The sequence below is a fragment of the Marmota monax genome, unplaced genomic scaffold, assembly GCF_021218885.2.
Source record: "Marmota monax isolate L192 unplaced genomic scaffold, Marmota_monax_Labrador192_F-V1.1 WCK01_AAM20220418_F8-fsc00586, whole genome shotgun sequence".
NCBI classification, from domain to species: Eukaryota; Metazoa; Chordata; class Mammalia; order Rodentia; family Sciuridae; genus Marmota; species Marmota monax.
The window spans coordinates 52,612-124,700 of NW_026695027.1; the positions used below are offsets into that span (position 1 = coordinate 52,612).

General features: G+C 37.8%; 1 pseudogene and 4 gene segments (V, D, J or C); all 5 read right to left on the reverse strand.

Moving 5' to 3' along the window:
• Positions 1–5,196: 5,196 nt before the first annotated feature.
• On the reverse strand, positions 5,197–5,813 carry LOC124081423 (T cell receptor alpha variable 14/delta variable 4-like; annotated as a pseudogene).
• Positions 5,814–24,815: 19,002 nt separating this feature from the next.
• On the reverse strand, positions 24,816–25,894 carry LOC124081432 (T cell receptor alpha variable 7-like). The segment is given in 2 exon segments: positions 24,816–25,572; positions 25,750–25,894. Coding segments are annotated over 2 exon segments (456 nt in total).
• A 6,719-nt stretch (positions 25,895–32,613) lies between these two features.
• On the reverse strand, positions 32,614–38,504 carry LOC124081424 (T cell receptor alpha variable 5-like). The segment is given in 4 exon segments: positions 32,614–32,807; positions 33,904–33,923; positions 37,911–38,229; positions 38,370–38,504. Coding segments are annotated over 4 exon segments (585 nt in total).
• A 17,203-nt stretch (positions 38,505–55,707) lies between these two features.
• LOC124081425 (T cell receptor delta variable 1-like) lies at positions 55,708–56,468 on the reverse strand. The segment is given in 2 exon segments: positions 55,708–56,099; positions 56,317–56,468. Coding segments are annotated over 2 exon segments (447 nt in total).
• An 11,257-nt stretch (positions 56,469–67,725) lies between these two features.
• Positions 67,726–68,634, reverse strand: LOC124081434 (T cell receptor alpha variable 23/delta variable 6-like). The segment is given in 2 exon segments: positions 67,726–68,372; positions 68,518–68,634. Coding segments are annotated over 2 exon segments (423 nt in total).
• Positions 68,635–72,089: the final 3,455 nt, after the last annotated feature.

A 72,089-nucleotide genomic window follows, 5' to 3' on the forward strand; every position in this document is an offset into this window, starting at 1 on the left:
ATTCTCCAAATGAATTTCAAGACGATTTTTTCCTAGTTCTTTGAGAAATTTCATTGGTATTTTAATGGGTATTTTTCATTTGTATTTTGATGCATTGAAGCTATATATTTTCTTGGTAGTGTGACCATTTTGACATTATTAATTTTGCCTATCCATGAACATGGGAGGTCTTTCCATCTTTTAAGATCTCCTTCAATTTCTTTCTTCAGCATTCTGTATTTTTCACTGTAGAGATTTTTCACTCCTTGGTTAGATTTATCCTAAGTATTTCTGGGTGTTGAAGTTATTGAAAATGGGAGAGTTTTCCTGATTTCTTTCTCAACAGATTTATTATTGGAGCTAGCAAAGTTATTGTTTTTTTTTTTATATTGACCTTGTTTTCTGTTACTTTGCTGAATTTATTTTTCAGCTCTAGAAGTCTTCTGGTGGAGTTTTTGTGGTCTTCTAGATATAGGATCATGAACACAGTAGTTGGCATATTTCTACATTGGGACTAGAAAGCCAATTAAATTTTATGAGTTTGCTAGACTAACAAAAAGCTATTTTGCCACCAGTTTGTTTGTTTGTTTGGGGCATGTTTGTGTGTTTGTTAATGAAGATTGAACCCACGCTTTGCACATGCTCATCAAGCACTCTAGTATTGGAAACCATGGATAAACTGTGAGCGTGTCTGAGCCATCTCTAAGCAGAGGTGAGCACCTCAGAGAACACTCAGTATTATCTTATTGATTTGAGACAACTTCGTAGACTTCACAATGTCCTGCTCAAAGAGAATTCTGTGATACTGTAGAATTTATTGGCTCAGACAGCCCTAGTTTCAAAGGCAACTCCCCAGAGGTAGAGAGAGTTACCAGTGCCCTAGCTAGCCTTGTGGCATCACCTGCCTGGAGGATGAAGAATTACTGCACAAGTGATAAGTCCTTGATCAGGACAACTTCCACACAGCCTCCACCTCTTATTTACCTTGAAGAACCACTCCTCACAATAAATTCCTTTGGTGTCTTTCACTATAAATTAAGCATTTGTAGGCTTTTTTTCCCTTTGTTAAGATCAGACCCATCAGGTCTTTTCCACCCATAAAGCCCACTCTTTCAATGAATTTCTTGTCCTTTGTTTTTATTCCTTAATACTACCTTTTCAGACTTCTACTTCCAGCAGGCCCACACCTCTAGGGCTACTAATTCCCTCCCCAGGCAGGCCATGGTTCAAACTCTAGCACTGAGTCCTTTTTACTTTTATCTTGAAAAATGATCTCATAAGTTTTGCAAGCTGGCCTTAAACTCACAGTCCTCCTGCCTCAGTCTCCCAAGTATCTGTGACTGTCACCAGTTTTAAAAAAGTGAATGCTCTAATAACTCTCTTGCCACACATTCATTTAGTGAAAGCCAAATAAAAGCTGAATGTAAGAGAAGCCAAAGGTCTCACACTCAGTATATAGAAATTTATGAAATTCACCTACTTTCAACTTGCCAATTCACCCCACCTAGATTTATTTGGTGTTATACCAAACAGATTTATCTGTTGTCTCAAAAATCAGAGGCTATTTCCAGTGAGTAAATATATGGTCGTTTGTAATAGTTAATGAATGCAAGTCATTGTTGTAGAGGTGGTGGAGGGTATGGTGGTTGAAGTGCTACTTACAAAGTCCTTTAAGCAGTTCTCCTATTTTAAAGCCAGACACCTCTCCAAGCATCCTCATCTCTGAGTATTCAAAAGGAAAGTCACTATTGCCTCCAGTTTCTGGGCCAAGCAAAACAGTGAACCTGGAAGTCTTCTTCCTAGATTCCCCTTCTGCAAGATTTGGTTTCACATTTCTCAGCTCTTTGAAGTCTGTTACATTTACATTTTGCTTCAACTTTTCAGATATTTCTGTAATTCTATCTGCAATGTTGTTTTTTTCCATTGTCTTCATGATCATGGAATTTTGCCTCTTGAAATACCCTCTTGTTGGAGTTTTAGAGAGACAGAAGTGGACATTTGTGCAATCTACCATACTTCACAAAATAAATTAGTTCTTTCTGTATATTATTTGACCTATTTAAAGTTGTTTTATCCTATGTACATAAATTATTTAGGTTGTATGAGTAGTTATTGATCAACTAGCTAATAAGATCTAGAGACAGGCCTCTGGGGGGAGAAGTAAAAAGATGAAAGGGAAGCCTAAAATGGATAATGATGAAAAATGAAAGATTTATAGACAATGTTCCTTCAATGACAATGATGTTATGGGAAAGGCTATATGGGCAATGACCAAACAGATTCCATTTTACCCTGAGACTCCATATATTTAATAAGTGCTTCTCCTGTGAGGAAGCCCCGCCTCTGTACCCATTACTTAATAGTTACCGAACATAACATACTTGGCAACACAAAATAGTAATTCTTATACAATGTAAAATTGTTCTTTTTGTTTTTCATTTTTCTTGGACAATGTACCTTGACAGAGATTGCTTGTATAGACATTTGTAACCATTCTCTAGCTTGTACTCAATTAGAGTAATTTTGATCCACTTCCCTTCTGCTTGCTTGCTTGCTGCTATGCCAACCTGGAAAGTCCTGTGGGAAATACCAATGTACCCATCGCATTGTCTCACTAACTGCCCAATCCAGCTTCTGTACATCAGTTTATTGACATAGTTGCTTGCTTACAGCTATGTAAACCCAGATGTGGTTTTTGCCTTTAAATATCCTAAAATGCTCAGGTGTGGGCCTGTTCCTTGCAGAGACAGTTATGGTCCTGCAGGGAGCAGTCACCAGCTGGCTGGCTAAATAAAGACTCTTCAATTTGGACAAAACTGGGACTTGGTGTATTTTTCTGAGTGACCTTCCTCACAATAATGACAATGTTATTGTAACCAGTTTTAAAGAAACCAATGTTAGTATCTGCCAAGGTGCAATCTTCTGCAGACTCTGAGACAGAAAATAATGGACAGCATCCCCTCACTCTCATTTATTGTGCTCAAGAACAATTCCCACCAGCAAAATGCACACTTAATGGATCAATAAACTGATATACATTAACTACCTACAATAGCAACCAAAAGGAAATCTCCAATATTTACAAAGATACCAGATCTTCTGCAATTAAATCCAAAGATTCTTCTGCCATCCTTCCTCTCTTATAGCCCTGGCCACCATCTCCCACTCCATTTAGTTACTCCTCCCCTTCTGTGGGAGAAATGGTGCAAAGATATAGGGGAAGTTGGGATTCCCACCAAACTACAGTGAAAGAATTTTATCCCAGTAGAATTTTTATACTCCAGATCCTGGACACTTCCAATCTATCTCAGGTACTATCTTAATGATAGAAAGGAAGATTGCTGAGAAATTATGGAAAGAGATATCTCTACAGTTTTTGGTCAATGGTAATCTTTTTGGAGAACTCCCCATGCATGTATGAATATACATTCCCCAAAGAAATTTTAAAAAAATGTTCATCTTATCTTTTCAAATGTGGGACTCCCAGTCCCCCTTCACTCTTTACATTCTTTTCTTTCTTTAAAATTTTACTATTTCTTGGGCTAAAACTTTCTCCAGAAATCATGAGCTTCTCATGGACACATTAAGCATTCACACTCTCAGAAACCACAAATATTTTTCTAAACAATATTTTCTTGCAGGATCTGAGACAAGGTCAGGGGATAAAATTATATGCACAGATGGACATATAGATTATTTCACTCACCTTGAGGTTTTATGCTTTTAAAATCACAAGTTTCAGGAGTAGTTGAAGAAATTTGGTGACAGTTTCCACTCTAACCTTTGAAGAATCTTATGTGAAGTAAATTTGCTTCATATTCTCTTACTGTGTCCTTAGGGTTGGTTTGGAAGACTTTTATAGCAGTGCTTCATGGGTAGCTACAATAGTAGACTAGTTTCTGGTCCTTAAACCAAAGAGATATTAGAGGCAGACGCTTAGCACCCAGGCCCCTGAGTTTGCCAGAGTTTGCACTCAGCTCCACCTCAGTTTCTGACACTGTGTCACCTAGAACACAGTAGTACATAGCTAAGTCTGATTCTTGGACAGAAGTTTTCTCCAAATGGAAGGAGGTAGTTTCTCTCTTGTATGTGGCTTCAAAACCTTTCTCAATTCCCTTATCATTGGCCTTCGCAGCTTTCAGTAGGGGCTGTGGACCTTTTCCAGGGTATTGGATATACCAGAAAAGAGTAGGGTAATTTGAGGCTGAGTAAGTGCAGTTTATATTCAGAAAAGCCCCTTCTAAAAAGGTCACTGAGTCTCCATGGATCCAATCTGGGGCGGGGGGGGAGAAAGAGACCTGTGTTCACCATGAGATACAGCTCTTAGATAAGTTCATGATTAAAAGCTTTTCTGACATCATAGAAGAAAGAGTCCAAATTTAAAAAAAAAATATTACTCACCAAGTATCAAGGGCATCTTGAGCTTAATTCAAGAGTTATTATTTGGTTATTCTATCATTTTATGTGTCAGAATATGGTAAATATAGCCTCATAAAATAAATATAATAATTTAGGTAGTAAGTTCACATGGCAATTTTAAAATTTAGAAACACTTTGCTATAAAACCAATGTGATTTTTTAAATAAGCATTGTTTGTACTTGGGATATCAGCAACAATTAATATATAAAAAATTCAGTTGAAACTGAATTTGTAGGAATAAATTTAGATAAATTCAACTGAAGATACAGATAAGAGACTTCAAAATAATTGAAGAACATAAAAGGTCCTTTATGAATTGATAAATTAGCCTTTTTCTGAATTAAAAAAATAACTAATAAGTTGATACTTCATTTGTTAATGTATTCATTAAAGTAATTCCTCACTTTGCTTTCAACAAGTTTTTTGTTTTATTTGCTTTTTCACTTGTTTTAATGTAGAGTTATTGAACACAAAGAAAATGAAATAATACAATATTTATATTGAAAAATAAATGTGTAAGAATTTCTTCAAATTGTACTGCTAAGGAGTGATTTGCTGTAAAAGGCAATAAAATTTGCTATAAACTATTTGCTGAGAGTATTATTGAATGAAACAAAGAGAGCAGAATTTCCTCAGAATAAGTATTTTCCCTCCAACCCCAGACAGGAGCCACCACAACCCTGGCCACTTCCTGTCTGAAGTGGCATTAGCTGCCTTGGTCCCTATAGCAGGTGGCTGTCTCAGGCAGACCCTGGCTTTTTGTACAACTGCCTCCAACAGTTCTTTCACTGTGCTATCTATCTCTCAGTGCACAGAAATACACCGCTGAGTCCCCCAGCTGTGAGGCTGAGATGACAAGCTGGATGGATTTGCTTGCCTTCTGCAAATTCACTGAGTAGCGACCTTCTGTGGCATTTTGCTGGCTGTAAGAGTTCTGAAGGATGAGGAAGACCATCTCCCCACTGCTGGGCTGCTTGTACCAGAGGAGATCATAACTTCCAGTACTGGTATCATAGGAGCAGAGCAGGCTCACAGCCTCCTTCTCTTGCACCCACATGGCTGGCTGGGCCTGAGTCACCTTCTGGGCAAAACTGGATCCTGAAGGAAAAAGGACAGAATCAGAAAGTTGAGGGACAAGCTCTTGGGACAAAAGAAGGTGCACTTTTACACACTGCTAACCATCCCTCCCAAAGTCCCTTTAAGGCTATCCTGTCCCCCAATCTCTAGGTCACAAAAAAGGCCCCTTCCCACAGGGACCATTCCTACCCAGCCACATGGACACCATGACCAGTTTCAGCAGTCTGGGCAGCACCATGTTTGCCTTATTCCTTCAGAAGAAATTCTTCTTTGACTCCATGGCTCTGTACTGGGTGGGCAGGCTGATAGGGTGAGGGAGGTACTATTGAGCTCCAAGCTGCTGCTGCCCCAGAACAGGAAAGGAAGTCATGTCAAACTGCTGTGTGTGTGATTGGCAATCTCACCAACCCAGACTCCCTTCTTAATTTAACAACTATTGAACCTGCAGCCTAGGTGTCCATCAATAAATAAATGGGTAAAGAAAACGTGGTATATATATATATATATATATATATATATATATATATATATACATACATACATATACACAATGGAGTTTTATTAATCCATAAGGAAAAATGAAATTATGTCTTTTGCAGGAAAATAGATGGAACTTGAGAACATTATAGTAAGTGAAATAAGCCAGACTCAAAGTCAAGGGTTACATGTTTTCCTTCATATGTGGAAGCTGGAAAGGAAAAAATGGAGACACAGGTAAAGGGTGGGGATCTTGTGAAAATCAAAGTGAGATCAATTCAAGGAAAAGGACCAGGGGTCGTAATGAGGAGAGGGATGAGGGAAGGGCTAGGGAATTATATTGGTCAAATTATAATGTTATATTGTGCACATGTACAAATATGTAACAACAAGTCTCATCATCATGTACAACTATAATGCACCAATAAAAAACATGAAAAGATATAATAAATAAATAAACAGGTGAACTACTAAAAAGGACAAGGCCATTCCCTAAAGATACTACTCAACAAAATGCCAACAATAAACCAATGCCTCTCATCCCTACTTGGTGATACAGTAGCCAAAGCTTATCCTCTTCTCAAAATAATGTTACTCTCGTCTAGATTGGTTGAAGTATTCTCAGATTTGTACTGGAATCTCCCTTAAATCTGATACCACATACAGTACAACTGTTCTGCTCTCAAACACCAATATTTTTCTACCAGGTGGTCCATCAACTATAAGGTATAATTAATTTCTCCTTATAGTATTCAGCTTCATTACACTTCTCACTCAATGGAGGGTCACAACTGTACTTCTGTCAGTCAAGAAGTATCCATTTCCACAATCAATATTTTGACACTCTCATGCTAAATTTTGAACAGGGATCATGACAGGTAAGTTACACAATAACCACTCAAGTATCATAAAATCTAATACCTGAGCAGAAGCAAAATTAATTCATGTAGCTGCATTTGTGACTCCCTCTTAGACATATCAAAATATGAAAAAGTAATATGATAGTTAATATGTTTTAATATACTTTAAAACTTCAAAATACTATGAAGAAAATTAAGTTTGTTTAAATCATTGTAACCTTTTCTTAACCTTATGTCTCTCCTGTATACCAATTAAAAAGGAAAAGTCAAATTCATGGATTATTTCATGTGTTCATATAACTCAAAAGAAATTGTTTTGTGAAGACAATGTCCCAAAGTATAAGAGACACTACAGAAGCTGGGGGTCAGGTGTGGGGAGTGGTAAATACTTATGTAAATGATCATGCTAAATTAAACATGCCTTTCTGACTGAAGTCTTTATGCAAGGATCTCTTATACAACATAAGGAAATATCCATGGAAAAGTTCTACATTTTCATCTTGATCCAGAAAATATGGGCCCATGTTTGTAAAGAAATACTACAAAAGACTGATATTTTATGAATGGAGACAAGATATACCAAAGCCAGAAAGACCTCCTAGAAAAGTCAACTGTTTGCCGGTGACTGCTTGCTTAAGTCCCCAGAACAACACATCACAGTAGGTACATGTAGTGTGCAACATTAAATGAACACTGTTGGAAAATTTTCCCAGCATAGCAGAGGATGTGTCCAATTCATTCCTTTCCTAGGATGAAAAAATTCTTTAAAAACTTAATGGGTGGTACATTAACAAGTATACAGTCCTGTGGAATCATTTAAATATCTCCCAAAGGATTTTATAAAATTGCATTCCCTGTATTTTCTAAAACATTATCTTCACAAAAAAATTTCTTTTGAGTTATATGAACATATGAAGCACTCTCCTGTAAGAAAGCCACAGTACTCATGATGGACAAAAAATCAATTTGATTTTGTGTTCATTGCCTGTGGCACTTCAACTCCTATAAAGCATAATTTTCTAGGACCATTATGCAAGGCTTTGCCTTAACTCAGGAATGTCACTTTTTTCATCACTTCTCTATCCTCTGAAAATTTAGAAACAACCAATGCATTATTAAAACTGATATTAATACTGCATCATGCATCTTTTCAGTATATTTTAATTATACAGATAAATGTGTTTCATTGTGGCATATTTTTATAAGCAAAAAAAATATGTTGATCATATCCAATCCCTATTATCCTCTCTCTTACCCGTTTCTCCCAGATCCTCTTCCTTTTATCTAATTTATCTCTTTTCTGTCTATATTCCACACATGAGGGAAAGTATGCAATATTTTCCTTTCTGTGTCTGGTATATTCCATTTAACATGATGATCTCCAGTTCTATCCATTTTCCTGCAAATGATATGATTTCATTCTTCCTATGGCTGATGCTCCATTGTGTATGTATACCACATTTTCTTTATTCATCTATCAATTATGGCACCTAGGCTGATTCCATAACCTTTCTACTATGAATTGTGGTGGAATAAAGCTAGATATTTAGTTATCTGTATGGTATGCTAACTTTAGTTCCTTCATTATGTACTCAGAAGTAGTATAGCTGTATCTTATGGAAGTTCTATTTTTAGTTTCTTAGGAACCTCCTTAGTGATTTCCATAGCAGCTGTGTTAATTTACGTTTCTACAGTGTGTTCCCTTTTCTTCACGTTCTCACCAATATTTACTGTTTTGTAATTTGGTGTGGGGGGGGAGGGATCAGGGATTGAACCCCAGGATGCTTAACCACTGAGTCACATTCCCAGCCCATAGATATATATAATTTTTAATACAGTGTCTTGCTAAGTTGCTTAGACTAGTTTTGAACTTGAAATCCTCCTACCTCTGTCTCCTGAGCCACTAGGATTTGTTTTTATAATACTGATGATTGCCATCCTGACTAGAGTGAGATGAAATGTCAGTATAATTTTAAATTGCATTTCCCTAGTTCCAAATGTGTTTACATTTTTTTTCATGTAGTTATTTGCCATTCCTACTTCTTCTTTTGAAAAGTGCCTGTTCATTCATTTGCCCATTTGTTGCTGTATGAGATACCCCTGAAGCCCTGTGGTCTATGAACCGTGATTACCCTTGGCTCTCCTGGGCCTGCAGTCTTCCCCCACACAAAGTCATATGTTGTCTTGCTGTGAACTGGCCATTTCTAAACACATGTACATCCCAAGCCATGCATACTGCACGCTTTCTTAAACTTAATAAATGCAATAAACCCTGTCATCAACATGCTAACAGTTTGCCTTTCCTGGCCTCTTATTTAATCAGTCATCATGTGAACTAAAACCTGATGACTTGGTATTCTGAAAACAGTGCCAGAGAAATTCTTCCTCTGAGTCTTATGGATATGAACTCATTAGGAAATATTTACTACCAGTTCAATGGATAAAGTACAAGCAATTGACTCATAGTTGCATTTAGGAACTAGTATCACATTGTTCATACTTAAATGACAAGAATTAAAATATAATTCACTTTAATGATTTCAACTAGCTAGGCTTGGTGGCATGTGCTTATAATCCCAGTGGCTCGGGAGGCTGAGGCAGGAAGAGCACAAGTTCAAAGCCAGCTTCAGCAAAAGCAAGGCACTAAGCAATTCAGTAAGACCCTGTCTCTAAATAAAAAGTGAAATATGGCTGGGGATGTGGCTCGGTAGTTGAGTGCCCCTGAGCTCAACCCCCAGTACAAAAAAAAAAAAAAAAAAGAAAGAAAGAAAGAAAGAAAAACAAAAAAGATTTCAACTAAGCTTCTTCAGAGGGTCTCCATAAGCAGACAGTTCACAGAAGATTAGCACTGACCTAGGATTCTTGAAACACACACATTCTGGCACAACACAGCACATGGAAGACTTTCAGAACAGAAATCTCTGTAGCAAGCTATCAGTAAATAGACCATTAACCCAAATTATTGTAATCTAGTAGTAAGTTTTCAATATGGTAGTTAAAAGGTAGATATAAAAATTTTCTCACATATGCCAGAAAGAATTATAAGAGCAATAAAAGCTAAATGCATAGGAATAAATTTAATCATCTCAAAACAATAGAACTTCATCAAAGAAAGAAAGATACAAATAAGTAGAAATAAATATCATGCTTCTTTTAGTTAATTTTTCTGTGTATACTGTAAGGAAAGCAAAAGGAGACAGAGGCAAGGTGCAGAGGCAAAACAAAATCTGCTCGCCTGAGCTGCCAGCTTTATTTATATCAATAGGTTACATTTGGTCACTGGCATCAGTAGCACATTATTGTTCATTGTGACATTAGGCAGGTTACAGAGTTAGCAACATTATGCTGCTTCTTTCTCAGTTACATACTGCAGTTGACAATGTGAAATATTAGGAGCTTTGTGTAGCTCTCAAGAAAGCCCGTTGTTTAAAGTTACTGTTATGTGGAAAGGTTCAGGTTCAGCAGAGCTTGGTATGACATTGTGGTTGTCCAACAAGATAATTCCTTTATTCCCAGGAGCTAAGTACCTGAGATCAAGGTCAAAGCTGATAAGACTCTAGCAGAGATCCTCTGCATGCAGGGCATTATCATAGCAGCTAGGCATTGCACATGTATTAGTTATCTTAGTAGTTCCTGGGAAAACCTGCAGAATATTCCAAGTGTGGAAAACAGGGCACCTGTTGCCCCCCAGGAGTTTGCTCACCAGAGGAATGCTGCCTTGTACATTTCCACAGACAGAATCCTTACAGTATATTCAAGATTTACAACAGGATATTATAGGATACATATAGGTGGTAAAGTGGTTATATAGTGAAGCAAATTAACATATCTATTATTTTATATAACTTTTTGTACATTTGACAGTAGCTAAAAAATCTATTCAACAATTTTATTATCCATAGTCCTTAGATTTTACATCTCCAAACTTGATGATTCTACCTATCTACTGCATTTTAAGCTTTGACTAAATATTAGCAACACTTATCAGGGCACAGAAAAAGCAATTTCATATATTATATTTTACATATTTTCTATGTTTACCATGTAATTTTTTATAATAAGAAAAATAACAAGTATAATTCTCTAAAGCATCTGTAGCCCATATCTGACAAGGATTGTGATACTGGTACTAAAGGGATATTTATAGGAGAGAAGTCAAAATAGCAAATGTTATCTTTAAAAACTAGATTGCAAAACAAAACATCATTAGTTCCCTGGAAGAATGCATTATGTGCAGGTTTAGGATTGCTGAAGATGTGAGGGCACCTGGGTGTGAGGAGCCCAGAGTGGGCATGAAGTTCTGTGCCACAACTTGCCCTCTTTATCTCACATCACCTCATATAGCTGTTCATTTTCACTATGTTTATGTATATCAAACCATCATGTTATGTACTTTAAATATGTACAATAAAAATGGAAAGAAATAAGAATCTGTTAAGAACTATCAGCTAACAAATTGTTCTGATGCTTTCTGGGTAATCTTGAACATACTGTATGCATTGTATACTTCTATTGTCTATATGCTAGTTTCCACTTGCAAAATAACAATATAGAAAATGCAATACTGGAAGGTCTTTGCAAAAAAGGAAGCAGGTAGGGCTCAGCCCAGTGGTAGGTTTGAGTATAGGCTGGAGGTGTCTGGGAAGCATCATGCATCAGCTGCACAGAAGTGGACAGCTGAGTCTCCAGGTTGGGTGGCTGTGATGTTCAAGGAGAAGTGTTTGGCTCTCTTATCCAACACAACAATGAATCTTTGGATGTGATTTATCTCCTTATTTGAAAGAATGTCTATAATATGCTGGGGACCTTTTCCAGCTTCTTGCTTATACCAAGGGAAGTAAGATGAACGACTGTCTGAGTAAGTACAGTTGATAATAGCACTGTCTCCCTCCTGGATACTCAGGGTAGAAGGGTGCTGCTCCACCTTCTCTCCTTGGCTGACACCCGAAAAAGAAAAAGAGAAAGGAGAGGGTTGTCAGGTCATTGCTCTCTAGAATTTTCTTTTACTACAAGATATGAAGGAGCTCTGAATAAAGCAAGTCTTCTCCATGGACATCAAAATAATATCCAGTAAAATCTCTATTATCCCCCAGTCCTCAACTCACAGGTCAGTTGCAGCCACAAGAATATGAATAAAGCATAAATCAATGTCTCCATTGTTTCTCCCTTTGGACAGACTTGATATCTCTAGCCAGGAGAGCTATTTCTTGTCAGGTTGTCACTTTCTTTCTGTAAAAATTATAGCAGCTTCTCATATTGTCTACCCAAACAATAAGGACAAGGCTCTGCTTCTACTATAAACCTCTTTATTCAGAATCCACTACAATTAACCCTCCACTTATTCAGCACCAGCTGGGGTAGACTGCCACCTTGTGGTCACATCCTTAACTACTAAACCCTCAGGTTAGATGGTGTTCTCTTCCCCCATGGGTGATTCAGACACATAAAAGCAGCCATAGTTTTATTCTCTTTTATTGCTGAATAATATTTCATTGTGTGTGTGTGTGTGTGTATCACATTTTCTTTATCCATTCAATTACTGAAGGGCATCTAGGTTGGTTCCACAGTTTAGCAATTGTGAATTGTGCTGCAATAAACATTGATGTGGCTGTGTACTTGTAGTATGCTGTTTTTAAATCCTTTGGGTATAGACCAAGGAGTGGGATAGGTGGGTCAAATGGTGGTTCCAATGCAAGTTTTCCAAGGAATCTCCATACAGCTTCCAATTTTGGCTGCACCATTTTGCAGTCTGACCAGCAATGTAGGAGTGTGCCTTTTTCCCTGCCAACACTTTTAAATTAAAAGCATTTCTGTATATCAGTGACAAATCCTCTGAAATGTAAATGAGGAAAACTACCCTATTTAAAATAGCCTCAAAAAATAAAATAAAATACTTGGTAATCAACTTAACCCAAAAAGTGAAAGACCTCTACAACAAAATCTACAGAATGCTAAAGAAAGAAATTAAAGAAGACCTTGGAAGATGGAAAGATTGCCCTTGTTCTTGGATAGGCAGAATTAATATTGTCAAAATGACCATACTTACAAAAGCATTATACAGATTTAATGCAATTCCAATCAAAATTCCTATGACTTTCTTCATAGCAATAAAAAAAAGCAGTCATAAAATTCATCTGGAAAAATAAGACACCCAGAATACCTAAAGAAATCCTTAGCAAGAAGAGTGAAGTAGCTGGCATCACTACACCAGACCTTAAATTATACTACAGAGCAATAGTAATAAAAACAACATGGTATTTGGCACCAAAACAGATCAGTAGACCAATGGTACAGGTTAGTATGGACTAACCCACATAATTACAGTTATCGTATTTTAGACAAAGATGCCAAAAAACATACATTGGAGAATAGATAGCCTCTTCAACAAATGATGCTGGAAATCATATGCAACAAAATGAAATTAAACCTCTATTTCTCACCATGTACAAAACTCAAAGTGGATCAAGGACATAGGAATTAAACCAGAGATCCTGCACCTAATAGAAGAAAAAGAAGGCCCAAATCTCCATTGTATTGAATTAGGCTCCTACTTCTTTAATAAGACTCTTATAGCACAAGAATTAAAATCAAGAATTAATAAATGGGATGGATTAAAAATAAAAAGCTTCTTTTCAGCAAAAGAAACAATCAGTGAGGTGAATAAAGAGCCTACAGGTTGGGAGAAAATTTTTACTACTTGCACATCAGATAGAGCACTAATCTCTAGGTATATAAAGAACTCAAAAATCTTAACACCAAAAAAACAAATAATTAATAAATAAATGGGCCAAGGAACTGAACAGACACTTCTCAGAAGGTGATTTACAATCAATCAACAAACATGAAAAAATGTTTAACATCTCTAGCAAATCAAAACTACTGTAGGATTTCATCTCACTCCAGTCAGAATGGCAGCTATTAAAACAAACAACAATAAATATTATATCTTGATCAAAAGATATTTCTGGTTTTTTTCTGCAGTTTGATTTGTACAGCAGCATTTTAGTTTTTCCTTTGGTATTTTCTGTAATTTTTAGAGGTCTCATAAACTGAAAGTAACTTGATAATCTGTCTATAATAAATAATGCTTGACTATGCATCCTATTACTATTCCCTCAAGTCCAGTGAAATTAATATTAAAGTTCACATCTGTGTTAACAATTGGTTAATTCAAACTTTCACATGAAAACATTATTCTTTATCAGGTAGCTATCATTACATTTAATTTCTGTTTCTAAGCCTGTGGATATTCAATATAAAATGCAGCCTCAATTTTCAAAATTAGAGTTTCTAAACTTTTCCAAGGAGTCTAAAAACTCTCCTAGATTATTTATTGCAATGTTCATTTTCATGCTTTCATTTTGTACAAATTTACTAAGAATGCTTATTGAAATACACTCTGGGGACCCCCAAAGCACCAGAAAGCCTCTGGCAGTCACCTTCCCTTGGAATGGGTGGAACAACTCTACCCTTGAACATGAACTTCCATGTGTTCCTGTTCTAAAGCCCCATTTATCTCCTCTGCCCATGCACATTCTCCATCCCCTTAATAGACTTTATTTACAAAACGTAATTTCAAGGACAAAATGATTAAAAATTGCAGGACAGCAATAACAGAACATTAAATTAAGCATCAGCCCCTTTCTGAGTAGAAGACCCTGTGAAACTTTACAGATCACATGCCCAGAAAGCTGGTTCTGCTTCCAGCATCACCAGAATTGCCCATATGTCTTTGTCTGAATCTCAGGGTCCCAATGTTTCCTAGTTGATCCCTTCCATTAACATAAAAGACAGAGAGGTGGAAATTAGATTCACATTGTAATTGATCCACATATGTGTTTGAACTTTGGGATTGGTTGTGACAAGTCTTGTCATGTGACTACAGCAGATAAAAGTTGCTTTGGGGGTAGTGCTGGAAGATTTCTTCTCCCTTGCCCAACCCTAAATGATGTCACAAAAACATGAGTAATAGATTCATTCAAAAGTGGAAAGAAGAGGCAGTCACCCCAGATGCTGCCTGCAGCAGATGCCACTGCAGAGTCCAGAGGTCTCTTCTCTGGGCACAGCCTCAGTTACCTCCAAGGTGAATTATGACACTACCACATTGGTTGCTGCCACTAAACCCAGAAGTCTCCTCTTAATCAACCACTGTCTGTACCGCTACCACCATTGCTGCTGCCTCTGATTCTGCTGCTGCCAGCCTGAGATCACCTGGAAGTCTTCTTTCTAGGTGCTGCTGCCACAGAAGAAACCACTGCCCTGGAAGCAACTGAAGCTGACACTGCTGCTGACCCCTGGAGATCACCTGGTGATGCTGCCCCCACAGCTGCAGTTGTAGCTGCCACTGCAGCTGCTGCTGACCCACTGCCTACTGCCAAAAACCACCACCACTACTGCTGCTACCACAGCCTAAAGGACTGTTTCAGGGAGACTTCAGATTTGGTTGCAAATGGCTGCTCCCATCTGGGGACACCAGTCAGGGCTTGGGGCCCAAGTGCTGGCAGGTTTATCACCATAAGAGCTTCTAACTGGGGACTGTAGCTGGGACCCACAGGTCCATTGTAGGAAAGTCTGTGGGTTTGGAGAAGCCTGAGGTCTTCCTGCTGAGAGTGCTGGTGGCCCTTGTCTTGCTGCTGTATCTTGGGATTGCTCCTTTGTATCCCTAGAGGTCTTTCTGCAAGTAGAAGCATCATTGAGGTCTTGGAATACAGTGTGGCCAACATTGAAGTATCTGAAGCCCAGATGGGTGGGATAGAGAATGGGTTTGTGAGGGCTGATCTAGGTTTGGTGATCCTCAGAGACATCAGAAACAGGGCTGACAATCTGTTGAACACTGACAGAGATAGTTTGACTTTCAGCAAGATTTATTTTATTTTATCTTATTTTTTGATTTGCTAATCTCTCTATCATATTTGGAATAGGATTTTTTTATGCATCAGTGTGTGGAGGACAATGATATATGAAAGGTGTTTTGCGTTTTTGTTGTATACTTATGTCTTTAATCTTTTTCCCTTTGTTCATATTCTTCCTCTTTTGTCTATTTTCTTGGATTTTCTTCCCAACTTTTCTCCAAACAACAGCCAATCTGTGTTGGCTCCTCTTTCACTCTTTCTGTGAATTTTTACTTCTAGCTTCTCTTTCTCTCCCATGAATGTTGGGTACTACACTACCTATGTTCTCTCATCCACAATTTGAAATTGTAAATCATTTTAACAAATATTCTATTTGAACTGTAGATAGTTATTGAACTCATCATTTTGGTTTAAAGAGAGAAAGCAGTAGATGCCTTAGTGAGAGGTTTCCGATTTAAGGCTATATATTGTGTACACTGGGTGCTGTTGATATTGGTCTCACAGTAAAGGTGAAGCACTAGAGACATTTAGGGATGCTATAGGCCTACAGGGTAGAATTTCTGCTGCCTTAGATCCATAATTTTAGATGGAAAAACACACTAACAATATAAAAAAACAAGGGAATAAAACACCTGAAACAAACCAAGATGCTTAAACAACAGAAACCACTGGTAACTCAGTAGAAGAAATGTCCAAGAAGGAGTTCAGATTGTAGATAGTTAAATTGATATGTGGAGTAAAGGATAGTATAAAGAGTGAAATCAAAGAAAAAATACAGAAGGTGAAAGACCACTTCAATAAAGAGTTAGAGATCATGAAAAATAACCAAGCAGAAATCCTTGAAGAGAAGGAATCAGTAAACCAAATTACAAATTCAATAGAAAGAATCACCAACAGACTAGGTTACTTGGAAGACAGAACCTCAAACAATGAACACAAAATATATAATCTTGAAAGTAGAGGTGAACATGCAGGGAAAATGGTAAGAAACCATGAAAAGAGTATCCAAGAATTATGAGATAACATGAAAAGACCAAATTTAAGAGTTATCAGAATAGATGAAGGAGGAGAGATACAAACCAAAGGAATGCACAATCTTTTTAATGATATAACAGCAGAAAATTTCCCAAACCTAAAGAATAGAATGGAAAATCAAATACAAGAGGTTCACAGGACACCAAATATACAAAATTACAGCCGACACACACCAAGACACATTATAATGAGAATGTCTGACACAGAGAATAAAGATAAAATTTTAAAAGCTCTGAGAGAAAAAAAATCAAATTATGTATAGGGGGAAACGAATTCAGATCTCAACTGATTTCTCAAAACAGACCCTCAAAGTTAGGAGGTCTTGGAGTAATATATTTCAAGTTCTGAAAGAAAACAGATGCCAACCAAGAATTTTATATCCAGCAAAATTAAGTTTCAGATTTGAAGATGAAATTAAAAAATTCTATGATAAACAAACATTAAAAGAATTCACAACTAGAAAGCCTACACTAGAGAACATTCTCAACAAAAGATTCCATGAAAATAAAGTGGAAAAAAAAAGTGAAAACCAGCAAATGGGGGATCTACTCCAAGAGGACATTCAAACAAATGAGAGACTAAGATAAATCAAAAGCCAGAAATAAATCAAAATGACAGGGAATACAAATCATATCTCAATAATAATCTTGAATGTCAATAGCCTTAATGCCATCAATCAAAAGACACAGACTGACAGATTGAATTATCAAGCAAGACCCAACAATATGCTGTCTTCAAGAGACTCACCTCATGGTCAAAGACATCCACAGGCTGAAGGTGAAAGTATAGGAATAAACTTGTCAGTCACATGGATCATATAAACAAGCAGGGGTTTCCATTCTCATCTCTGATAAAGTAGACTTGAAACCAAAGTTAATCAGAAGAAACAAAGAAGGATATTTCATACTTCTTAAGGGAAGTGTATATAAGCAGGACATAACAATATACATATTTATGCCCCAAACAATGGAGCATCTATATACATCAAACAAACCCTTCTCAATTTCAAGAGTCAAATACACCACAATACAATAATACTAGGTGACTTTAACACACCTCTCTCACTACTGAACAGATCTTCCAAACCAAAACTAAATTTAAAAATAAAATAGGACTAAATAATACAATCAATAATGTAAACTTAACAAATATATATATATATATAATATTTCATTTTTCAACAAGCAAATATATTTTCTTCTCAGCAGCACATGGCTCCTTTAAAATAGATCATATATTATGCCACAGGGCAACTCTTAGTAAATATAAAATTTATATATATATATATATATATATATATATATATATATATATATATACACATACACACACATATATACACACACACACACATACAGAGATAATACCCTGTATTCTATCAGACCACAATGGAATGACATTAGAAAGCAATGATAAAATTAAAAATAGAAGATACTCTAACAAATGGAGACTAAAGAATACACAATTGAATGATTAATTGATAGTAGAAAAAATCAAGGATAAAAATTAAAAAATTCTTAAATCTAAATGAGAACACTGATACAACATATCAAATCTGTGAGACATTATGAAGGCAGTACTAAGAAGAAAGTTTACTGCATTGAGCCAACTCATAATAAGACTAAAAAGTTAACAAATAAATGTCCAAACACTACATCTCAAAGCCCTAGAAAAAGGAGAACAAAAGCAGTAAAAAACAAGAAATAATTTAAATCACTGAAATCAAAACAAAGAAACAATTGAAAAAACTGAAAAAAAAAAAGTTGGCTCTTTGAAAAAAATAAATAAAATAGATAAAACCCTGGTCATTCTAACAAAGAGAAAAAGAGAGAAAACTTAAATTACTAAAATACAAGATGAAGAATGAACTATCTCAATGGACATGTGTGAAATTCAGAAGATAATCAGAAACCATTTGGAAAATATATACTCTAATAAAATAAAAATTATTGAAGACATTGACAAATTTCTAGAGACATATGACCTACCCAAACTGAATGAGGAGGTCATACATGATTTCAACAGATCAATTTCAAGTAATAAAAAATAGAAAATGCCATCAAATCATATTAACAAAGAAAAGCCCAGAACCAGATGAATTCTAGCTGAGTTCTAAAAGACTTTCAAAGAAGAATTAACAGCAATACTTCTCAAAATATTCCATGAAATTGAAAGGAAGGAAATGCTTCCAAATTCATGCTATGAGGCTAATATCACCCTGATACAAAAACCAGACAAAGACACATCAAGGAAAGAAAACTTCAGACCAATATCTTTGATGAAGATAGATGCAAAAATTCTCAATAAAACTCTGTCAAATCACCTACAAAACATATTAAAAAGATAGTGCACCTTGATGAAGTGTGGTTCATCCCAGGAATGCAGGGTTGGTTCAACATATGGAAATCAATAAATATAATTCATCATATTATAGACTTAAAAACAAAAATTATAAGATCATCTCAATATATGCAGAAAAAGCATTTGACAAAATACAGCACACGTTTATGTTCAAAACACTAGAAAAACTAGGGATAGTAGGAATATACCTCAAAATTGTAAAAGATATATATGGTAAAACCAATGCCAGCACCATTCCAAATGGAAAAAAAATTGAAAGCATTCCCACTAAAAACTGGAACAAGACAAGGATGTCCTCTTTCACCACTTCTATTCAACATCATCCTTGAAACTCTAGCCAGAGCAATTAGACAAGAGAAAGAAATTAAAAAATACAAATAGATAAAGAAGAACTCAAACTATTACTATTAGCTGATGACATGATTTTATATTTAGAAGATCCAAAAAATTCTACCAGATAACTCCAAGAACTAATAAATAAATTCAATAAGTTAGCAGGATATAAAATCAACACCCATAAATCAAATGCATTCTTATACATCAGCAATGAATCCACTGAAAGAGAAATTAGGAAAACTACCCCATTCACAATAGCCTCAAACAAAATTAAAATATCTGGGAATCAATCTAACAAAAGAGATGAAAGACCTCTACACTGAAAACTACAGGATTCTAAAGAAAGAAATTGAAGAAAACCTCAGTAGATGGAAAGATCTCCCATGCTCCTGGATAGGTAGAATTAATATTGTCAAAATGGCCATACTACCAAAAGTGTTATACAGATGTAATATGATTCATATTAAAATCCCAATGACATTCTTCATAGAAATAGAAAAAAAAACTGTCATGGAAATTTATTTGTAAAAATAAGACACACACACACACACACAAAAAAAAAGACACAGAATAGTTAAAGCAATCCTTAGCAAGAAAAATGAAGCTGGAGGGATCATAATACCAGATCATAAATTATTCTATAGAGTTATAGTAACAAAAACTGCATGATATTGGCACAAAAATAGGCTTGTAGACCAATGGTGTAGAATAGAGGACACAAAAACAAACCCACATAAATATGGTCATCTCATACTAGACAAGGGTGCCAAAAACATTCACTGGAGAAAAGATAGCATATTTAGCAAACGGTGTAGGAAAACTGGAAATTCATATATAGCAAAATGAAATTAAACCTCTATCTCTCACCCTGCACAAAAATCAAAGACTTAGGCACTAGAACTGAGATCCTACACCTAATTGAAGAATAAATAGGCCCAAATCTTAACCATGTCTGCCTAGGATCTGACTTCCCTAATGAGATTTCTAAAAAAAAAAAAAAAAAAAAAAGACTTCTAAAGTTTAAGAAGTAAAATCAAGAATCAATAAATGGGATGGATTCAAATTAAAAAGCTTCTTTTCAACAAAAGAAATAATTAATAATATGAGGAGAGAGCCTACAGACTGGGAGAAAATCTTTACTGCACACACCTCTGATAAAGCATTAATCTCTAGGATATATGAAGAACTCAAAAAACTTAACACCAAAAAAACAAATAACCCAACCAATAAATGGGGTAAGGAACTGAACAGACACTTCACAGAAGAAGAAATACAATTAGCAACAAATGTATGAAAAAGTGTTTAACATCTCTAGCAATTAGAGAAAAGCAAATCAGAACTACTCGGATTTCATCTCACTTCTGTCAGAATAGCAATCATCAAGAATATAGGCAACAACAAATGTTGGTGAGGATATGATAAAAAATGTACACTCACACATTGCTGGTGGGACTGCAAATTGGTACAACCACGATGGAAAGCAGTATGGAGATTCCTCAGAAAACTGAAATGGAGCCACCATTTGACCAAGATATTCCACTCCTTGCTTATACCCAAAGACTTAAAGTAAGCATACTACAGTAATGCAGCCATGTCAATGTTTATAGCAGCTCAATTCACTATAGCTAGACTATGGGAGCAACCTAGGTGTCCCTCAATAGATAAATGGATAAAGAAAATGTGGTGTATATACTCAATGGAATATTACTCAGCTTTAAAGAACAGTGAAATTATGGCATTTGCCAGTAAATGGCTGGAGTTGGAGAATATCATGCTAAGCAAAATAATCCAATTCCACAAAACCAAAGGTCAAATGTTTTCTCTAATATGCAGATGCTAATTCACAATAAGGTGGGGGGCACTAGGGAAGAATAGCATTATTTAGATTAGGTGGAGGGAAGTGGTGGGAGGGAAGGGGAGGGGATGTGGAGATAGCAGAGATAGTAGAATAAAACAGACATTACTTTATGTATATATGTGATTACATGATCAATGTGATTCTGCAACATGTACACTCAGAAAAATGAGAAATTATATCCCATCTTTGTATGATATATCAAAGTACATTAATGCACTCCACTGTCATGTATAACTAATTAAAACAAATAAAAAATTTAAAAAGTAAGTAGCAGAAGAGCAGTGGATTTTCATATGACAAAAGGAAAATTTTAAGGAGCTTTTCCTTAGAGGGTGCTACTTAGAAATAATTAAAAGTATATTTTCATCAGTGATGTACATGAACTCATTGTAAAATATTCTCAATAAATATGATCTACGTTTTTTGAGTCTCCTACATTGGCCAGCTCAGAGCACAAGCTCTGCAATCAGATATCTGAGTGGGAATCCCACCCCAGCTTTGCAAATAAGTAAACATGGAACTCTGGCAAATCACCTCTGCTCTTTCCTGGTTTGAGTACAAAGTAAAGAAGTATTCTCAGTACTATGGTCATATATGTAACAACCTACCTAGTGTTAGTGCCTAACACTCCAAGACAGGAAGGAATTTTAAATTATAATTGTTATGGGTTCCAGGAGTGAAAACGCTGAATACCAACATGAAGTATAAATAAATGTACATAGAGACATAGAGAAAGAAACGGGCACATTTTTTCCCTTGGAAATTGAACAATCTGCTATTCGCTGGAACACACTGAGACATCTCTTCAATTTTCCTAACACTAAAGTCTTTTTCATCACAGTAATTTAGATGTCATTTACAAGCTCTTCCAGGGATCTGTTTTAATAGTACTTTGTGCACTGACATCCTTATCAGTTGCCCCAGTGGTTTGTTATTAGAAATTTTTCCTGAAAAGGGTTTCTGTGATGAAAAGGATCCAACCCAAGTGGGATGACAGTGCTGAGAATTCTCCCATTACCAGAGGTGAAAGTGCTATGACATGACTCAGGACACCCATAACTGTTCAAACGATGCTGTGTGAGTCCTCCCTGAGGTACAGATGGTGGCTGCAGGTGCAGCTGCAGTTTGGTGACAGGCTGCAGGTCCCCTGGGAGCACTGTGCCTCCCTGCACAGAGGTAGGTGCCTGAGTCTTCCAGCTGGGAGGTGGAGATGTGCAGGGTGCTGTAGCGCTCCTGAAAATTCATTGTTGCCTTTAACCTTCCCTCCTGCTTTGTCCCTGAAGTCAGATAAAACAGACTGATGAAGCCGACCCCAGGATTCTGTTGGAACCACTGCACTCTGTCCATGGTGGTGGAAAAATTGCACCTCAGAGTAGGGCTGGTTCCCTCCTGGAGCCTCAGGGCTGAAGGACTCTGCTCCACCTGCTGCCCTCTCACCCCTGCTTGGAAAGAGAAAAGCAAACTCAGCTGGTGTCACTGGGGAATCCATGACCAGTTCACAACCCTGCAGAATATCCCAGGAAACGCCCTGAGGATGGAGCACAGGGAGGGGGCTTGGTGCCAGCTCTCCCTGCCCTCCCTCACACTGCCAGCCCTACAACACCCCCAGCCCCATCTGGGAGGAACCCGACTCACAGCAAAGCTGCAGCCACAGAAGCCCCAGCAGAGCCCCCAGTCCCCTCTGCATGGCTGCTGGCCTGGCTGCTAGGGTCTTCTCCCTGCTCCGCAGGTGTCAGGTCTTGGGCCAGACAAGCTTGTTCTTCCAGGCAACAGGTAACACCTGACTCCCTGAGCACCAGTCACATCTGAGCTCTGTCCTGCCCCTAACAGGGAGCTCCACCCCCAGTGGCCCAGGGAGACAGCAGTGGTGGCTCCAAAAATTGTGTGAGGACAGTGTAGGGGTAGAGGGCCATGTTTTCAATGAATGAAGATGAAAGTGTGTTTTTTTTCTTATAAAATCTGATATAGGAGAAGTTTATGGAAAGGTATGTGAGAAATGAGTATGATACCCCAGTAAAGAGCTAGGTCATAACTGGGTGAAAGAGAGCCTTTAAGAATCACAGGAAGAGTGAGCCCATTGCTCAAGTTACACATCTTGACAAAGATTTTCAGAAATGAATTATGTTAGGTTGGTTTGAAGTGATTAAGGAACAAAGCACCAAGCAACCTATGCCTGCCAAAGAACCACCAATCAGGTGCTGACAGAACTACCTGTCAATCAGAGGGGTCTCCTGACCAATCCTGGATCTTAGCCAGCACCTCAAACAAACCCCAATAGGACAAGGGACTCTAAAAACAAAACAAAACAAACAACAACAACAAAAAACATTTTCTGTCCCACACCCTCCCTTCCTGCCCTAACCTCAATAAGAATTCCAGTCTCGTCCAGGCCCAACTGCTTCTCCTCAGACCCACCCTGTTGATCTGAGGGTCTCTCTTGGGAGCACAATCTCAATAAAGCCTCCTTCAGCAGCTTTTAAATTTGCCTCCTTTTAGTCGCCACTGCCTGACCTTACAAACTATATGAAAATTCTGATAAAGGTAACTATTTAATTGTATGAATTGTGTATTAAGAAATAAATATAATTTCTTAAAGTCAAAAGGTTGTGATGTCAATAGAAAACATTTCCAACAAGAGTTTTGTTAATTAAAATAAATATAAGTTGTAAATATGATGTCCACCCTGCTTTATTCTCTATCTCTCCCCTTTTACTGTCCACTCCTTTCCCTACACTCTACAGGTCCTCACAGCAGACTCTGGTCAGATTAAATAATGTAATTTCCTTTTTCTTCTTCTATTTTTGTTCTGTTTGTCCTTTTAAGAATACCTACAATCTGTAGTCCTTGCTCCCATAAACTATTCTTATTTAAAATAATGTGTGAATACTTTTAATATTATTCATCAATTCCAATGGTATTTTATTTGATCTCTACAATTTTATTATTAGATAAAGGGTCAGGTGCTATTATATTTTGTTTTCCTAAGTCAGCTAATAACTCTTCAACTTCCAGGTTGATTGGATATCAAAATCCACCTGGCAGGTCCTCCTCACCCTGCCAGTCATGTCTAACACATGGGAACCAGTTTTGCCACTGTCCTAAGGGACTACAGCCTTCCCAAGCACTTGCCCATGGAGTGGAGCATCAGACAACTAGCTCCCATCTTTAACCATGCTTTCTTGGGAAGAATGAGTGATGAAGAAGACACAGAACTTTGGCTGAATTTTCTCAAAGACCCCTATTCATAAGCAGACTCAGCTTTCACTCTATGCAGCACAAACCTTTAGGAAACATGAGCCCCACAAACATTTGTGTTATGCTCAGTATTGATTTGTCCAGATACTTATAAAGAGTGCTGGCACATTTTAGGAGCTGATAGATACTAGTTCAATAAATGAGTGAATAGACATTACCGCTACAGCATTTTTCACAAACCATTCCTACCAGTCTATCATTCCTACCATTCTGAGCTTCTTGGGAGCAGGAAGAAGAGTATGTAACATTTATCAGGTCTTTGATAAGTTTATTAATAAACAGTTAATGATTGGGTTTATTCCAATGATAGAACATTTTACATACTGAAAGCCACAATGCTTGCCTTTTGGTATACATAACCTATCCAGATTTGTGCTCCTATCTACAGTTCTTTTGTCAGATTTCTAGAAGTGGAAGTGCAGTCCTAAGTTTTTCTGTTCCCACCAGACCCAAAAGAAGACATGCTCTCCATATCCAAAGAATGACCAGGGGCTCTGATGGATCTGGTAGGAGAGAAGGAACACTGGGATTGATGTATTCAGAAGAGGCCCCAGGAGAACGTGAAGGGTGGCCAGATGAAAAATGTGGCTCAAATGAGCATCAGCACTTGTCTCCTGACCTCCCTGGCTGCTGGGGTCTTCTCCCTGCTCTGCAGGTGTCAGCCTTTAACTCCATACAAGGACCTAGGCTCGAGCCCTGCTGCAGAGGGTTCTGTCAAGCTGCGCCTGCTCAGCTGTAGATTTGGGTGCAGGTCGCAGGTGCCTGGGTTGCACTGTGTGACTACAGCACAGAAATAGGTGGCTGAGTCTCCATGCCGCACGGCTGTGATGTTCAAGCTGCTTCCATCCTTCAACAACGTGGCTTGGAGTCTTCCCTTCTGCTTCACATCCCCAGCTGAATACATGGAGAAGAGGTGTCTGAGACCTATCCCTGCATCCTCTCTGTACCACTGCAGACCGTTAAAACCACTGACTGAATAAGTGCAGCTCATAGAGGTGCCGTCTCCTTCCCAGGGTCTCAAGGAAGGAGGACTCTGCTCCACCTGGTTTCCTCCTTTCACCCCTGTTTGAAAGACAACAACACACACAATGTGTAACTGTGGTTCAGACCTTTCATAACTTTGTGCCTAAATCTCCCCCCACCAAAATGTCAAATAAGTTCAAATTACACCCTTATCTGTCCCCTAAGTTTCAATGAATGTCCCCTGGAGCTCCCAGCTCTAAGAATCCCCCAACTCACAGCCAAGATGAAGCCAAAATATAACTAGCACAGATCCCTGCATCTTCTCCATCCTGATACTTTGTCTTGATACCCGAAATGCTGCCTAAAATTATGTAGTCAAAAGTCTTTCTTTCTTCGTCCTTTTGATGCAGTAAACCAGAGGGCTTTTCTGATTATGTGTCAACCAGTCAGAGATGAGCTTCTCTTATGTAAACCTATTTTCTAACCATAAGGAAAGGCCTAGTCAAAAGAGGGAAAGAGAGCTACTGTCACCTGGTGGCCACAGACAGAATCATCAGAGAAATGTTACCACAGTGGGTGTGCACCTCTTGTGCAGGTACAGCAGGGTAATTACTGCTCCTATATGGTAGGTAGTTTTTAACATTATAGGCCCCTGTAATGTGGTCATCAAACTATTTTATTTCCTTTCATTTATCTATGCATTGAGGTCTGAAGTGTGTCAGAGCAAAACTATCACCAGTGATAATAGAGCATGTGGGCAAAAGGGGGGAGAAAAATTAGATTGGAGTTCTCTTCAAAAAGCAACAACAATCTTAACTGATAAAATCAAGGATGGATGAAAAGAAAAAAAGAGGCTGAAACACATCACACACACATACACACACACACACACAAAAAAAAAGAAAACTGGAAGGCCAACAGAACCATATCAAAGAGCAGAACATTGACAATGATTTTAGGAAATCTACTTTTGTAAGTAACATGCAGCTTCAGTAGACTCAACACGGAGGGGCTGAGGATCAATAGAAATTGTAGAGGGAAATAAGGGAAAATAATAATAAATTTTAGTAACTGAATCAAGACTGCAGCGTGAAAAAGAAATGTCTTCCTGATCATGAGTAAAACTTCAGGACTTGAGGCTTCATTATTATGTTTTTAAGCAACAGCAGTTGATGGCATCACATGAATTTAAGAATTAATTAAAAAAATAATTTGCTTCATATGCTTTGCCTCACTATTATCTTAATTTAAACTAAATTGTGAGTTGTATTTATATTTTTAATCATACTATAGTACACTACTATTGACCAAAGAAAATCCAACTGATTTTATCAATGCTATTTCAGATGACATTATAAGAATGCTCTAACAGGATAATTAAAAATAAAACTAGAAGCCCTCTTGAACTCATGCAAACTCAACATTGTACCCCTGGAGGTCATAACTGTCCAACACACCACACACACACACACACACACACACACACACACAGAAAAAGTCTAGTAGAAGTTTGTCACTTACAGCTTTTCTATCTTATTTCTTCTGGAGAGTGAAAAGGCAAGCATATATAGCTGTGTGTATATTCATGGTACAAATCCAATGTAGGCTAAGAATATTAATCCTTTCACATCTAATTTGTCCACTAGGAATTGAATGTTTCCATTTGCCTACAACTCATTTAATCTGTGTATAACTGTAAAGTAGCTACATTTTATTTAGCTTAATAACATTATGTCCTTTTGATAGGGTGATGATAAAGCAAGAATTAGGCAGTCAGGCAGGAAGTATAGACAGGTAAATCAGTCAGGTCAGATCAAGGAGACCAATTTGAGTGAGTCAGGGAAGTTAGAGACTGCCTCCTGAGAGATTAAAATTCCTTAGAGGCCTTCCTCCACCCTTATCAAGATAACCTGCCTTGGTTCCAACCTGTTGCTAAGGTAACATGTCCCAAGAATTGTCCTTCCCTAAATGGAGTTGTAAAAGTTGTTCATTAATGTGTCCATCCAGCCCATCCCCCATCTGTCTGCTTCTCACCTTTTGACCATCCTACTGGAGCATCCCCTGAGCCTAGTTATGTATGCAGAAAGGAGAGAGATAAGGGGAAGAGAGCAGGAGAACAAAGGAAGCCTAGGAGATATATATATATATATATATATATATATATATATATATATATATATATATATATATATATGACAAAACACCCTAGCTTCTTGGGATACCAGGATACCAGCAATGGCTTACTTCTCCCTCCTTGGAGAAGTCTATGTTACCCCTTTTTAAATAAACCCTGCTTTATATGCTTGCCTCTGCATGCTTCTCTATTGTTATACTTCAACATGGGAGGGAGCAGAACTTGTCACCTCTAACTGGTGGTATTAATGATGAGAATTAATCAGGGCCAAGTTTCACTTCCCCAGATATGGAGATTGAACACCTGAGAAACCAGAAGCAAGTGTAGAAAGCAAGTTTTATTTAAACAATAGAACAGACATAAACTTCTGTGCAGAGAAGAGGGCCCAGAACTGGGTGTCCCAAGAAGTGAGGGTATCCTGCCCCTTTTATACATTATAGAATTCCTTTGCATTTCCTCCTTCTTCCCTTATCTTGCATCTCTCCTCTCCCCATGCTGTAGGTGACCAAAAGGTGGCCCAAAAGGTGAAGGTGGAGTAATATCAGGGCTGGAAAGAAGCTGTCTAGGGTTATGGGCAAGAAGGGACCAACCCAGGAGACATTAATTAGCAATTCTTACAACTCCCTGCAGGGAGGAACAATTCCTGTGGTAGTTAGCAAAAGTTTAGAGAAGGAGGGGGAAGGGCTTTATCTCAGCATTTGATTTCCTTTGCTTTCCAACTAGCTCCCATTCTCCTGATCAAACCCAATTATTTATTATCTAAACTGTCTCTTTGCCCTCTGGCCTAACTTTTTTAAATGCCTCCCAAAAGGCAGTTTTTCAGACATAGCCTTTAGATAGTCTTTCTCCAGAAAATGATAAAAAGGGTGAAACCAAAGTTAGTGCAGGCTGGAAGAAAACCAGTAGCATAGATGGATGTCCCCTCTTCCAGGGGAATAGTTAAGTCTGAGGCAGCCAGAATATCTACTTTGAATGGAAGATGAATGTGTTGCTCTATGAATGATGTATGACCAAATTGCACCATGAGATCAGAGAAAGGTTACTAGGCAGAAATAGTGGTAAAATATTGGGGTTAAGCATCAAATAGACAGAAGTCACATCTAACTTTTGTGCTGGCTATGTCTGTGAGCCTGAATAGGAATATCTTATATAATGTCAATAAGAATCAAGTTCATCACAATAAGAAGTTGAGAAACTGATGTGACTCCATTTTTGAGAAACCAGCCTCTACCTCAGAGCAAAGCCTGTCCAAGGAAGGGGGCGTGACCCTTGTCCTTGGAAAAATCCACAGAGCAATCCTAGGCACATACCCACCCTGCTGTGTTGTTTATCTACAAATAACAGGAGAGATCTGCAAGGGGCCAGGTGTCCCTGACTCAGTCAGGCTAGGTGAGGACTCATAGCAACCCCCTAGCAACCACTAATCAACATGAGACAGGGAAATACCTGGGATGCCAGATGACCCTCCCAGTAGTTTATGGTGGTTGGTAACATGTTGGGAAACCATGTAGTTCAGCATGTACACCCCTTGTGGCCTAAACCAATCAGTTCAAAGGAATCCCCCTCTTGTACTAACCAAATGCCCCTACCCAACTTGTTCCCGCCAGTGAATGTGCTAATCAATGTTAAGAGTTGTTGTTTGATTTTCCCACAGTGTGTGATGATTTGCTAAGAGATGCTATGATGTATGTGAAGCCCCTGCCTTCCCCAAAGAGTGTATAAAACTGCTGCAAACCTTGAGCTCGGAGCCTCTCAGTATCACCAGTTGGCTGTGTGCGTGCAGAGGACAGAGCTAGGTCGCAATAAACACCTCTTTGCTGCTTACATTGATCTTGGTCTCTGGTGGTCTTTTGGGGGGTCCTAAACTCGAGCATAACAAAGTAAACTACCTCAAATATTGTTATGCAGATTGAGTTCTTAAAAACTTTAGTACAAATTTGAGCCCTGTGCTTGACATATAGTTATAACTGAAAGCTTGATCCTTGTCCCCATGTTAATCCAATAAAGAAGACATGGTTTGTGAGAAAAAGGAAAAAGAACATTTATTGCTTTGCTAGAAAAGGAGAAAGCACAGGGGACTCCTATTCCAAAGGCTGTGATTCTCCCACACAGAAAGGACAGGGGGATGTAAGGGTTATATTCCAGGTGAGCTCTAGTTGGAGGTTCCAGGGTGCCCTGATGGTGGGCTAGGATTTACTTATTAATTTAAGAGATGTTCACTTCCCATATCCTCAGCAGGCATCTCCTTCCTGTACTGGGTGTGCTCAACTAGGGGAAGAAAAATGCCGCAGTCCAGCTGGGCACAAATAATGGGGAGGTGACAAGCGACTTGAAGGTTGAAATGGGAACTGCTTTATTGCGGGGAAAATCAGTGGGAACTGAGCAGGAACTCAAGGTAGCAGGCACCCAAGGTAGCAGGAGCCGCTTTATTGCGGAGCAGCAGAGATATATATATATATATATATATATATATATATACCTAACTGATTACACACAACTTGACTCAATTAGCATCATCCAGTTACAGCAATCAGCCAATAAGGAATCTCCACCATCTTAATGGCTCCTGTTGCCTCACAAACCACTCCTCCTGGCAAACTGCCAGGCGCCATCTTGACTTGATTTGAGATCCCCAACAGAAAAAGATAACACTGTCTCCCTAATCTTGTTAGGGAGGGAGAAGGGGGGAGGGAGAGAGAAATGTTCTTAAAAAAAATAAGCCTCAAAGCAATGAAGGCTACAATCAGATGATGAAGGAATCATTGTTACATTTTCCCACTGTCAATTCCTACTTTCCATTTCTATGGAAAATTGGGCCTGGACATCTCAAAGCTACTTCCTTCTGAGAATGGGCAATGAAGGGGGGTTTTATAATGGAAGGTTTTTACCTGTTGTTACCATTTTTTCTTTAGGTATTTGGTTGAATAGTTGAAAAAGGAGAAGGAGCAATAAAATTAAACAGAAAGATACATATACAGAAGCAATAATAAATAGGATAGTCAGAATGAGGTGGAGGAGGCCTAATGAAATAGATTTAATCCCTATTGGTATTGTTAATCCCCAATGCCAAGAAAATACCACCGACTCCAGTTTTAAATCAATTAAAGCAAGCTTGTATTTGTGTACACCAGAGCTGGCCAGGACTTTCTCTCCCAAAAACCCTGGGCTAGAGATCAGCACCCCAGCTTTCCAGGAACATGATTTCATAGCACAAAAATTTGCAAACGGGGGTGTCTTGAGAATTTACAGATAACAGGATTTTGACAAGTATAATAAAAAGGCAGGTAGTGGGTTAATGATCTACATAGCATGATATTTCAAGGTAGGGAGTAAATTCAGATCCCAACATCAGAATTTATGAGGCACCACTGAGGTTTCAGAGAGGGTTGTTTTCTGGTCAGAGAAAGCCAGGAATGGGTGAGTTCAAGGCATGGGAAGGAATTCCAAACAAGTTTCGAAATCACGGTAATTTATAGTAAAACAGAAATTAACTTTTCATGACTTTTTGACAATATGGCTTCCAATCTTAAGATGGAATTAGGTTAGGCTGGGTTCATCAGTATCCAGTAAAAAAAGCCCAGAGAATCAGTTAAGCCTAATTCTATCCCATCCCAAAGGAATATGTGGTGGTCAAGAATTTCTTGCAGCCAGTTTGCTCATTGTCTGATCTGCAGGGGCACAAAAGACCTTTGTTTATTTAAAAAAATCTAGTAGGTCCCCAATGAGGAAGTAGCTCCCAACTTTAAATGCTATTCATTTCATCCAGGAATAGTCTTGGAAGCAATAATCAGTTACTACTGTACTTTCCTCTGTATGAAATTGGGTAACTTTTTGTACACACAAAGATAATTGTTCTTGTTCAGGATGGGGCCTCATTTCAAGATACTATGTTATTGGTATTCCCCTCTGGACAAGGTAAGTGGTATTAGAGGCAACAAGAGAAAGAGTGAGACAGGGAACATTAGAAACAGTTTCATCTGAGTAATGCATTGCTTGAACCCAAGACATAATGATGAGAGCTTTGAGGTTCTGTGTTTGTGTCCAGCCTTCATTTGGGATCTGAGTGAAGTTCATAATTAAATGTACAGAGGGATCACAATGGTCCATGAAGGATTTGGCCCTGGGAAGACAGATCAAGCAATCAACTGCATGAGTTGAGGTGTCCAAGATCTGTGCTATTATTAAAAAAAAAAAAAAAAAAAAGTTGTCCTTCCCGCCTAGAGAGGGAATAGGGGAAAACAACAGTTATTAGAAACATAAAATCTCTCATTGTGTTTTCCTGAACAGGTATTTTAAGTCCCCTAAGGGTTGTGATGTCCATGTGGGAGAGGTACTTTCTGGTAAGTCTCTTGGGCACCTCTTCACTCTGGTGTGGTGGACCTGGGGTTTTATTCCAGTGAGCTTCAGAGATGATTGAGTTGTCAGAAGCATGTCAGAAGGTCCTGTCATATCTTTCCTGGTTGTTGTTCTGATCCCTGTTGTTTCCAACAGCACTTGGTCCCAAGATTGGAAGCTATGGAGAGGTGATACCAAATTTGGAGGGGACCTGGAAGAAGCATACTCATGCACAGTGGGATCAGACCAATCTTTCAGGCAGGAGAATTAGTCCATGGGAATTTTGTCTCCACCTGGCAGTATTATCCCAGGAGTCAAGCTGAGGTATCAAAGCCCCAATTAATGGTTTTTCCTAGGAGCCCTTCTGGCTGCCCTATCAGCAGCTTGATTTCCCCTGGCCACATAAATATCTTATGATGACAGTGGATGATTTCCACCTGCTTTGGTTCTGCCACCACTTGTATATGCCAGTATCTCAAGGTCATGTTTAATGTCCTGTTTTTAGCAGTGAGGAGCCTTCTTTCTTTTCAGATAGCTCCAAGTGCTTGTACTACCATAAAATCATATTATGAGTCAGTGCAAATATTTATCTTTTTTCTTTTTGACAGTCTGAGAGCTCTTGTTTGGGCAATTATCTCAGCCTTTTGAGCTGATGTTCCCAGTGGTAACATCTAGGCTTCCAATACCTGTTGTTCCATGGCTACAGCATATCCAGCTACTCGCTGGCCATTTTCCATGAAGCTGCTTACATCTGTGAAGAGGTCCCAGTCTGGTTCTGTGATGGACTGGTCAGACAAGTCCAACCTGCTAGAGTAGACAGTTTCCAAAATCTCCAAGTAGTTATGTTGTATTGTCTGATTATCATCTAATGACAAAAATGTTGCTGGATTTAAGGTGGACACGACTTTAGACTGACATTGGGGTTGTCTAATAGGATAGTTTGGTATTTCCCCATTCTCCCAGCAGTTAGCCAGGATCCTCCTTTCTGTTCTAGTAGGACCAAAACTTGGTGAGGGATGAACACAGAGATGGGTTGCGCTAGAATGAACTTTTCAGCCTCCTGTAGAAAATCATAAGTGGCTGCTGCTGCTCACAGGCAAGGGGGGTCATCCTTTTGCTGTGCAGTATAGCTGGGTTATTTTAGCTGTAGTTGGACACAAGACCTTTATTTCATTTTATTTTTAAGTGGTGCTGAGGATCAAACCCACGCCCTTGCACAAGCTAGGTAAATGCTTTACTGCTGAGCCAGTACCCCAGATCCAGCTGTTTTGTGCAGGGATTCTGACTGTGGAAATATACAGGGAAGCATTCCTCTGATTAGCAAACTGCTGAGGGGTAACTGGCACTCTGTTTCCCATGCTTAGAATGCCCTGCAGTTTCTCCTAGAAACTAGTAAGATAACTAATATGCTATGTCTAGCTGCTTGCTGTACTTTGATCTTAGGCACACAGCTCCTGGAAATAAAGAAACTCTCTTGTTAGAAAACCACAAGGTTTCACTAAGTCTAACGCTGTCCACATAACAGTAACTCTATACAATGGACTTTCTTGAGAGCTACACAAAGCTCCTAACATTGCACATTGCAACGTAGTATGTAACTGAGAAATAAGCTCCATAATGTTGCTAAGTCTGTAACCTACCTAGTAATACAATGAACAATATGTATTAATGATACCAATGACCTAAAGTAGCAGGGCTTCACAGGAACTCAATATTGTTTATTAATTAGTCTGGTTGGTGATATACAGAAAGCTTATATATACTGACTTGTTTTAGATATATTTGGTATCGATTTGTGGTAAGAATAATGAATGAGAAAGATGAAAGCCCATTATTTTATTATTGTTAACATCCCCCATTTAAAATAAGATATTTAGACTAGGTGACAGCTAGAGTATGTCCTAGCCCTCAAATTCTAATTTTCTAATTTTATCATGATCTTCCCCTATTTTCCTACCTACAGTCTTTTATCATGTCTGACCTGTTAGTGCAAAAAGACCAAAAGATCACAAACTTCACAAATCAGCTCAGTGCTTTATTCACTAATGAAGTTTCACACAGGCACAGGGGATGCACCAACAAAATGATGCCGTGGTGGGACCCACTTTCCTGGTGGAAAATGAGCGACTAAACAAAGAAAGAGCTTGGGCTTACATAGGTTATTCTGAGAGGTGGTCTAGTGAGCATATCAATTTTATTTGGGCACCCGAGAATTTGGAGTTTGTTTTATCAATCACTGAACGGGTCAGTTTTAGTGCTTAGGAATTTGGGGTTTGTTTCACAGGGCGAAATGGGAAGGAGTCTATGGTTGGTGTTCAGTTCTGAGGATTTATCTTAATGGACCTGATGGAGGGCCTGGGGTCAGTTGTTGGTGCTGTAAGATCAGGCACCAATGAACAAATGGAGGCACCAGTAACCAAATGCTGGACAAGACTTTATTGAGATTCACTCCCAGGCAAGACCCTCCAGTCCAACAGAGCAGGTTCAGGGGATTCGCTCCCAGGATCACCCAGATTGGAATTTTATCGGGCTTAGGGCAGGAAGGTAGGGCTTGAGACAGGAAAGGGAGGTTTTTAGAGTCCCTTGTCCTCCTATGGTTGGTCAGGGCATCTTGCTGAGATCCCTGACATTCCAGGATTGGTCAGGAGACCCCGCTAATGGACAGGTAGGTGGTTGAGGCACCATCACTACTGGTCTGTCAGAGCCTGATTGGTGATTCTTTCGCTCTGTGGGTTGCCTGATGCTTTGACTCTTATCCACCTCAAACTGACTTAACAGGTATCTGGACAGGGTTTGTTTATAGAAGAATTAATGCTTCAGCCTCTTCCCAGAGACTGCCTTTCCAGGTTTGATGGACACCTCTTTTCCAACCCCAGGTTTTGTTTTATGACCAGGAAAGTATGTACTGGGAAAGGATCAATGTTCCCAATGTATGGCTTTACTTCTCACTCCCCTTTTCCCAGTTATCACTACTTTTGGGGTGTATCATTTTCCATATCTAATATGACCTACACTCACACAAGGGATGCATGATCACATCATTATGGTGGTGACTTCATGTGTCCTAGAGTAGATGAAGACATCATCTCTGGCCCCAAACCTGCAGATTCTGCCGTTATTGCTGGAGCTAATGGCTGACTCTGCCATTCCTCTTTTTGTAGATGTCATAAGAGGCACCAAGTATTTATTTTAATACTGTATGTTGTTTACTGCTGTTGTTTTCCTTTTTTCTGAAAAAGCCTGGGAAGTGTCTGAGACACTACAAATTTAGTGTAGATACTTTGTTGCCAATCTATACCAACGGTTTATTCAAGGGACAGCATACTGGTTCCACCACAAACCAACCCCATTCAAGCTTCAACAATACTTTAACACAGAGAATAGGGAAATAGGGAAAACTAAAAAAAAAAAAAAAAAAACAACCAGGCACAAAGTAGGAAGAGCTGGGGAGGATCTCAGGTTCTGCTCTTAAGCATCTGCTCCTACAACAAAAACAGCGATTTCAAGACACAGGCTCAAAAGAGCCCACAACTTTGTAGCAGCTCTCCAAAAGTGAATTAAATTAGAAGTTCTGCAGTAGTAAATTGAGACTTGGGTTATGCTGTTCCTAGGTGTTGAAACTAAGATATAGCAACAGTGCAGAACTTATTGCAAAAGAGATAATCAACACCAAAATACACTCTCATAAAAGAGGAAGAGAAAATCATCTTAACAGATGCACAAACCCAAGAACTCTGGAAACATGCAAATAAGTCTCCCCATAAAATTTACAATCCTTTAGCAAAGGAGTCAACAGATATGAAAAGGTATGAAATTCCAGGTAAATACTACCAAAAATAGATTATTAAAATGATTAATAAAAGAAAATCTGATGAATGAATTAAGAGAAACACTGCATCTGCCAGAAGAAAACACAGAGAAAATGGTCCATCATATTGGCATAAACATCTACTTCCTTAAAAAACTCCTAAAGCTCAAGAAATAAAACCAAATATCAATAAGTAGGATGGAATTAAATCAAAAAGCTTCTGCACAATGAAGGAAACAATTAAGAGCATGAAGATAAAACCTACAAAACAGGAAAATCTTTGCCAGCTAGTTCTCCAACATGGTTTTAAAATTCAGAATAAAGAACTCAAAAAACTTAACACCAAAAAAAATTTAGTAACCAAATTAATAAGTAGACTTTTCTCAAAAGAAGAAATAAAAATGACTGACAACATCCCTAGCAATCAGGGAAATACAAATCAAAACAACACAGATTTCACCTAACTCCAGTTAGAATGGTAACCATCAAGAATACAAAGAACATTAATTGCTCACAAATTTGACAGCTCTTGCCTTTATGGCAAAACTCAAGATAAATAGGATGCATAATTTGAGAGCACTATTATTACTAGAGAATGAGAGCAACAGGTAAATATTTAAAAGCTGTACTGCCCTGAAGTTAATAGGGATATTTCATGCAGTAAAATAAAAATGATCACTCAAGTGTTGTAAAATGAGCAGGAGATGCTCACTTTCAGCAAGTACTTGGGATCTCTGTGCCCCCATCATACAGGTTTCTGGGAGGAGGAGGGTGGTGCTCATTCTCCCTGGTCTGTAGAGATGCTTCAGCACAAAGTTTGAGGATCTCTGACTTTAACAGTTAATATAACACAATTTGAGGTATAATCCTGGTCTTCCTCATTAATTTAAAACTCTTCTTGTATCCTGTGCAAAACTCTTTTTATTTGATACATTCCTTGTATTCTGTTTTTCTACTGGCTTTGTACTAATCATCATTATTGTTGTTACTATGGGCTAGCTATGCTAATCCAGTGATATTTCTTACAGCAGTAACAAGAAGGCACCATCCGGGCTGGGTCTGAAGCTCAGTGGTAGCACACCTGCCTGGCATGTGTGAGGCACTGGGTTCAATTATCAGCACTGCACATAAATAAAAAAAGGTTTATCAACAACTAAAAAAATTACAAAAAAGAAGGCACGGTCTAATGTGACAACTATCGCTTTCACTGTTCTTTATCAAAAAGAAAAATCATTCACTCAGCTTTATTTAGGGCCTGGCATGTGACAGGCTCTGTTCTTTATGATTGCATCATAAAGGGGAGAGAAAGACAATACACCTATGAATAAATAAAATAGAATATTAGCTGATAGTGAGTGCTTTGGAAATATTAAACAGAAAAGGAATAGAGGGAGAATAGCATGAGGAAGGTTGTGATTTAAGTAAGAGGGCCAGAAAAGGCCTGAGAAGGAAATCATCTGATACTTTAAAAGCTATGGGGAAACTTGAAAATAATGGACATGAGACCCTACAAACATACATGAGTGGTGTATGTTTGAAACTGGCCTCAATATTTCAGCCTTAACTAAAAGAATAAAGAAGGGAGGAAGAAAACGTTATTTAGAAAAAGACAGCTTTTGATTTTGAACAAATTTAATTTTCTACTTCATGTTTTACTGTTTTCCTATGCCATGAGGTTAATTATTTTATAATAAGAAACAGCCAGCAAATACTATTATTAAAAGACAAGGGGCTATGGTTGTGGCTCAGTGGTAGAGTGCTTGCCTAGCATGTGTGAGGCACTGGGTTCAATCCTCAGCACCACACAAAAATAAATAAATAAAACAAATGTATTGTGTCCATCTAAATTTTTTTTAAAAATAAAGGACTTGTCATCAAGAAGAGTACTTTCTGATATTGACATCAATGTGTCCTGTGGAGAAATCTCAATGGCACCAGAGAGTCGACCTTAGAGCCTTGGCATCTAAAAAATCACCAACTCCCAATAAGCGTTCATTTAAACTGCTCTAATCCTTTTTGGGTCATTTTGTGACAAGTTTGCAGCATGTTTAAGAATGTTGAAAATATATACTGAATGTATTGACAATAAAATATAGGAAAATCATGTTCTTATAGGTGCAAAAAAATAGTATGTCTTCAGCCCTGCTGCAGGTTTGGTACAGGCTGCAGGTGTCTGGGGAGCACTGTGCTCTTGCTGCACAGAAGTAGGTGGCTGAGTCTCTGGGATGAGCTGCTGTGATGTTCAGGGAGAGATGTTTGTCCTTCTTACTCAGGAGGACAGTGAGTCTCTGGTCTTGCTTCCTCTCCATACTTGAAAGAATCTGCATGAGCAACTGCAGACCTGCTCCAGGCTCGTGCTTATACCAAAAGAAGTAAGTGGAGGCACTGTCTGTGTAAGTGCAGTGGATGACAGCGCTGTCTCCCTCCTGGACACTCAGGAAGGAAGGTCGCTGCTCTACCTTCTCTCCTCTGCTCACACCTGGGTAAAAGGACAAGATCATCAGGACATCATTTCCCAGAGTTTGTGTAACCTCAAACAGACTGGAAGAGGCCAGTGTACTGGTCAGACTTATAATGAATGTTACCGAACACCTTGTTTCCCAAAAGCTCTCAACTCACAATTTAGCTGCAGCCACAAGAACAGGAATAAAGGCCCAGGCAGTGTCTTCATGGCTCCCCTTTTGGGACTGCAGACTGCAGCTTGAAAGGAACTGCTAGTATCAGTCTCTCTTCTTTTCTTCCAAAGCACAGCAGTTTCCTAAACTGCCTGCACAGATATTAGCTCCTTTCTGCAGCCTGCTCTCACAGAAATCAGCCAAAAAGATCCTTCCATCCATTCTGCATCAGCAGAGATGCGCTGCCATCTTGTGGCCATATCCACAACTGCTAACTCACCTCATCAAATCCTACTCTGTGTCTATGAGAAATTCTGACACACAAAACAGCAGCAGATCAAATAAAGTAAGTTCCAAGTGTGTCTCCAATCTGAAATTATGTAGATTAGCAGAGAGCAAACACAGTGAAAATGCAGAGTGCAGAAATGTACCTCATCTTCTCAGCACACTACTGAGTCTTTTTAAATAAATTTCAAGCTTCAGGTTTCCCATGTTTATTTGGCATCATGTTTACTCTATATGAAATCAGGAAAATACTGTAATTAGGAATCTCAGCAATTGAAAAGTAAAATTCTTACTCCTCATTCCTCTCCTCCTTTTTTAAATTGGCCAGAGGATCAATCATCCAAATCAGTCATCTTGGTTCTACTCTCACAGATGAAAACTCTGTAGAAGACATTTAAACACAAAACTGGAGTAAAGCACAGAGTCTCCCTAAATATGTCAGATGCTATTGCAGGCTCTGCCTCTCCAAATCTAGTTTAGGTACCAGTCTTGCTATTGCCAGGACATGGACAGTACTGTTGGTCACCACATGAATGCTTCTTTAGTAAAAATTGACCAAGTTATAGAGAATAGAAGGAGGGAGAAAGGCTTCCATGAGATAATAATAATATTCTAATGAAAGGAAAGAGTTAGCTGATAGAAATAAGAAATCTGATATGTACTCTGATATCTTTCCTACTGATAGAACAGAGTATCTGAGATTATGGGTATGTGGCTTACTTATTACAAAGAACTGACATAAGAAAGTAGAAATTCAGAAAGCATCAGGCTACATCTACTTTGCACAGCTTATATATCTCCAGTCTGATTATGTAGGATCACTTTCCTAATATAGAAATACATTGTATACATTATGGAATACATATAGTAAACATAATTAGTTAAATTGTACATTCTTTCACTCATTCATCATTGAATATAAATTCCAAATCCTTCACAATGATATTTCTTGGTTGCATTTTTCCTGTATTTGCTTTGACACATTAGGCCAATACCCTTTTGGAATACAGAATCTATACTGGAAAATGTGATTCAATACTATCTGCTTATGGCACATGGTTCCAACACAACTATAACCCTAGAATAAATATTCTGGGACAAATTCTCAGCCCAATCACTTTTTCACTGACTCTTGTCTCATTATCAAAAACAATGGTATGGAATTGACCCATTTTTCTAGTAATGATGTGGACTCCAACATACATAAGCAATGCTGAATTTGCTCTCAAATTTTTCTTACTTTTTATTTTCCTTTGATATTTTCTTTCAGACTGTGTGCAAAACACGGTATATTTATAAATATAGGATAATAAATATAATTTATAAATTAGTAGTATAAAATATAAAGTAATATTAGCCACTAAGCAAGACAGGCACTTTTGGAGCAAATTCCTACATTAATGCACTTTCAAAGTATATTTTTCTTCACCTCTGTGGGTCTCACAGAGGTGCAGATCTGCGATGAGCTTCCAGTTTATTCATGGTTTTATGTTTCACTCTCTGGAATCCCACAGTTTAGCAAGGTCAGGAGCAAACATCTGATGTATTACCTCTCTAAATTAAAAAAAAAAAAAACTTTACAAAAACTTTTGGGAAAACTTATGAAGAACAAACTAAGATCACTGAAATCAACAAGTCACTCTTTTTCTTGTAGACTCCTAGAGTAAACTTGGCTACTGAGCATGCCCAGGAGCATTCAGTTCTGCTATCTTACCTTATAACATGAACTCTATGACCTTGAGCTGAGCATGCCCAGAAATGTGTCCATCATCTATGTTTCTTGAACTATGACCATGAAATAAGCATGCTCAACAATGCAAATCCTGAATTGAGGATGCTCAGCAGTGTGTTCACCCCTAAAGTTTCTTCCTATATGAATACTTAGAGGCTTTCCAAATAAAATCCCCATAATTGTGTTTCTCAAGGAGGAAATTACTTTGGAAATAACCCATGTTCTCCTTACCAGCTACAGATAATAAATCTTTCTCCCTTCTTTTATTTCTTGGTTAAGCTTTTGGGTTTGCACTCACCCAGATGCAAACCCATTGTACTTAGTTACAGCAACAGCTGCATCTATTAGCCCTCTGTATACTGCCTCTTAAGGACAGCAGCCCTGGAGGGGTGAAACTATGTGTGTTTGCATGCCTCAGTCCTACCCACCCCCACACCAGTAAAGAAGACCAAACCAAGAAAAGTTCCTGCTCAGGACAATTCCAGATAACCTCAATTCACTAGATCATTGTAAACTGTACCCAGGGACAGCTGGGGATGGAAGGGACAGACCTGTGACTTGCAGAATCTCTTCTCCAGAACAACTATATCAGGAGCATCTCTTTCCTCCACACTGATAGCCTCTGAGGCAACTTTCCTCCTGAGCTCTGTTCTTCATAGCGGACACCAAAGAAATGGGCATCTCTCCCCAGAGCTCTGATCAGACAGCCTCTGACCAGGAAGTGGGTCTCACAGAGGTGCAGATCTGTGATGAGCTCCCATTTTATTCAAGGCTTTATGTTTCACTGTCTGGAATCCCACAGTTTAGTAGGGTCAGAACCAAATATCTTATGTATTACCCCTTATAAACTTTACCATCCTGTGAAGAAAGAAGGCTTGTGGCCCTCATCTCATAGGTGAATAAAGTAAAGCCCAGGAGAAATATTTATCCAAGGTCACAATTCTAGTAAATGTCTGAAAGGCTAAAGGTCATGTGACCTGTCCTAAGCTTGCTGCTTTGTGCATCACTGTGAACATCATAGGATTCCATTATGGAGAAACTGGCAGCATCACACTGTATCTCTGCTGCCTTTCTTGGGTTTTGGGTTCATCCTGGGCCATCTGTTCAGGACTGGTGCTCCACACCCATTCCTGACCATTGGGCTTCAGGAGGCTCCTCAAGGAGGGTTTCAGAGGGTATTAGTTGGTCACTTAAATACCCAAATTTGGATGACTTGTTTTTTGTTAAAATGTAAATTGAAATTCTCTCTAAAAGTGAGAACAGTCATGTTATTGATGACCCAGCCTAATTCCATCTTAACATTGGGAGCCATCTCCTAACAAAGTCATAAGAAGTTTGTTTTTGTTTACTATAAAATACTAGGATTTCTATTTGGCCTGACCATACTCTGAGGGTTAAACTTGTTTGAAATTCCTTCCTGTGCTCTGAATTCAAGCATGCCTGGCTCTCCTTGACCAGGTAACAACCCTCCCTAAGACCTTAGTGGCCCCTCATAAATTCTAGATATCCCTGACCAGATAGCAACCCTCCCTAAAACCTCAGCAGTTCCTCATAAATTCTGAGGTTATAATCTAAATTTACTCCCTATCTTGAAATGTTAATCCATGTAAATCATTAACCTGCTATTTGTCCTTGTATTAGGCTTTCCAGAACCCTGTTAACTCTAAAGTTCCCAAGACACCTAACTTTGGAACTTTTTGTACTATAAAAACCTCCTCACACTTAGACCAGCTACTGTCCTCTGGCCCAGCCTCTGGGTGAAGCAGTTGCTGATCAGCTCTCTTGTGTACACAGTATAAGCTTGCTTTAATTTGGTTTAAAATTGGAGTCAGTGGTCATGGGATCAATATTACAACTCTCCAGAAAAGATGTTAGTGTATTTTCCAAGTTAGCAAATAAAACAAAGACTAGATGAAGACAGGATCTCCTTACCTCTGATGGGTTGGTTCTGCTCTCAGTATCATCACAGGATGTTACTGAAGTCCTGGCTCAAGGCTTGGCTCCAGGGCAATCCCAACAGACCACTCCTAGCCACTCACCACAAAAGTGATAGTGATAGTGAAGCTGGAAAGGAGTTTATTCTTAGTATGGCTGCACCAGGAAGTCAGCTTTTAGCTGTCTTCAGGATATCAACAGTAGCTCTGGGTATAAATAGGAGAAAAACAAAGGAAAGAGTGGAGGGTCTTTACCCAGCCAGCAGTCTCCATCACAGGCAGTTTCAATTTCTGTCACAAGAAGTTTATCCACTAGATCTGTGATTCTGGAACTTTTGATAAACTGAGGAAAGAAATAACTCAGGAAATACCAGGAAAGAGAGGAAGGAAAGGAGAGAAGGGAGGAAAAAATGTCAAAGAGAAAGACAGGTCAGAGAGAGAAAATTAAGTTAGTGAGGTCAATGACTGGGTCCTTACAACTTTCTGTGAGGCCTCCAGACCCAGGATCCTCCTTCACTCCAACAAGGTAGTGTGTACTGTTCTTTTGGGAAACAATGTTTCTAGCCAGACTAACATAGTAGAGAAAAATGAGAAACATGAGGAAATGTAACAAAATTGTTGAAGTGAAAAAGAAGAGTAGATATGGGATGTACAGTACACTCACACTTTTGTTAAATACACCTTCATTATATGTGACTAAACAAGAATATCCTGCCAAATCCTAATAATTTATCTCAGATACGAACTAACAGGTAATTTTTATTTTATTCTTTTTGTTTTCCTAAAGTTTAATAATTTTTTGTACAACTAAGATTTATTTTATAAGCAGAAGAATATTACTTGAAATTTTGTAGTCATTCAAGTTCTTCTCCAATAGGAATTCAACTACATGGATAACTGCAATGTCATTGTGACTGAAGAGCCCCGAGGTATATCAGGCCAGCACATGGAGGTCAAGAAGTAAGACAAAAATTACAGTTTCCACTGAGAAGGACTTTGGCATCTACATAGAGCACAGAGAAAGGCTTTACTTTGATACTTACTCTTTAACACTGGGCAAGACATGTCACCTCTCACATATTCAATTTTCTTGTATTTAAAAAACCTGTCATTTTCTGTTGGCACTGGGCTAGGTATTGGCATTCATCACCTCATTTGCTTCCCATAATACAATTTTGGTTGATACTACCAATACCCACAGGAGGAATGATGAAATTAAGCATTAAAATTATTAACTAATCTGTCCAATACCACCGAGCTAATGAGCAACAGGCTAGAAATGCAACCCAAGGCTATGGTGTCAAGAGTGTTGCTTCACTGCTGTGATAAAGGAAGATGTGACCGACCTCAAAGAGTTCCAATAAGAATTAAACAAAAACGTATGCTCAAATTATTTAGAATAGTTTCACAGTCTGAGGCACTCAACCAGATCCACCCACATAAAATATTGGGGATTGGGAAACTCAATTAGAAATTGCAGTGTAATCTATTCAAAAGGCAAAGCTCACAATATTCTTCTGAGATGTATTTTGCAATTACAGAGCAGAATCCATATAGATATCCATGATCTATCTTGCTTCTTACTGTGAGAACTCAGTGCATTGCAATACTGGGAGATTGGGAGGAGGCATATTGTCACAAGCCATTCATGGGCTGTGTGTGAAGTGTCGCAGTAAGAGAATAGGTCTGACATTGGGAACTGCCAGTGGCACCCCCAATAGACTGCCTGATTCAGATGAACTTCTCCCTCAGCGCTGCCAAAGATCCCACACAGCATTGGAGATGGAGTGATCTGCTAAGATGCCAGTCAACCTGCTGAGTGCAAGACATCACAAAGCAAGACTCCACCCTTGAAATCTTACTCCTATCTTTGATATACCCCCTTAAATGAACCACTGGAGCCATTTTCTATTTGTCTAGTTCCAGCTTCTGTGTGGAATGGACTTATCAGGGGCTCCAACTTCTTTGAAAATATCTTTTGACTTCTTGTCTTTTGTTCTTCACTAATTGTTCCAGACTTTAATTTCTCAGGTGGAAGAAGAATCCCTCAATTAGATGCTGGCCCTCTCGGCATAGCATATAACATGAAAGGTGTCTACAACCCTGTGTTCCTTATAATAGCTTATTATTCTCCATCAGTAACTTGTTCTTTTTTATTTTCTTTTCTTTAACTAGAAATTGAATTCAGAGATGTGCAAACACTGAGCCACATCCTCAACCTTTTTTATTTAGAGAGAAGGTCTTGCTAAATTGCTGAGGCTGACTTTGAACTTGTAATCCTCAAATCCCTCAGATTACAGGCATGCACCACTGTGCCTGTGAAGCCACCTTTAAATATAGATAGTTAGGTAAATTGGGTCTAATATCGAGTATGATAAGAAAATGGAGACCATATTGAGAATGGAGTCCAGGAAACCAGAACAACACCTGGAGAAATTGAAATGTTAATGTCCCCAATGCCCAGAACCCATCCTAAAAACCACCCCAGGCTCTTCCTGCTCAGATTACTCCTCCCTGACCCATCAGTCCACCTATCTCCTATCTTTTTGCCTTCCACCTGCATTCTACCACTGCAGGAAAGAGGGAAACAAAGGACAGGAATGTGGGAGGACTAAAAGAAGACCCTAGATATAAAAAGGGAAGACCTTCCCTTTCCATGGATTTCACCTTTCAGGTCCCCCTCTTCCTCCTAGAGGAAGTCTCTTCTGCTATCTTTTAATAAAGCCTCCCACTTTCCACTTTACCCTTGCCTCTGCATGCTTCTTTGGTGTTATACTTCAGCATTCGGGGAAGGAAGGACTCCTCACAGGAAAACAGCAGTAACACCTGGCCATTGATGACTCTTGTTCCCACTTCTCAAGATACCTCTTTAGTACAGTAAAGAATAGAATAATAAACACAATTTCACTTCACAGAGGAAAACCACCTGTCTGGTATAACATGTAAAGCTTAATTTCCAAAGTATCCAACTGCTCTCAAGCCCAAATCACCTCATATATTGCAGCTGTCATTTCAAGTCAGTCAGTTTCACATCTGGAAGGGCAATAGATCAAAAACTAGCCAGCCTTCCTGAATGCTTTCTGGCTGAATCCACTGTGATTACTGCTATAAGAAATTCCCTGGCTTTGGTTCAGCAAAGCCCTGTTGCCAGTAGGCTTCACCACCATTTAACCCATGAACACTAAGGGCAGCTAGGTCAGCAAAAATCACAGAATATTTTGTCTGGACACCAGGTGGCAGTGCTTCAGTTAAGAACCGTTCCTTTTCTCCACACAGGGAGGGTGCTAAAGCCTGATTCTCAAAGAAGGAAGATATATTTAGATAAAGATTTCACAAAGTAGTGACAATTGAGTAATAACATAGAGGAGGTACAGAGGTACACCATATGGATATTTCAAGGGCTAGCATTGCAGGCAGAGAGTAAAGGCAAAGGGCAAAGGTACTGATATGGAGACATGCCTCGGAAGTTTCAGGAGTAATCTAGTCCCTTGTACCTTCCAGCACACTGTTGTAAAAGAGACTGGCTAATGGACACAGCACTGCTAACTGGTTAGTTGATGACTGTTTTAACCTATTATCCCTTGGGGAATTTGTATCTGGTTTGTCATATTTTTTTCCAGTTCGCTGGAGCTCCTTTTGCAATCAGTAATGTCACCACCACTGAGACATCCAACCATCCTGCTCTGGGGCTATTGCTTCTCCATATGCAAAACCTTATTCTTTAGAGACCTCTAGGACACTACACCCTGGATGACAAGAAAAGTTAGAGATGCTCTTCAAAATAAGGAAAAGTTAGGTCTTGTCTCCTAAATATTAAAAATAAAAATAATAAAACCTATGGCATAGGGTGTTGATGTGTAAATTAGATAAGGATTCTGAAATGTAATACAGTGCCTCATATATGGTAAGCCCAATTAACATCAACATTGTTTTTTTCCTAGCAAAACCTGCCTTTCCTTCATTGCCCAAGTCTGTGATTTGCTAATGTTTTTTTCTTCTTTCCACATGTTGGAAGCATCTGGCAACCTTCCCCTAGAGGTTGTCATTATTTTTCCCTATATTGTTGGGGTCATGTCCTCCTGACTACAAAAATATAGTCAGGATGCTGAAAGAACACAGATGAACACTCAGATGGACTTTTATTTAATTTCCCCAATAATGAATAATGATACTAAGTCCTTTTGTGTGCTTATTAGATATTGAGGATCATATTTCTACAATGGTTAACTATTTGCCATTTTTATTGTCTCTTTTCTTATTGGTTTTAAGAACATTCTGCATTTGAGTTATTTTCCAGAAATATGCATTGCAGAGCAGGAACCATGCTATGCATCTATAGTCCCAGTCTCTGGGGAGAATGAGGGTTGAGGATTCCTCAAGTTCAGGAGTTCAGGGCCAGCATGGCAAAATAGTGAAACCTGCCTCAAAACAGGAAAAGTAAGATGCATCACAAATACAGGTTTTCAATCTGTGAATGGACTTTCTACTTTCTTTACTTAATTTAGTAAACTATCAGGTTACAAGGTCAACATACATAAATAAGTTGCTTTACCATACTCTAATAATGAATCTACTGAAAAAGAAATTAGGAAAACTATCCCATTCACAAGAACCTGAATAAAATAAAATCAAATACTTGGAACCTGATCTAACAATGGAGCTGAAGGACCTCTACATTGAAAACTATAGAACACTAAAGACAGAAAACGAAAAAGGCCTTAGAAGATGGAAAGAATCCCCATGTTCTTAGGCAGAATCACTATTGTCAAAAAGGCCATATTACCAAAAGCATTATATGTATTCAATGTAATTCCCATCAAATACCAATGGCATTCTTCACAGAACTAGAAAAAAAAAGAGTTTAAAATATAAGAATAATTATAAGAGACCCAGAACAGCTAAGAATCCTGAGGGGGGGGGGAAACAGTAGTGAAAGCATCACAATGTCAGACTGCATTATACTACATTATACTGCAGAGCTATAGTAACAAAACAGCATGGTATTGGCACCAAAACAGATTACAAAGACTAGTGGAATAGAATAGAAGACAAAGAGAAAAACTCACATAGATACAGTCACCTAATACTTGACAAAAGTGCCAAAAACACATGTTGGAGAAAAGACAGCTGTTTTAGCAAATGATGCTGGGAAAACTGGACATCTGTATGTAAAGAATGAAACTTGATCTCTGTCTCTCACCCTGCTGGTAAATGGATGGAACTGGAGAACATCAGGCTAAGTGAAATAAGCCAGAACTAGGAAGTCAAGGGTCAAAAGTTTTTTTCTGATATGAGGAAACTAGACCAAAATAAGGACAAGAAAAGAAAAGAAAAAGAAGGGAAAGGAAATGTCATGAAAATAGAAGGGAGATCAGTGAAACACATGAAGGGGATTTAGGGATAAGGAGGAGAGATGGGAAAAGGGAAGAACTGTGGAATGAATCTGACCTAACCTTCCTATGTACGTATATGAACATGCCACAGTGAATCTCACCTTTATATGTATCCACAGGCACAATTTAAATAAAGAAAAAATATAAATAAATAGAAGAAGGATCAGTTAGAGTAAAGGAAAAGGAACGGAGAGAGGGAGGAGTAGAGGGAAAGGAGAAGTACTGGGCATTGAATAAGAGCAAATTATATTCCATGCATGTATAATTATGTCCAAGTGAACTCTAATATTATGTATAACTAAAATAAATTAATTTTAAAAGTGAAAAAAAGATTTTTTTTGACAGAGTCTGGCTAAATTATTCAGTCTGGGCTTGAACTAGCAATTTTTTGCTCCAGCCTCCCAAGTAGCTAAAAGTCACAGGCATATGCTGACATGGGCTGCTGTGCCCCAGTTTAAGAGCAATTTCTTTTTTTTTTAAAAGACAATTTAATACATATTTTATGTTCATAGGAAGCTAATTTAAATGTTTTACTTATCTTTCTTTAGTCACTTTAAAAATGCTTTTCTGAAGAATCAATGTTGATTTTTATTGCTTCTAATGAGAAGTCAGGCATTATTTATAATGTTTCTCAGAATATACTGTACAAACTTCCTCTGCCTTGTTGGCAAAATTTTGGTGTTGTTGTTTTCCTCTTAACTGGGTACCCCACATGTGGATTTGCCTTCATTCTTTTTCAAAACCAGAGTAGTGGACTTACAGAATTTCTTATTCAACTTTCTGACCTCACACATAACATTGTTTCTGACTGAGGAAGGTCAAGTGTGACAGTGGGTGGACATGCTTGCTGGTTATGGGCAGAGATTAACACAATAGATAGTTCTAAACCCAGCTTCAATCACATGACCATTTGTGGAAACAAGGATAATCATAGTTATGAAACTTCTTTATTTTAACATGGCTTTATTCTGATATATGTTAAGCATGGTTTATTCTCCTCCCATTTTCCTTCATGTACTAGCCTAAGCTGTACTAATGAGAGTTAATCCTATATCTCTTTATATCTAGTAGTTAAGTTACAGGACATTAGTGGAAGAGTGTGATTGAGAGACAAGGGGAAAAACTATCACCCTGAGATGGATAAATGTACTTTGAATCCTTAGGGGAGAAGGTTAGCATGTTTTTGGTTGAGTGAGAATTCTGTAGTGGCATCATATAAGCTGGAGGAATGATTTTTTCATTGTCTACATAAACAATAAGTGTTGTTAAAGAAGGTCCATATGGATGCTGAGTTCACAAGGGGGTGCTATGGCAGCTTTGTATTGTTTCAGCTAAACCACATGGATATATTTTCCCATTACTTGTTTCCTAATATTGTTCTGGTTTAGCATTGTCCACAAAAGAAATGCATGAAATTGGAAGGTGGGTATCAGCCCTTTACTACAGGCACTGCAGGTTTGGAACATTAGCCATTAAGGCAGCTCAAACACGTGCTGTGATCTGCCAGCTCATCTCACTGTGGATGCACAGCTGCTTCCCTTCCCACCACACCTCCCCCTGCAGCTCCTCTTTGTCCTGTAGTTTGATGGCAAATGAACTGCTTCACCTTAGAGTCATAGACCAAATAAGACTGAAGGAGTTAAGGGACAGATAGGTTTAGTTTGTTCTTGTACCTTCCTATTGTCTTCAGGGGTTCCACAATATCCTTATGTAATGCCAGATTCGTGGGACCCCCAACAGACCTCCAGGAGCTTTATCTGATGCACTCACACAAGAGTCTTTATTGCAAGCTCAAGCCTGGACTCACAACCATTCCCAATGCAGCAGTTCCAGGGAGTGAGTCTCGGTCCTATGTTCAGTGAGGATTTATAGTTTTTTTGGGGGGATACTCTGTATCAACATCACACAGCAAATCATTTCACACTGTGGGAAAGTCAAACAATAACTCTTAACATTGATTAGCACATTCACTGGTGGGAACAGGTTGGGTAAGGCTGATTGGTTAGTACAAGAGGAGGATTCCTTTGAACTGATTGGCTTAAGCCACAAGGGGAGTTCATGCTGAACTACATGGTTTCCTAACATGTTATCAACCACCATAAACTACTGGTGGGGTCTTCTGGCATCCCAGTTATTTTCCTTGTCTCATGCTGATTGGTGGTTGCTAGGAGGTTGCTATGGGTCCTCACCTAGCCTAAGTGAGTCTGGGACACCTGGTACCACAGATCTCTTCCATTATTTACAGACAAACAACTCAGCAGGGTGGGTATGTGCCTAGGAGTGTTCTGTGGGTTTTTCCAAGGACAAGGGCCATGCCCCCTTCCTTGGACAGGCTTTGCTCTGAGGTAGAGACTGGTTACTCGAAAATGGAGTCACATCAGTTTCTCACTTACAAGTCATAGTTCATCCAAGTTCATGTCCTCTTCCATCTTTCCCTCCTAAATCTAGTCAAGCAGACCTTTGATAAACTCAGGCTCATTGACAGTTGCAAAGACAGCAGCTTGGTAGAAACTCTACCATCAGTGCCAGATATTGGCTGAGATCTAATCCTTAATAAGTAGTCTCTTTTTCTCCATCATCCATGGTGGTTATTCTTCTCTGAAAATGATACTGCTGGTTACCAGCGATGAGTCCTGCTCCCTCACATGTTGAAGTATAACATTAGAGAAGCACACTGAGGCAAGCATATAAAGCAGGGTTTATTTAAGAAGGGGTAATGTAGAATTCTCCCAGGAGGGAGAAGGGGGCCAAAACTGCTATCCTAGGATCCCAAGAAGTGAGGGTGTTTGCGTTTTTGTATGTCCTAGGCTTCCTTTGTTCTCTTGTTCCCTTCCCCCTTCTCTCTCCTTCATGATTATGTGACTAGGCCCAGAAAATGCTCAGTTGAATGGCCAAAAGGTGGGAAACAGATGTGCTGGAGGGGGCATGGAGAAGTGAACCAGGCAGAAGGGAGACCCAGGACAAATTAATTAACAACTTTACAACTCCCTCTTTAGAGGGACAATTCATGGGATAGGTTACCTTAGCAACAGATGGAGCAGGGGCACATTCTTGATAAGGGTAGAGGAAGGGTTCTGAAGGAATTAACATTTCAATCCCTCCATTCTCAGGATTTAACCCTTGCCTAAAAACCTACTGGTTTCCATTGTACTTAACTAACACAAAGCTAAGGGAAGGGCTAAGAAAATAATTTTCATTTCTATTCCAAATAAGTAGATTAAGATTTGTGCTGTGGGGCCCAGATCCACCCACACTGGCCTGTGTGGGTTACAGGCTCAGAGTAGGTCCAGTCCACCCCCTCCACCAGTGGGGCACACACCTGTCAAAGCCTAGCCTCTGGCACAGGACCACCCTTCAACCAGCAGATCATCCCAGGGACATCAAGCCCAGCAGCCCAGACCCACTCACACTGACTTGAGCAGGACCCAGATCCAAGATGCAGTAGCATACATTGAGGTACACCAGCAGGGTCTAGAAGCCCATCGAGGTGAGGCACAGACAATCTGCACAGGTATTACAAGAATATAGGAAGAAACTGTAATATCTCAGATCCACACTGCAAGAAAGCAAGACAAATAGACAACACACACAAAAAAAAAAGGGGAGGTAAGTGCCCCAAACAAATAAGGACACTGTAATAAACAGAACACATGGACAGCAAAGTTGATGAAGTATCAGAGAAAGTTTCCACAAGGCTCATAATTAAAATGATCTGTGAATTAAAGAATGACCTAAATGAGAAAATACAGGCTAAAATTACTCTAACAATGAGATAAGAGAGCAAATACAAGTAGCAAAAGATTACTTCAAGAGATAAATAGGTACTCTGAAAAAAAAAACAAAACAGTCAGAACTCCTTGAAATAAAGGATACAATAAATCAAATTAAAAAAAAAAACTCAATAGAAATCATAGCAAACAGACTAGATCACTTGGAAGAAATAATGTCAGATAATGAAGACAAAGTATACAATCTAGAAAATAAAGTTGATCACATAGTGAAGATAGTAAGAAACCATAAACAGAACATCCAAGAATTATGGAAAGCATCAAAAGACCAAATCTAAGATTATTGGGATAGAGGAAGGCACAGAGTTTTAAACCAAAATAATACAAACCTCTTCAATGAGATAATATCAGAAAATTTCCCAAGCATGAAGAATGAATTGGAAAACCAAATACAAGAGGCTTACAGGACACAAAATGTACAAAATTACAACAGATCTACACCAAGGCACATTATAATGAAAATGCCGAGCATACAAAATAAGGATAGAATCTTACAAGTCTCAAGAGAGAGGAATCAAATCACATATAGGGGGAGAACAATTTGTATCTAAGCATATATTTCAACCTACACTCTCAAGGCCAGGAGATCCTGGAACAATATTTATCAAGCTCTGAAAGAAAATGGATGCCAACCAAAAATCTTATATCCAGCAAAACTAAGCTTTAGATTTGATGATGTAATAAAAACCTTCTATGATAAACAAAAGTTAAAAGAATTTACAACTAGAAAGCCTGCACTACAGAACATCCTCAGCAAAATATTCCAAGAAGAGGAAATGAGAAACAATAATGAAAGTCAGCAAGGGAGAAACTAGACTAAAGGAAAATATAATCAGAGGAGAAAGCAAGTCATGTTAAATACCAAAAATAAACAAAAATGGCTGGGAATACAAATCAGGTCTCAATAATAATCCTGAATGTTAATGGCCTAAACTCACCAATCAAAAGACATAGACTAGCAGATTGGATCAAAAAAATCCAACAATATGCTGCCTCCAAGAAACTCATCTCATATGAAAAGAGATCCACAGAATGAAGATGAAGGGTTGGGAAAAATCATTCCACTCACATGGAATGCAGAAGCAATCAGGGGTTTCCATTCTCATATCAAATAAAGTAGAATTCAAACTAAAGTCAATCAAAAAGGATAAAGAAGAACACTATATACTGTTCAAGGGAATGATACACCAACAAAAATTAACAATTATAAATATATATGCCTCAAACAATGGATCATCTATGCCATCAAACTCTTCTCAAGTTCAAGAGTCAAATAGACCACAAAACAATAATTTTTGGGGATTTTAACACACCACTTACATCACTAGATAGATCTCCCCCCCCCAAAATAAAAGCTTAAAAAAAGAAAATATAGAACTCAATAATACAATCAGTAACTTAGACTTAACTGACATATGTAGAATATTTCATCCTTCAATGAGAGAATACACTTTATACTCAGCAGCACATGGATCCTTCTCTAAAATAGACCATATACTATGCCACAAAGCAACTCTTATCAAATATAAAAAAGTAGAGATATTACTCTGCATTCTATCAGATCCTAATGGAATGAAATTATCATTATTATTATTATTATTATTATTACATTATTAACACATAAATTCATTTCAATGAATTATGGAAAAAACATCATTCTAAATGAAGAAAAATTAAAGGCATTCCCTCTAAAAACTGGAGCAAGACAGGGATGCCCTCTTCCACCACTTCTGTAGAACATAGTTCTTGAAACACTGGGGAGAGCAATTAGACAGATGAAAGAAATTAAAGGGATACACATAGGAAAAGAAGAACTCAAATTGTGACTATTTGCTGACAATATGATTCTATACCTAGAAGACCCTAAAATTTCCATTAGAAAACTTCTAGAACTGGTAAATGAATTCAGCAAAGGAGAAGGATATAGAATCAACACCCATAAATCAAAGGCATTTCTGTATATCAGTGATAAATCCTTAGAAATGGAATGAGGAAAACTACCCCATTTACAATAGCCTAAAAAATAAAATAAAATACTTGGGAGTCAACTTAATAAAAGAGGTGAAACATCTATATAAGGAAAATTATAGAACCCTAAAGAAAAAAAGTCAAAGAAACCTTAGAAGATGGAAAGATCTACCTTGCTCTTGGATAGGCAGAATTAATATTATCAAAATGACCATACTTCCAAAAGCACTATACAGATTTAATGCAATTCCAATAAAAATTCCAATTATATCCCTCATAGAAATAGAAAAGGCAATCATGAAATTCGTCTGGAAAAATAAGAGACCCAGAATAGCTAAATCAATCCTTAGCAGGAAGAGTGAAGCAGGTGGCATCATTATACCAGACTTTAAACTATACTACAGAGCAATAGTAACAAAAACAGCATGGTATTGGCACCAAAACAGACTGGTAGACTAATGGGATAGAATAGAGGACACAGACACTAACCCACAAAATTAAAATTATTTTATATTAGATAAAGGTGCCAGGAACATGCAATGGAGAAAATATGACCTCTTCAACAAATGGTGCTAGGAAAACTGGAAATCCATATGTAACAAAATGAGATTAAATCCCTATTTCTCACCATGCACAAAACTCAACTCAAAATGGTTCAAGAACTTAGAAATACAATGAGAGATCCTGCATCTAATAGAAGAAAAAGTAGGTCCTAATCTCCATCTCGTGGGAATAGGCCCCAACTTCCTTAATAAAACTCCTTTGGTGGAAGAATTAAAATCAAGAATCAATAAATGAGATAGACTCAAACTAAAAGTTTTTTTTTCTCAGCAAAAGAAACAGTCTGTGAGGTAAATAGAGTGCCTACATCTTGGTAGCAAATCTTTCTCCTCACATATCAGATGAGCACTAATCTCTAGGTTATATAAAGAATTCATAAAGCTAAGCACCAAAAAAAAAACAAAAACAATCAATAAGTGGGCCAAGGACCTGAACAGACACTTCTCAGAAGATGATATATCAATCAACAAATATGTGAAAAAATGTTCATCATCACTAGCAATTAGAGAAATGCAAATCAAAACCTCTCTAAGATTTTATCTCACTCCAGTGAGAATGGCAGCTATTATGAAGACAGCAATAAGTGTTGTCGAGGATGTGGAGAAAAAGTTACACTCATACATTGCTGGAGGGACTGCAAATTGGTGCAGCCAATATGGGAAGCAGTATGGAGATTTCATGGAAAATCGGGAATGGAACCACCATTTGACCCAGCTATCCCCTCTTCTTGGACTATACCCAAAGGACTTGAAAACAGCATACTACAGTAACACAGTCACAACAATGTTTATAGCAGCACAATTCCCAATAATAGCTAAACTGTGGAACCAACCTAGATGCCTTCAAAAGATGAATGGATTAAAAAATGTGGCATATATACACAATGGAATATTACTCAGCAATAAAAGAGAATAAAAGCATGCCATTTGCAGGTAAATGAAAAGTTAGAGAAGATAATGCTAAGTGAAGTTAGCCAATACCAAAAAAAAAAAAAAAAAAAAGCCAGATGTGAATGTTTTCTTTGATATAAGAAGGCTGCTTTATAGTGGAATAGGGAGAGGAAGCATGGGATGAATAGATGAATTCTAGGTAGGGCCGAAGTGTTGGAGAGTAAAGGAGGGGACATGGGGTTATAAATCATGATGGATTGTGTGATCATTATTACCCAAAGTACATGTATGAAGACTCAAATTGGTGTGAATATTTTTGTATGCAACCAGAGATGTAAAAAATTGTGCTCTTAGAAACAACTAATTGTTTCTCTATATCCATATCCTATACAAATGCTTGGGTATAAAATAGATGCTCAGTAAACATGTTTAATTAATAAAGCATGTTAAGGCCATTGACATTTGTATTTTAGAATAATAATGTATAAAAAAATACTTTAGTGCTTTTTCCAACAACAACAACAACAAAGATGTGTACTGTGAACATCTTTAATTGAAGCTATCATTTTAAACTATGATGGGGCAAGATATTTCAAATTTAGACAACTTTAAGCGTTTTCTGTTTGATCTATTTTAAGCCAAACATTGAAGACTGAGAATGTTTTAGAACAAAGTTGCTGCAGAGACCTCTTTCCAAATGAGATAGAAGCAGTTATTACTTAGAATTGAATCTTTTGATCTAAACCACAGAGTAGGCAGCCACAGTCACTACCTTCTTGTCTGGGCTCTGCAGGTGCATCTCAGCTGGCTTCTGCAGCAGGGCCCCATCTCCTTACAGAGCTCCTGAGTTTTTGTTCAGCTTTTACTATCAATTCAAACACTGTGAGTTCTCTCAGAGCACATAAATACTTTGCTGAGTCTTCCAGCTGTAAGGGTGAAATGGTAAGGCTGATGTATTTAGCTGCTTTCGTGAACTGGACAGAATAGCGACCTTCTCTTCTATTTGCACCAGAAGAGCTCTGACGAATAAGGAGCATCATCTTTCCACTGGGAAGTTCTTTGTACCAAAATAAATTGTATGCACTCTGACTTGTTTCATAGGAACAGTCCAGGGTGACTGCTCCTCCCTCCTGACCATATGTGGCTGGCTGGACTTGAGTCACTTTCTGGGCCACACTGAATCCTGTGGGAACAATCAGAAAACATGGCTGAACCTCTGATGTAGTGAATAAAATATTATAAGCATTAGACTAATTTAGGACACAAAACCAAAACAAACTGGAGCCATAGATTGCTTTCCTAGATTCCCTGTTTCCTCCTTGAGGCCACATGGAGCACCATATGCCTGTGTGCAGTCCTTTCCTCCTTAACATCCTTAGCCATGTTTGAACCAAACGTACTGGAGTAGAAGTAGATAAAGGACATGGACACCCACAGCAGGCGGGAGAGTGGCATGTGGCTCATATTCCTCTGCACAGAAGTGATATTTCTGCCTCAGACCCAGAGTTCAGTGCCTGAGAGCCTGGCAGTGTACATATGTACTTCCTGGGTTCCCATGCTACACCCCCAATAGGAAATGGGGGTTCTTACGTTTATAGACCACAAGGTCTGTGCACAGATGTGAGAAAAAGTGTGGTTCACCCCAAACTGTTACTTTGCCTACTTCTCTTTCCCTGGTAACTAAGTTAGACAGAAGCTACACAGGGAGCATGAGAAAAGTCATTAGTGTTGATGGTTAGAGCTGAGGGAGCTGCAGACGGAACTGGTTTACACACACTGATGTTATTCAGTGGAATAATTTGGAGTATCCATTTAAAGTAGAATTTATTATGAGTCATAGAGTCTCTTTGTAATCTATTTATGGGTCACAAATTTAACACATATTTACTTTTCGCCATTCAGAACCTAATGAAATTTAAAAGAAGAAAATCCTCCTGGGACTTTGTCTTTCTCCATGAAAGGCAATGTTAATCAAAATAGTTACATAATCACTTTCTTCTTCCTTACTGAGTTATGGAGCCTATTTAAATTTTAAAATGAATAAAGATACATCCAAGTCAATGATAAAAGTGTTGAACTACTATGTAAAGACCACCGACTCCAATTTTAAATCAAATTAAAGCAAGTTTATATTGTGTACACAAGAGAGCTGGCCAGCGACTGTCTCACCTGAAAGCTGGGCCAGAGAACAGCATCTGGTCTAAGTGCAGGGAAGTTTTTATGGTACAAAAAGTTACAAAGGCCAGTGTCTTGGGAACTTAAGCTAATAGGGTTCTGGCATGCATAATACAAGGTCAGATAGCAGGTTAGTGACCACATGGCTTAATATTTCAAGTTAAGGAGTAAATTGAGATTCCAACATCAGAATTTATGAGGGGCAGCTGAGATTTTAGGGAGGGTTGTTATCTGGTCAGGGGGAGCCAGCATTTAGGAGTGGCCACTAAGGTTTTAGGGAGGGTTGTTATCTGGTAAAGGAGAGCCAGGCCTGGGAGAATTCAGAGCACAGTCAGGAAGTTCAAACAAGTTTAACCCTCAGAGTATGGTCAGGTCAACTAGAAGTCTTATAGTCAAACAGAAATGTATTTTATACATGTTATAGTAAAATATTATAGTAAAACAGAAATGAACTTTTTATAACTTTGTGATGAGATGGCTTTCAATCTTAGAATGAAATTAGGCTGGAGTTCTCAAAAGTTCAATCCTTTGGCTTTTAGCAGCTCTTCAGTTGATTATGTTTTTGTAAAAGTACAACAGGAATGAAATATCATTTTTTTGAAAATAAGATGTTGAATTTTATTTACTAGATTTTAAGAGGATGAGAACATTTAATCCTGCTGCCACCACAAAAGGAATCACACTTACTAGACCATATTTTAAATAACTATTTTTATACCACACATTCTATCCCATTGATCTGAATAATTCAACCTCACTTGCTAAATGGTGTCTATTTTTCTATATTTTTATTTGTAAAATAACATCCTCATAAGAATGCCTAGTCTTTCTGTGACACAAAGCTATAATCTAAACCTGCAGAATGTGTGATTGACTGCAATGACTTAGGGGCCTGTAAACACCACAGAACTTGGTGACTGAATTTCTGCATGCTGCTATCTGATGGTGTGGAGCATAGCTGTTGATCTTTCTTTTGGTCCAATTGTTTTACTGGGTGAGTGAATATAAAAAGACCAAAATACAATTGATGAAGATAGTTACAGATATGTTCTCTAAAACAGCTCCAGTTACTTGATACAGATCAGTTTGTGGTGCAGGGAAGCATTTACAATAAATTGAGCTATACTTCTCTGTCCCATTTCTCTCTAGGTGCTCATAGGCAACTGGTTTGCAATTTTACAGCATTTTTCCTGAAGCAGATGGACACTGGGATGCCCACTGAAGACAGGGGAGCAGTATGACTACAGAATTACCCTCCGTTGATCTATTCCTGCTCTGTGATGCTGGCAGTTGCAGGTGCAATTCCAAAATTTGTCCCATCCTTGACACTTCCAAATTGATTATCGAACTTTTGGAACTCCCAGAAAAGAATGTAAAACACTGTGAGTCAAGGGAGTTCACATACAATGTCTATGGCACATCTCTTATTGGTAAGAGCCAATTGATTTGGTTTTTCTTTTTCATGTTTTCTCTTTCTGTGTATTGAAAAACTGTGCTCTGTGGACTGGTCAGGGAGCTTCTGGCTTGTGTGTTTCAGGTGGACCAGTCTTCACATTTTGTTTTGTTTTGAGACAGGCTCTCACTTTGTTGACCTGGTTGGCCTTGGAGCCCTGGACCTGAGATCTTCCTGCCTAGGCCTCCATAGTGGCTGGAACTACAGGGGCACTCCACCCCACCAGCTGAATACCTTTTAATTCATGAACTCATTAAAATATTTTTTTTCTCAAAAAAATTTTGTTGATATGTATGCAGCCTAATGAGAATACATCTTGCAAAAAAAGTAGATAATAAGAATTCTCTTCTCCATTTGGGAGGCAAATGGAGATCACAAAAACTGTAGTTGTTGCTATCTACTTAAATTTGTTTTTTTACTTTTATTTCATAAGTCCCACAAGCAAAAGTATAGAAAATTATGTAATGGACTCCTTTTCATCCAGAAATATGAGTAAACCCACAGTATATTTAGTTATGTTTTTTTTTTTCTCTCTGTCTTCATTTTTCTCAAGCATTACAGAGCTAAAGGAGTGTCTGTTTTTCCTTCTTCTCTTCCAAAGAAGTAGTCACAACTGGGAAGGTTCCCTACAGATCCTTTCACATTTTACTCTTACAGCTAATTTTGAGGTTTCCCCTAAATAGTTCTATGCACTGTATAACATTCTGTCATTTGCTTTTTATATTCAACACCATATTTTTAAGATTCATCTGATGAAAATATGTGTGAAACCACTTCTTTGCTTGAAATAGCTGTGTATTTGCATTGTATGAGTAAACTACCCTTGTCTATCCAATTATTGATTGATTTTTACTGTTATTTTAAAATACTGCTGTATCCTTGTAATTGTCTCCTTTTCACATATATGAATTTCTTTAATGTAATTGGAATAGCAGGGTTTTTAGATTTGTACCTTTTTAACTAGTTGAGGCTAATTTTTTTCCTAAATGGCTGCATAAACTGTTCTTCATGTGGTTGTTTTTCTTCTCTGGAAAAGTAGAATTGCCCCATCTTCCCATATGCTTGACAACTTGATCAGACTTTGATTTTGTTTGTCTGGTACAAATACCATAGCAATTTGTTTTTTTTTTTCACCTTAAATTTTTTTTTTTTTTTGTAAAAACTATGGAAGTGAATGTCTTATATGTCACTAACATTTCTCTTTCCACTTCTTTGAACTGCCTTTTATATTTTTTTTTCTGTTTTTGGATTTTTTAAAAATTTATTTACAGCAGTTCCTTATCTAAGCTTAATTCCTACTATTGAAAGGACACTTGCAAAATCCACGCAAAGTCCAAGGACCACACCACACACCGGAATCCCACACAAGAGATTTATGTCAGTAGCATGGAGCAAACCTACAAGGCTGTCCCTCCAAGGAGAGAAGCAGCCTGTCAGCACTCAGAGCAGCTTTATAGACTGCAAGAGGAATTTCATAAGAATGCTTAGGGGTTGCATCATGGGCTGGGATGAGGTTAACCTTTTAGCAGGCACATTCAGAATCGAAGCCTGGGAGTCTCTAGATAAAATGGCTCCTAAATCGAAACCTGAGAACCCTGAATAAAATGGCTCTCAAATCAAAACTAAGGAGTTCCTAGATAAAAATGGCTCCACACCTAAAATTATGGGTCTGATGCCAATATTGATCTGATGCCAATAACTATTATCTTGGTTATGTGGTTGGCAAATATATAAAAGAATATATCTTATTTTCAATTTTGTGGTAGGACACACATGGAGGTTAAGATATTAGCTTTTTCTTATAAATTCTCTGGGTTGTTATTTCTAATTTTCAAATAACTTTGATATGTATAAATCTCCCTAGTTTTATAAATTACTCTTCTCTTCCTTTTGGAAATATATTTTTTTTCATCAAAGTTGTTTTCTTTTCCTAAGAGCTTTAAATTTTTTATGGTTCAAATTGTATGTAACTTTCTCTTAATAAATTTTAACTTCTACTTCATACAGGTCTGAGTATTTTATTTTTAGATTGATTTTCAGAATTTCATATCACCGTTGTTATTAGTTTTCCCCCTTTCTATAAGAATTACCATCAACTTGGTTGGCCCAATACAAATTTATTCTCTTAGCAGAAAAAGGTACAAATTCCAATAATAGCTTTATTAGGCTAAAATCAAGGAATAATTCAATATTTGCCTTTCCAGCTTTAGAGGCTGTCTTCATTTCCACATTCATTATAGGGTTCTTACTCTATTATCTGTCTCTCTCTTATAAGGATCGCTGTGATTAGTCTGGTTCCACTGGGTAATCTAGAACTCAAGATCTTTGAGTTAATCACTCCTGCAAATTCCTTTTTTCCATATACTATTTTATCGAATTGTATCCCTCCAAATTCATGTTTAAGTCCTAATTTTGAGTACTAATGAATATCATCTGATTTGAAAGTAAGATTTTTTTGCAGATGTAATTAGTTTCAATGAGGCCATGCTGGAATATGCTGGATTGCCAGTAATATATGATTAGTGCCCTTATTAAAAAAAATAATGTCTTGTGAAGAAGCAGGGACTCACACAGAAGGAAGATGATGGGAGGAAACCCAGAAAGAATATGAGCATCTACAAGCCTGAGACTATCAGAGCTGGTAGGGGCATAGACTTGCTAGCACCTTGATTTCACATGTCTGGCCTCCAGCACTGTGAGACAATGAATTTCTATATTTTTAACTCCCCCAATCTGGTGCACTTTGTTATGACAGCCCTAGGAATCTAATATACACCATGTAAGGCTACAAATTCACACACCTTGGGCATTGTGATATGGGCAGCTTAGGTGCCATTATTCAGCCTATCATATTGCCCTACTACTTTCTGTTTTCCATTATCAACATTATCAAGTTATTTTTTATTTTTTATTTCTTCAAAAATAATGAGCATTGAATTTCTCCTTCTTTTGTTTTGCTTGTGTTTCCTGTTTGATTAATATTTGTACATTTTATTATTTATTGAAGTATGGATTATACATTAAAAATGACTGGTAAGTATCAAATTAGAGGAGACTTAAAAACTACAAACAACCTTGAAAACCACACTCCTGTCAAGAAATAGAACATTTCCTTCTTTTATTCCATCAAGATCACTTGTGTCTAAACAACTCCTTCTCCATAAATATGACTATTTTCTGCTTGGTTTCTCCATGAATTGTTTTGCTTATTCTAGAATTTGACATAAATGGAATCAAATAGTACGGACCATTTTATGAGTGGCAATTTTGCTAGGCATAATGTGATTGTGATTTATTTGTATATAATTATGTATATTAATCATTCAGTCCATTTTATAGCTGATTAATATTCCATTAACATATACAGCACACTGATTAAATCTTTCCTTGTGGGCAGTTTCTCTTGATTGCTATTATAAAGAAAGCTGCTATGAACATTTTTAAACAAATATTTCATGAACACATGTTTTCTCCTTTCAGAAAATGCCTGTAAGTGGCATCCTTGGGTTATGATAGATGTATCTTTGCTTTTACAAGAATTAGCTGAAATGATTGTCCAGTTTACATTCTCACCAGCAATGTAAAAGAATCTAATTGTCTCACATGCTTGCATTGGATTTTGAAATCTCTTTAGACTCACTCAGAAGGTGCAAAAACAATGCAGAGTGGTCTTGTTCACCCATCTTTCTCCACTAATAATATATTATGTAATCATAGCTATGCACTGCTGAAAGCCATAGCCAAGTAAGAATGATGCATGGCAATTTCCTTGTCAGCCTACCCCATGTTGCTTAGAGGGAGGACTCTCCATTGTGGAAATGGGCTTGCCTTGGACCCAGGTCATTTGCAGTGACATTGCATGAAAGGTGACCTTGCTCAAGGACTAGGGCGGATCCAGGTTTAGGGCGGATCAGGGTTTAGGGTGATCCGGGTTTAGGGTGGTTCCAGGTTTAAGGTGTATCCTGCTGGTAATAGGGCATATCCTGCTGCCTCCAGGTGCCTGCTCCTTGAGTTCCCGTTGAGTTCTCCTGGGATTCTGAGAGTATTTTGGGATGCAGAGCCTGGTGGAGGTGTGAATTTTCCCCAGAACGTGCTTGTAGAGTTCCGGTGACAGTTCGAGAATAAAGAGTTGCTGTTTGAATCTAAAAGACTGTGTGGTGGCTCGTGATTTTGTGCCCAGCCAGACTGCAGCATTTGGTGGCCCATACGGGGAACGCCTGAAACTTGGAGGTAAGTGAAATTGTTCACCCCTGAGGGAAGGCGAGAGAATGGGTGACCATTTCAAAAAACAATGTGTTCTTGTTTTGATTTATTTCATTTTTATTTGAAGTTGCCTGCTCCTAGAACTTTCTCAGGCAAACTGGGGAAAATGGTTGACTCAAGGTTTGAAGTTGTTCGCCTCCGAGGAAGAGAAATTGTTAGAGGAAGGAGGCACCCCAGTAAGACCAAGAACAATTAGGACATATGTTGATACAATACAAAAATGTAGCCCATGGCTTTTTAAAGACGAGTTATTAAGTATATCAATGGGACCATCATGGTATACTGTAGAAGGATTTTTCTTCAACAAGAAAGAGATGGCTAGTTCTGTTTACTACATTTGTCTAAGATCTTGGTTTTTACAGACATCTGATTAATGTACAAAGCTAAAGTGTTAAAATATCAACACTAAATGTAAAAGCAAGTACTCTTTACTTATTAAGTTCCATAAGGTAATATATTTAAACCTTATGTGTGTTTTCATAAATTGGTAAATGGAAAAAAAGTTTAATATTGCTTTGTGTCTGTGTCTTTGCTAAAACAAGGTTACTAAGAGTTAAGATTCTATCACGTGTAATTTATATACAAAGAGTATAAGAAGTTTCAGTTGGGTTTCAATTATAGTATTCTAGTACCATAAAAAAAATGAAAGTATTTCATCTTATTAAAGTGGAGTAATTTGTCTAAATCAGAAATTTTATAAGAGTTGTTTCAGAATGTGAATTAAAAAAAAGGGTTAATGGCTAGAAAAGAGATATTAAAAGATTGAAGATGTGAAAATATATTTTAATATAAAAGGTTAAAGGAAAAAGAAATGTTTCTAGATGAGATAATCTCTGTGTGGTAAAGTAAAAAGTAGTAAAATTCCATTTAAAAAGATTTTGAGGAAACTAGACTTACTTTAAAGGCTTGAGAAAGAAAAAAAGAAAAAGAAGGTATTTGTACATGGCAGATTGAGACAAAGCTTCTTAATGGAATAAAAACAAAAAAAGGCCTTTAGTTGAAGGGCAGCCATGTAAACTAACATTAAGCGATTTAAACAGAATCTAAGCCTCGTTTAAAAGAGTGAAGCTGTAGGTGGTGAAAAAGTACATTTAAAAGTACAGTATAGATGATAATTAAAACGCTTTAAAAGGTTAAATTGAAGGTGGTTGAGATACCTTCATGGCAGAAGAAAGAAAAAAAGATATACAAGGATTCAAGATGTGGAAATATGTTTTAATATGAAAGCTGAAGAAAAAAGAAATGTTTTTAGATGAGATAATCTTTGTGTGATAAAGTAAAAAGTTGTAAAATGTCTAAGTAAGTTACAAAAGGCTTTAAAAGGTTAAATTGAAGGTGGTTAAGATGCCTTTATGACGGAGGAAAGATTGCATCATTCAAAGCCTAGTTAATCTTAAAAGCATTACTTAAAAAAAAAACAACCATGAAAATGGGAAGATAATAGGATAAAAGATATTTAGATAAAGAAGATTAAAAATTTTAAGTGAAAAACTTTGAAGACAGAAGTACAGGAAGGTGAAAAAAAGATAGAAAAGATGTAGGAAGACAAGAATTTTAAACCCACAAAATAGGAAACAAAAGAAAACTAGGAGGAAAAAAAGCAACTAAGGGTGAATGTACAAACCTTAAAAAACAAACAAACAAACAGAAAACTAGAAGATAGAAATAAGATAGAAAATGTTTGAAAATGTCAAGTAAAGGTATTTCAGATAGAAAATCCAAAAAGCTAAGACAACTATTAGATACAGACATTCAAAATAGAAAAAGGTAGAAGAGAGAAGTTTAAAGTCAAATATTGGATAAAATAGAAGAACAAGGAGATTATTAGTAATTTTTTTTAAAGCCCATCAACTTTAATTTCTGGTGGTGCAGAAATTAGAAGTCTCAGATGAGGGTGTTAAAATTTATAAACAAGAGCCAATTTAGAAAACATTAAACTAACAGAAAATTTGTTTAAAACCACATCAAAAAATTAGAAGGACTAAAGTAATTCTAAAAACTAATGCAAAATGCTTTCGGAAGAATTAAATTAAAAAGGATCTTTAAATTTCCAAAGGATGCATATAGAATATTTTGGAACATCATCCCTGAAGAAAAATTAACAGGGATCCCATACAATCCACAGGGACAAAGCATAGTTAAAAGAGCTCATCAAACTATTAAAATGTACTTATTAAAGCAAAAAGAGGGAATTGGAAAGGGGTATATATCCCCAAAAGATAAACTTAAAATAACGCTTTTTACTCTAAACTTTTAAAATTTGGATTCATCAGGACTTAGTGCTGCGGAAAGACATATGTATCCAAAAAATGTACATAAGCCTAAGGTACTTTGGAAAGATATTCTAACAGGACAATGGAAAGGTCCTGACCCAGTGATTGTCTGGAGTCAGGGTTCTGTTTGTGTGTTTCCACAGGGAGAACAGCAGCCAATTTGGATTCCAGAGAGACTAACCAAAGCAATTTCTACAGACCAAAAAGAAGATGATTTGACTCAAATCCATAACAGCTGATATCCAGAGCTCCAACTTGGCTATTCTTATATCTGCAACAGTGATTAACCAGGATGCTTTTTTTCAATATCTATTTTATTATTGCCTTTTCCCACATCATAAAGTTCTATTTTATTTTTTGAGCTCATACAGACCTAGGTTAATGTTTTTCTGATCAATTTTATTTTTTGACTGTGGAGTTTTTAAACATTGCAATGGATATTTCACCTAGGTAAAGTTACAAGGCCTTTACTATTGTCTTATGTGTTGTATGTTATGTGTGCACACTTCAGTTTTGTGTTGTATGTCTGTATGTGCATATGTCCATATATCATATATGAGGAGTGCTCATGAAAAAATGGATCCGAATTTTTTTTTATTCACGTGATTTAAATGGCTTAATTTAAATTAGGTAAACAGCTGTTAAGGATTGTTTTTAAAGGAGGTTAACAGATCTGTTTGTTTACTTTCATCTTTCCTTTTCATTATATTTAATAATTCTGTTCAGGATAATGTCTCTTTAGCATCATTGCCAGAATTCCTATCTCCATCCCAGTGCTGGTGAAGACAAAGATAAAACCAAAGTACAGCTTCTATGATAGCTATCACAGTAAACTGTATAAACTGATGCATCAATGAATATAACTCAACAAGTAATGCTCAATCAAGGAGTCGATTTACTTTGGGAGGAAATGGACATATTGATAGACTCCTCCACTTTGAACTGTTTGCAGAACTTGCCTGGACTATGTATCACTTGTATACATTGTGAACTATCGTTTGGTGAGTGAATTGTGGTAGTGCTGGCATATCTTTGCTGATGGTGTCACCAGTGATGCAATTTTTCCAAAGGAGCCGGCAATTGGCTTGGTGTCGTGGCATTTCTGTATCCTCCTCCTTTCTGCTAGTGATGGCCAAATTTGGGGGCCAGCAGAGGTGAGGCAAAGAACCTCACCCCCCACACTGGTGCATAGGCCTATCCACAAGTATGGCTGTATGCTGGACCGGTAGTCAGTGACGGGTATGATCCAATTGCAGGGGTATCAACCTAAGACAGGAGGCTGACGCCTGGAGGTCAGTTTATCCGATGATGGGTAAGAACCATATGTTGAATTGGACAACCTAACAGGCACAGTCCCTAAGCAACATTGCTTGTTGTTTAATTAATCAGAAGGGGGAGATGCTGAGAGCCATAGCCAAGTAAGAATGATGCATGGCAATTTCCTTGTTAGCCTACCCCATATTGCTTAGAGGGAGGACTCTCCCTTGTGGAAATGGGCTTGCCTTGGACCCAGGTCATTTGCAGTGACATTGCATGAAAGGTGACCTTGCTCAAGGACCAGGGCAGATCCAGGTTTAGGGCGGATCAGGGTTTAGGGTGGATCAGGGTTTAGGGTGATCCGGGTTTCGGGCGGTTCCAGGTTTAAGGTGTATCCTGCTGGGAATAGGGCATATCCTGCTGCCTCCAGGTGCCTGCTCCTTGAGTTCCCATTGAGTTCTCATGGGATTCAGAGAGTATTTTGGGATGCAGAGCCTGGTGGAGGTATGGATTTTCCCCAGAACATGCGTGTAGAGTGCCTGTGACAGTTCGAGAGTAAAGAGTTGCTGTTTGAATCTACAAGACTGTGTGGTGGCTCGTGATTTTGTGCCCAGCCAGACTGCAGCAATGCAGTATTATCCTTATGTATCATTATCAAAACAAGGACATTGATATTGATACAATATTATTCATAAAAATGAAGATCTGATTCTGACTCATCATTTTTATACTATTCCATGAAACTTTTTCACAGGTATAGTTCTTTGTAACCACCCTCCAATCACGACCCAGAACTGATTCATCATTCCAAATACACTGTCCATGCATACCCTCCCCATACACAAAATATGACTATTCTGCCCTTAGCTACATCCTTATATTTTTTCCATTTAAAAATTTTATATAAGTCAAATCATGCATTATATCTTTATGTTGAATTACTTTTTGAGATTACCTTTTTCACTCTGTATAATGCTCATGAATCTCATCCAAGTTTTTGAGAGTATCAATGGTCCATTCTTTCTCCTTGGTAAATACTTTTCTACCATACTTTTCTACCATAATATATATATCCATTCATCCAAAGAAGCATACCCTTTTTTATATCCATCATTTGCTACCTGTATTATTAGTATAACCTATATTTACTATATGGTATTTCATAGAAATTCATAGAATTTATTTATAGAAATACACCACAATTCATAACTCCAGATAGTGAGCATTTTTTTTTTTGTATCCATTATGAGAATGTGGGTTATTATGGATAAGACTAGCTTAAACAAAAATCCTTGTGTAGATATTTATTTTAATTTCTCATGGGTAAATATATGGAAATAGAATTTCTGTGCATATAATAAATCATTTTATAAAAAAGTGCCCAAAGACTTTCCAATATGGTCAGACCAACTTGCATTCTACCAGCAATGTATAAAAGAACCACATGACCTAGAACTGCTTAAATAGTGATGACCATCCCAAATACTTTATTATGAATACATTTTTGCAGGTTGGTTACTCATTAAACTAAGTTTATTTTATTTACTTTAACAACCACCCTTCCATGCACCTGCACTAATGAATCCATACATTTACTTCATCAACTATCTGTGCAAGTGAAAGCCAGTCTGTGTTTCTGCCAGTCTAAGCCTTGAAGCATGGCTTCATTGGAGCCTCAGCTGCAGGTTTGAGTTCAGGCAGCAGGTGCCTGGAGAGCACTGTGCTCTTGCTGCACAGAAGTAGGTGGCTGAGTCTCCAGGTTGAGGGTCCGTGATGTGCAAGGAGATATGTTTAGCACTTTTGTTGAAGAAAACTGTGAATCTTCCAAATTCTTCTTTTATTCTAATTGAACTGATGGCTACCAATAATGCTGGGCCTTTACCAGGGAACTGCTGGTACCATCGGAAGTAGTCAAATGCACTGTTCTCATAAACACAGTCCAGCACTGAAATCCCTCCTTCCTGGACAGTCAGAGATTGAGGACTTTGCTTCACTTGCTGCTGGTCACTTTTTCCCTTCTGTTGGCCACTCACCCCTGCTTGGAAAGATGACAAAAAGTCATTAGGCCAACAAATTTATATTTTCCTCTTAAAACTCCTACCTGCAAGATTTGTCTGTGTCTCAATTTTCCATTTCCCCATATTAATCACATGAGCTGGGGCTTTTCCTCCACAACTCACAGGTGAGGTGAAGGCCAAGGATTAAAAGTGATGCTCCCCGGATCTTGTCCATTCCTCCAGGAGCCACAGCCCAGTGAGAACCCAGCTGGTCTTCTAGTCTCCCCAGACAGCTGAGCTTGACTCTAACTTGCGAGCACTGCAATTCTATCAACAGGCTCCACCTTTTCACAAGTAAGTTTGCTGAAACCTTTCTGACAAGGAAGCACTTCCTGTTTTGTCCAAATTTAGAATTGTTGAAAATACACTTAGGGGGAATAAAAAAATCCCCTCCTTACACATGGATAAGGATCGGTTTTAAATTCCTCTCTGCTAATCCCCTTCTATCTTTACTTCATTTCTCCTGGAATATTAAAAATCATACTCTATGACAGTTGGGTACATCAGTAGAAATCCTTTTATATGACAATAGTGGAAGAGAGAGAATCCCCTGAAGCCACAAGATTAGCAAGAATAGAGGAATTTCATTTTTATTACAAATATTAATAACAATTTTGGAGGACACAATGGGCATAATACTTTCTTGCAAGCTAAGAGCATGGATCAGAACACACAGAATAAATGGTCCCTTTCTCCTCAGGGAACTTCAATATGCCTAAATTTTACATGACCCTAGAAAATGATAGAAGATAACTAAATAAATGCCAATTTCTTTGTTTTATAAAATGTGGATGAGGGAAATTAAATATTTCTAATAATATACCTGAAGTAAGAAACTAGGAAATACTGAGATTATCATCCCTGGAGGAACTCTGATCTTCAGATAGACAAGAGAACTTGGAAAACTTCCTAACTTCAGAATATAGGAGGCTATGGTTGCCACCCAATAATGCAGAGTTTTGGGTAACTCTCATTCTGAGTTTGAATAAGAGTTTAATGCTTTATTCACACTTTATTTTCATGGATAAATTATGAGCATATGAAGAATCAATTTGACCTTAGAGTCAGAAACTGAGAATAAATTCTAAAGTAATCCAAAACCTAGGGATGGGCTATATTATAAGTAATAGAAGTTAAAAAAATTAAGAAAGGTATTATTATTACTAAATCAAAGAGAACATTTTGCTGTATCTATATTTGATATCTACTCAAATCTAATCAAAGAGAAATATTATCAGAGTGCAATAGGAGACAATGGTCTACATTCCTCAATCTGTCTCTTCCCATTTCATTCTAATATCCTAGAATTTTGTATTGCTTATGTAAGTTTTGATGTTTTCTTTGTCATCTACTCACATGTTCATTTATTTGGACATGTATTCAATGTAGAATAGTACCCTCTTACCTATAGGAGATGTTTTAAGATCTCCTGTTCATGCATAAAACAACAAATAATACTGAACTCTTTCAACTATTTTTTCCCTAAACTTATATACCTATAATAAACTTTCCTCTTTCTCCAAAAAGGAAGCACTTCATGGCTTTTCCTTGGCTTATCCAAATTGCCAGAACCACTACTCTCGCACTCCAGAGTGCTTGTTAAATAAGGAGTACTTGAACAGGAGCAGTGTCATACTGGATGCTCATTCTGATAACAGAGGTGCTAGTAACTGACAAATGGGCTGTAGCATATGCAGCATGAATGTGCTGAAAAAGGGCTGATTCATGTCCTGGGTGGGAAGGAGCAGGATGGGAGGAGATTTAGTCATGCTATTAAAAATGTTGGCAATTTAAACTTATGAATTGCATATATCTGAATTTCCCACTTAATAATCTGACCCTGGGTGCCTATAGGAACCTGGAAGACTGGGAGTGAAATTGAGGATAAGAAGGGACTGCTAAATATTTATTTGTGGATGTATTAATACCTGCAAATGAAAAGACATGGTTCCAATCTTCAGTTGGTCAGTCCCAATTGTCAAGGAGAGAAAGTAAAACCCACCAAAGAGACATGTGTATCTAGACAAAATGACACAGGAAACAGTGAGGAAGTCTACTTCTGGACCCAGTCAGAGAAGGGTCTTGACAGAGGAGGGGCTTGGACTGGGTCTTAAACCATGAATGGATTTCCTAATAAAAGGACTAGATTATTGGCAAGGGTTGTGTCTCAGTGGTAGAGTGCTTGCCTAGCATGCATGGGGCACTGAGTTTGATCCTCAGCACCATATAAATGTAAAATAAAGATATTGTGTCCACCTAAAACTATAAAAATAAATAATAAAAAAGGCTAGATTATGGAATTCTAGGCATAGGTTAACTCAGTGTGTCAGGAGATTGGGCCATGTGTGTGTGGGGGGCATTATAAGGTTCCATTAGAAGAGTTAATATGGCTCTGACCTTGAAGGACATCATGTGCCTTCAAAGAAGTGTTCCCTTCCAAAGTTAATTTCAACCCTGTGAGACGAGGACTATAGATACTATTTAGGTAGATGTTTGATGCCCAAATATATTGAAGCAGAGTAGGAGATAATTTCCTAGATTTTTAAAGAATGAACTCTCCCTACATATTAAATATGTGTAAGAGAGATAAACATTTATCTTTTATTTTTAATTTTTAGTTGTTGATCAACCTTTATTTTATTCATTTATTTATATGTGTTGCTGAGAAACAAGCCTCACACATGTGAGGCACGTGCTCTATCACTGAGCCACAATCCCAGCCCAACATTAATTTTCACTGAAGCAGCATTGCCCCTTTGTGGCCATATGTGGAGATAATGCTGTACAATTTCCTACAGCTTCTTCAAATTTTATGGTAAATCAAATAAATAAATAACCCATTAAATAAATGGGCAAATGAACTAAACAGACACTTCTCAAAGAAGAAGTACAAGTGGTCAATGATTATATGAAAAGATTGGCAGCATTTTTAACCATCACAGAAATGCAAATCAACACTACACTGAGATTCCATCTCTTTCCAGTCAGAATGGCCATGTTCAAACATACAAATATCAATGGAGGCTGGCAAGAAGGTAGGGGGAAAGAAACATTTATATACTGTTGAGAGGAATGTAAATTAGTTCAGCTGCATGGAAATTAGTATGGATGCTCCTCAAAAGCAAAATGGAACTATCATATGATCCAACTATACCAATCTTCTGTATCTATCCAAAAAGTTAAAGAGCATACTTTAGAGATGCATGCATTCCTATGTTTATTGAAACATAATTCACAATATCCAAATTATGGAACCAGACTAGGGGGTTGTCAATAAATGGACAGATAGAGAAAATGTGGAATGTATACACAATGAAGTTTTATTCAGTCATAAAGAATGGAATTTTGCCATTTGTAAGAAAATGGATGGAACTGTAGAGCATCCTGTAAAGCAAAATAATCCAGACTTAGAAAGATAAGTGTTGTATTTTTTTCATATATGGAAGCTAGACAGAAAAATAGGATTAAAAATATCTCATGAAAATAAAAGAGAGACCATTAGGGCTGAGGAAGTGGATCAGAGGAAAGGATGAGGGAAATGGCAAGGGGGAAGTACTGGGGAGTAAAAGCGGTCAAATTGTATTATGTTCATGTACAAATACACTGCAGTGAAATCCACCATTCTATATAGTTGTGCAGCAAAATTAAATATGCAGCAAAATTATTTTTAAAGTTTGTGTCTAGCAAAACATGCA